The sequence below is a fragment of the Hakea prostrata genome, chromosome 11 (assembly GCF_041222555.1).
Source record: "Hakea prostrata isolate BN-2017 chromosome 11, UWA_Hpros_2, whole genome shotgun sequence".
NCBI classification, from domain to species: Eukaryota; Viridiplantae; Streptophyta; class Magnoliopsida; order Proteales; family Proteaceae; genus Hakea; species Hakea prostrata.
In genome coordinates this window covers 2993670-3065758 of record NC_142610.1, presented here as the reverse complement: position 1 = coordinate 3065758, position 72089 = coordinate 2993670, and the positions used below count along the sequence as shown (strand labels likewise).

General features: G+C 36.9%; 2 protein-coding genes across 3 annotated transcripts; one reads left to right on the top strand and one right to left on the bottom strand.

Moving 5' to 3' along the window:
- Positions 1 to 6552: 6552 nt before the first annotated feature.
- LOC148999587 (heavy metal-associated isoprenylated plant protein 1-like) lies at positions 6553 to 8495 on the bottom strand. Its single transcript, XM_089140976.1, has 5 exons — positions 8401 to 8495; positions 8147 to 8291; positions 7694 to 7890; positions 7520 to 7607; positions 6553 to 7339 (listed from the first exon to the last, which is right to left on the bottom strand). Exons 1-5 carry the CDS (start codon positions 8407 to 8409, stop codon positions 6891 to 6893), a joined length of 888 nt encoding a protein of 295 aa, XP_088997102.1. The 5' UTR covers positions 8410 to 8495; the 3' UTR covers positions 6553 to 6890.
- A 12564-nt stretch (positions 8496 to 21059) lies between these two features.
- DPB (Transcription factor DP) lies at positions 21060 to 50337 on the top strand. Of its 2 annotated transcripts, none has more exons than XM_089139036.1 (10): positions 21060 to 21383; positions 21530 to 21779; positions 22295 to 22374; positions 22992 to 23035; positions 29529 to 29591; positions 35038 to 35184; positions 35298 to 35366; positions 40105 to 40203; positions 48631 to 48701; positions 48819 to 50337. In XM_089139036.1, the coding sequence occupies exons 2-10, from the start codon at positions 21532 to 21534 to the stop codon at positions 49054 to 49056; spliced, it is 1059 nt and encodes a 352-aa protein (XP_088995162.1). In that variant the 5' UTR covers positions 21060 to 21383; positions 21530 to 21531; the 3' UTR covers positions 49057 to 50337. The 2 variants fall into 2 exon arrangements, with proteins under 2 accessions (XP_088995162.1, XP_088995163.1); XM_089139037.1 differs by having other exon boundaries at positions 21069 to 21144.
- The last annotated feature ends 21752 nt before the right edge of the window (positions 50338 to 72089 follow it).

Sequence of the window (72089 nt, the reverse complement as noted above, 5' to 3'; positions counted from 1 at the left end):
GAATTAATTTGTTACTTGTTCATATTGTCTTTCCAAATGATAAGTAGATAACAAGTCTATTCAAGAAAATAGAGGATGATAGCTGGTGAGAAAGGATCCAAAAGCATCTAAAACTATCTTTTGTTCAAATACTAATAATGGAGATCAAGAAAGAGTTCTTAATCACGTAACTCACTCTTACATCTAAAACTACCTTTTGTTCAAATACTAATAATGGAGAGAAAGAGTTCTTAATCACGTAACTCACTCTTACATCACTGTGGGATCAAACTGTACTCGAAAATTGATCGAGAGAGAAATTTTCACTTTGTAAAGAACAAGATTATTATTTAAAGACACTATATTAATAGCCAAGATTTTTATCATTTATTATTCATGTTAGGTTACATGCCACCCTTTTCCCTCCTTTGCTGATCCGATATTCCTGAAATAATTGTTATTATCTGCTAGTCTTAGCTTTCCCCTTGATGTGTTGTGGACCTATTATAGATCAAAAAAGAAAATTTTCAGATAGTAAATGGAAGGTTGGAGGAGGAAAAACCTATAAAATCTAAAAAAGAGCTTTGGACATTGGAGAACTGAAGCTGATGATATTTTGCAAGTCTCATGTAGATATGAAGAGAGAAGGAAATCTTTACCAACAAACCATAAAAAGGAATTGAACAACATAAAATTTCTCATCAAACCTAAGTAGCATTTCCCCACACACCTCTTACATTAAATACCTAATGCAAATTAAATTTGGAGCAAAAGAAGTACTTAACCCTTACTCATCCTTTTGATATGAATAACAATTAAATGGTTGGTTATTTGATATCGGCCAAAATCCTAAATCACAATTCAATATGTAATGACGTTTTGGGTACATAAATGGGGTCAAAAACCCAAAACCAAAAACAAACTATTCAACAAAAGAACTTGCAGGATTCACTTGCAGATCACCCCTAAGTTAAAGGGAAGATGTGGAAAGAACACCATAAAAGAATCCTTCAATTTTAAGGGCATCTTTGACATCCAATCAGCGGCATTATTAGCATCTTAAAAAGATGTGAAGAATCAAAACATGGGTTATGATATTCAAAATGGAGGTAATGTCGTCTACTAACCTAGTAAGCCAATAATCAAGGGCCAAAAGTCTCTCATGGCTGCTAGCAATCATCCCTCCTTGATATTATTTAATTTATATTATTTTGATAGAACATCAATATCACATACTTAACACATAAAGATATGTGTATTCCATAAAAATAAAAGAGTCACCAATAACACATTTTCTTGTAATGCAAATATTATTATAATTTTCATCATTGGATTCCAAAATGGCTTATTAATTATTGATCACATGTTAAATATCACATTTAAATTCAATTATTTACCTTCCATACATATGCATGCACCCTCATATCCCTTTCTGGTAGATCCCAAACTTTTTAATGCTATAGATTAGCTACTTAGAAAGTTCCATTGACCACAAAGTTTAATATAATAGACTTAGGCCTAACCCTTTGGAAAGCTTAGTGAATCTCAAAAGTACATGGCCATGATTTCACCTGCTCCATATTCGAATCCTTAGTGGAATTCAAACACTATTTTTGTCACATTGAATTTATAAATAAAAATGGTGGACATTATAGATAGGATATCCTTTGTGATTCTAAGCCTCCAATGAGTATTTGGATATGTGTCATTGGGATTTTGTTTGGACATTTTATTTATTTATTGGTTTTGTTGGCAGTTGATATTTGAAATCTTTTGGGTTATTATTATAACATATCTATTCACCTCAAAGTGATACTTTTATTCTTAAGCTACATGGTTTAAACATCTGGATTTGGGTTTTATATATCATTAAAAAATTGATCTTTGAGATAAAGAGCTCATACAAATAGTGACATTTGCTTTACACGATTGCAGAAGCCACGAATTGTGGACAAAGGCCATTCAGTCAAGAGTTCAGATCATCATCCTACCTAAGAAATCTGTTACACAGTTTTGCAGACCTTCAAATAAAATAGAACACACAAGAATCAAAGGATTGTTTCAAGATCTAATTATATCATGCATTAATGCATTGATGTAGTGCTCATGAGATCCAAAACATCTTAGATATCATAATGGAAGTTGGATGTGGAGGGTCACCTGCTCACGGCTAATGAGCAGGCAAAGGTCACACTCACTAATGGAATTGATCAGACAAATACCTCCACCAGTTAATAACGACCATGCATCACAACTTTGAAATCAAGAAAAAGAAATGCTCAATGCTCATCAAATCCTAACCTAAGAAGGTGGAGGAAGAACTAAAAATGGCATCAAAACATACACTGTCCTCAGGAGATACTAGGGTTTACATGGTTCAATTGAATATAACCTACATCTACGGGAGAGTTTGAGATGTTTTCCACTATGTAATTGAGTTGTTTACATGGTTTTTTATATAGAGTCAGAATCCTTGTTCATCAGTATTTTAGGACTCTTATAGTTGTCATCATGTGGATTCCCTGAGTTACAGTGTTTTGGAGTTTGGATTTACATGAAGATAATTGTTTGAAATTACATAAAATATCAACCTAAGTTTTATAAAAATTGTAATATTCTTCAAACTTTTCTTTGGATCAGTTAGAGTCCTTGTGAGTATCATCTATAGAGACCATCTTGAGTGTAATAGCAGGAGGTTGATCAACTTTGGATGTCTTAGAAGCAACCCTAGCTGCAAAAGCTTGAGAGGAAGTGGCAGTTAGGGTTGGGGGTGGTTTGCCAAGTGGTTTGCCAGAAATATACCTAATAATAAGTATCTTTAGAAATGTGAAGAATCAAAACTTGGGCTACAATATTCAAAATGGAAGTATAACCTAGCAAGCTAGGTATGTAAAACCTTACCAATGAAGAGGCAAAAAATCACTTCTAAGGAGTCTAGCTCAATAATCAAGAGCTACAATTATTTCATGGCACAATTATTGATGATATATATTTTAGAACATCAGTATCACATACTTAGACACAATTATATGTGTATTCCATAAATTTTATGCATGTGTATTTGAAATAAATTCCTTTTTCAACAAAGATGACATTGCAGGCCAACATTTAAGGGCTATATATACCTAATTATATCACATAGAAAGAGATGACCAAGTATTATTATAATTTTTATCATAGGATTTCAAAACGATTTAATTATTGATTACATGTCAAATATCACATCTAAATTCAATTATTTACCTTCTATACATGCATGCATGCCCTTATATCCCTTTCTAGAAGATTACAAACTTTTTAATTAATGCTATAGATCATTAACTACTTTAAAAGTTCCATTGACCACAAAGTTTAATATAACAGACTAGGCCTAACCCTTTGGAAAGCCTAGTGAATCTCAAAAGTGCATGGCCATGATTTCACCCTGCTCCATATTGGAATCCATAGTGAAATTCAAAAACTATTTTGTCACACTGAATTTATAAATCAAAATAGCTAGTGGACATTATAGATAGGATATCATTTATGATTCTAAGCCTCCAGTGAGTATTTGGATTTGGGTTTTTGTTTGGATATTTTATTTTATTTATTGATTTTGTTGGTATTTGATATCTGAATTTTATTTTTATTTTTCGGGTATTATTATTATTACATATACGTACAAAAAATGATTTCTAAGAACAAGAGCTCATACAAATAGTGGCATCCGCCTTACATGATTGCAAAAGCCAAGAATTGAACAAAAGTCATTCAGTTAGGAGTCGAGACCATCCTACACAAAAAGTCTATCACACAATTTGCAAACCCTGGAACAAATAAAATAGAAAAGAAGCAAAAGATTATTTTAGGATTTAATTATATCATGCATTAATGCATTGGCATAGTCCTCATGAGCTCCAAAACATCTTCAATATCATAATGGAAGTTGGATGTGGAGGGTAGAGGTCACCCTCACTAATGGAATTGACAAATACCTCCACCAGTTAATAAGGACCATGCATCATAACCCATAATCAAGAAACAGAAATGCTCAATGCTTTTCAAATCCTTACCTAGAAAGGTGGAGGAAGAACTGAAAATGGCATGAAAAACATACACTTTCTGTTCCCAAATAAGGTTTGGTCATTTGCGAATTTAGACAAACACTTGTTCTTCAATTAGAAAATACAATCTTGGTGAGGAAATTGATCCTTGATTATAAATCATGCATGAAGTCATGGATTTGGAAGAAAATCCAAATCTAAGAATGCACAACCTGACTGGTAACAACTAGGCCAGTTTATCACAAAAATGAAATGTGCCAAAAATTTCTCTTTCTCTGCATAAGAATTTCACTTTCCATATGAACCATCTACATCTCATATTATACAAAAAAAAAAAAAAATTGTCATCACTAAGGTGTCTTTCTAGATCTTGAATTTTTGAATTTATGTGAATTAAAATTTTGTTTGATTTCGATTTTAGAATCAAACCAATCGATATATGTGATTTGATGTACATTAAAATAGTAAAAATTATTCAATTTTGATGTATATATTGTATTTTACATCCAATTAAACTTCTTATTTATCACTATTTTCTGTTAATAATTTAAAGAAAATAAATTATAGGTATGGCGATGAGTCACTTTCGTAACAGATCTAAACATGTCTCAGTATGCATCAATATTAAATGATAATCAATAGACATTATATGATGGACATAGAACCACCTAAAATTCTTGTCATGATCATGGTGTGTTTAATATTGTTAAGTAAAAGTTGATGTTTAATCATAACAAACATAAGAAGTTTCGTATAATCCATGAAAATTTACCTAGTTTCTCAATTAAATAAGATTAAAGTTAGAGAACAAGGGTAGAAATGAAGAAATTTAGAATATAGTCAAATTACTCAATAGAAAACTGGATTTGCAAGAAATGGTCAAGAAAACACCAAGTATTTGCATGTAGATCTGATCATCTTATGAAGTCATTCAATCAAATAGTCGTTCCTAATTTGGAAAAATAAATAAAAATGATAAAAATGTAGAAAATTAGCAATATATTTTTATTGAAAAAGAAAAGAAAAGCATTGCCATCCCTATTTTTGACTTTTTGTTTTTTGGAATATTTTTGACTTTCTGTATTATAGTTTCGTTGGGGTCCACTATTATTGTTAATCAAATGCATGAGAATGTCCTTCATTGAGTGGAATATTCTCCCTCTCTTACATTTCTCACCATCTTCACCACTCAAATGCCATCAATCATGCGATCACCACCCTTGTATGTCCCACAAAAAACTAAAATATCAAGTATTAATAGATATATTTTGAGATCAAATATTGCTTTGGTCTTTTCCTTTTGATGACATTTTTGGATCAAATCATACCTACTATATTTAACTTTATTTTTAGATATCTAAAGTGTTTAATTAAATATATTCATATTTTTTTTTAAATTAAATTTTGTCTGGGTCAAAAGTGGTTATTACATATAATTTAAGTATAAGGTGGAGTTTTGTCCCTAGTCTCGAGAGAATTCAAACTCTAAATTCCTATGAAGCGGCGTTGATCTTTGGATAACTAAACTAAAATAAAATTGGATAGTAAAAGAAGAAGAGAAAGAAAGAAAAATCTACTGAACAAATGATATAAAAAATCAAATTAACCGAATCTAGAACTTGAAGAAATAATGGAAATAAGAAATATAACTCAAATAGCATTCCCAAATTTTCTTAATGGAGAAACAAGCATAGTTAGTATAATATTTTTTTTGGATGAATAAAAGTATAATATTTTAAATTGATTACATCAATAAAAAGAGTGATCACTACGACACCATAATGTAATTTCAATGAAAAGTAAGACATCAAATCATCCAATTTAAGATAGATTTTAATGACAAGGGATGAATATGGATCCATGAGATGAGAGGGAATAGAAATTATGGTCTTGAGCATCTTTGTATATTTCAACCATTTGAACTAGTATAGTCAAAAATCAATATGAATAAGGTTATTGAGATTTGAAACTATGGTCCTGAGCATCTTTGTATAATTCAACCATTAGAACTAGTATAGTCAAAAATCAATATGAATAAGGTTATGAGATTGCTTGTTAAGTTGCACTGGCCATAAAATAACTTGCTTTATTGCTATTGTATGGATATTGCCAGAGCTATTCTCGAATCAAAACACTTGATATTTTAGAAATTTAATGAATATATAATATAATTTATGGTGAATAATATTTTCAACACGCTAAGAACTTCAATTGAAATAACTATAAGAAGTAATTGGAAAAATGGACCGTGACACACATGACCAGGCTTTCCATAAGAGAAAACCAGTGACCAGGTAATAAAGCGCATTTCCCTGTGCTTCTTTACAAATAAATCCATGTAACTACGAAAGAAAGCATTGACGATTAAGATGAAAGAATTTGTATTCCTATCGCATGGATATTGCCTAAGCTGTTCTCCCATCAACACTCTTTGATATTTTTTAAATCTCATGCATGAATATTTAATATAGTTTCAAGCTAATAATATCTTAAACACACTAAGAACTTCAATATTGGAATGAAATCAATCTCTGGAAGTTTCTACCCAAAAAAAAATCACTAGAAGTTAAATGATCAATGAATGAGACAAAATTGAAAATTGAACTAAGAAATTGGACGAAATGAGACATCATCACATACATCTTTTTCAACAAAACATTCAACAAAACCGGATCCACCATGCCCGGTTCGTTGAACTAAACCTATCAGAATCCCAATGCCTCTTATCACTACTCTACATACTCTTTTGCCAGCTGGCCCCACCCATTTTACACTTTACTTCTTTTTTTTAAAAACAAATTCATTATTTACATCCGTTAATTTTCCACATTTTCTCCGGTTGGACCGGTTCTCTAGATTTTTCATTTTTCACATGATGGAGCACGCATTCGGATTTTCATCACTGAAAAGCTGTGGAGGGTACACGTACTCCACCACGTACCCAGGTGCGTAATACTCGAACTTGTTCACCTCCACTTTTGGTGGCTCTTCCTTTTTCTCCCCCTCTCCTCCGCCGCCACCGGCGGCTGCGCCAGCCGCAGCTTTGCCGTCTCCGCCACCCTCAGCAGCTTTCTCTTCTTTCTTCTCTTCTTTCTTCTCTTCCTTCTTCTCTTCTTTTTTCTCTTCCTTCTTCTCTTCCTTCTTCTCTCCACCACCTTCTTTGTCCTTCTTCGGTTCTTCCTTCTTCTCTGGAACTGGAACAATCTCTACACTTCTCTTAAGTTTATCTTTAAGGTAAGGTGTGAGAATTTTAGTGTCCATTGTTCCTTTCACTGTCACCAAATCCTTGGTTTTGTCAATGTCCACGCTTTCCACGCCTGTTGATATTCATTCATTTCCAACCGTTAGTTACAGAAAATATTGAAATCATATTCGTGAAACCTAAGAAACCAGAAACCCAAAAGCTCGCCCATCATTCAATTTTTTGATTTAATTTTAGGTAGTTGGTGGTTATAAGAAAGTCTTAAAAAAAATCATTACTGATAAACACAGCTCACCTTTAATTTTCAAAATTATCCGGCGAATCTTCTGGATACAACCGTCACAGTGTAATCTGATCTTCAGAACTACCGTCGTCGACGGAACCTGTTTACCATTAATTAGAACAAAACAGAATTAGTTTCATACGGTTCTTGATGTTTAATTTTAAAATTAATTCATGATTCTAGTACCTGTTTGGGTTTCTGTTCATCTGGCTTCTTCTCTGGTTTTGCTTCCGGCTTCTTGTCTCCTTCTTTGGGCAAAGGAGAGATTAGTTCAACCTTCTTCTTCGTTTTCTGCTCTATCCTCTCTCTGACCTTCACTGGATCTATTTTCCCTATCACTGTTAGCTTGTTACTGCTAAAATCGATTTTCACATCTTCAACACCTGAAACCACCACAACCAACCATAACACCACAATCAACAAAACGCGTAAAACAGAACAGACAGAACGAATCAAATTAATGACAACGTACACCAATCAGGAAGTCAATAAATCAGTGAAAACATTCAAAAGAATCCAAATTTGAAGTTCCGTAACAAATTTGAAGAGCTAATAAGAAACTCTTCAGCAATTTGTTGAATTTCAACTCCAAATATAAGAAGACGAACACTGCAAATGGAACAGAGAGTGGATTAATACCTTGAAAACCCCTGACAGCCCGCTTTATTTTTTTGGCACATCCTTCGCAATGCATGTCGACCTTCAGAACCGCCATTATCGATCCATCTTCCTTCTTCCCTCCTTCGTCCTTCTTCTCACCATCGCTTGTCTTCTGATTATCTTTCTGCAATGAGAGAAAGAATACATAGAAACCCAATAAATTCCTCAAATATAACGGAACATCGAATTCAAAATTCAAACTTGAGAGAAAAGAGGAGGAGAAGGCAACCCACCTCACCCATTATAGCTTGCTTTTCTGTTTTGTTTCTAACTTGTGGAACGAAATGACCTGGAGAAATAATGTTGAGGCACTTGCAGGGGAATAAATAGACAGAGTTGCGGTACATCATACATGTGAACTCATGATGATGGCTTATGTTATGCATCTGAAAGCGAGCACATGTTACATGTATGGACATTATGATGCACATGCATGTGTGATGATGGGTCACTCCTGCGTTGTTACCCGCCCTGGATCTTGTCAGAAAATTTATGGATGTTATTATTTCATTGGCTGTTCATAGTAGGGTCCACAAGGGAGGACGCGTAGGAATTTAATTGTCTCTACCACACTAACACGGTTCAAAATGTAATAGACATATTTACCCTTGAACGTTTAATCAAATAAGGAAATTTTTATTATATATTTTTTTAAATAATTCATGGTTGTTTTTCATCCTACCTCTTTTTTCTTTTTTTCCTCAAAAAATTGGAGGGCTAAAGATAAATTGTCTATAAAATTAAATGGGAGAATTAGTAATGCCTTCTTGTATTATAACTTAATTACTATATTATTTCTTGTACTTTTTGAATTTATGAAATTATTAATACTTGTCATTAAGCCCATTAGTTAATTGATCACATGATATTTTTATATTTTTCAAAAACCTCAAAATAATTTACAGTTTGTTATTATTTAAGGATAATTATTGATGCACTTTTTTTTGGTATGAATGCCACCTTGTACTATAGGTTAGTTACTTATTAAATCCGGTTCTATATTAAATTACTATTTCCTCTTTTTTCCTTTAAACGGTGTTTAATTAAGATTGAATCTGTAATTTTTATTTTGCCCTTCACTACAATTAAGAAGTCAAAAGATGATATTAACACTCATTTAGAAAAAAAAACCATGTGGCACACCAATTTGTCCCTTATATTCTAGTCATTTTGGATGTCAAATGGTCGCAACCTGATGAGATGACGTAAAAGGTAAAAGAGTAATAACAACTTACCCAAAAAAAAAAAAAGAGTAATAACAAACTGCAGGGTTATTCTAGGGATTCTGAAGAATTCAAGGATGTCGAATCATCAACTAACCAATGAAGCTTAACTATAGTAGACATCAGTCATTTGAGGCAAATTCTCAAGTCGGGTTAGTAACGTAAAAACGAACATGGAGTGAGGTGTAATTAAGCTACAATACAAGGGGCATTAGTTAATCTAACAAAAGGGCAAAATCGACACTAACACTATTAGAAGTAATGGGTAGGAGTAAATTTATAAAAAAGTAGGGTTTGACTAGTAATTAAGCTATAATATGGCGGGCAACAGTAATTATCCCAATTTAGAAATACAACAAATGTAAAGTTAACTCCATTATTTAAAGAGTAGATTCGATTCGAAATATAATTTGGAACAAATAGGATGCAAATGTAATAGAATGAATTCTAAGGGAGTAAATGTAATAAGTAGTACACTTAGACGATGTGTGTGTAATACGCAATATTTGTTAGCATACCACAACAAGTAAGCTCAGTTGGAAACACCAACACTTCATAAATAGGACGTTAAAAGTTTGAAGTACCTTCGATTAACTTTGGCTTAACGGTTTGTAACTTTAGGTATTATGATCCATGTAAGATCGTAACGGCCACGATCTGCCGCCATATAAGACTAGGGACAGCACTTGCGAGTCTGCGACGGCTAGTGGAGTCAATTGACTATTTTGCCCATCCTTTGACATCACCGCCGCCAAAATGTTACTAGGTTGATCAAGCACATGTAACAGCCAACCTACTATTACTAAAAGGACCTTTTCCTTTTAACTTCTCAACGGGGGAGTTTTTCCGATTCTGACCCACATTTGACTGTCTCCTTTAAATCCAGTGGAACAAGAAAACCCGGGGCAGCCAGACAGGCTTACTTTCAACTTTCAACTTTCAACTTCACGTGAGGTTCAATTCCTGTCCTGTGTTCCTGACTTTTTATAATTTGGTCTCTCAAGTCTCAACTACCCCTTGAAAAGCTACCACAATGTCTACGTTGGTCATTTTGGAAGAGATAACTCTGGTGCTCGTTTCTGCGAGTTGTGCCTCATCAATGATGCAATCATGCAACAACGTAAAACATAGGCACTTAAAATTCCAATGGACTAATGAAAAACTAGAAGTAATGGCAGAATGAAAAGATAGATGGTTCAGATTTGTCAAATTAATTACCTTTGTTCATACCCATGCGTGGCCATTGTTGACCATGTCTTGGGCAGAAATGGGCTCATGGGCCTTCTTACAAACCCAAACTAGTTAGCCCAAAATTTCACCTCCCACCAAAAAAATTTCAAAGTCACTCTTAATAGTTGGGGGCCCATAACTAATTGTTCTAAAGAATATGAAATTCTGAATATGACATTTGATAGTAGTGAATGTCATTTTTCAACAATCCAGACATGTTAAGTACCTAAAATGGACAGTGGAACCTGCATTGTGAATTTGTAAATGTTGTCTTCTTGCCAACAACATTGTTTTCTTGAATCTTTTGTCTCCTTGACTCAAGCATGTATGAATGAATGAATAGTTTTAGTATGTTAATTTATGAATGATGAGTGGTTTACAAGCGAAAAAGAAATGTGGAATAAAATTATATGAATAAATTACTATTAGAACTCCCTCCTCTCTCTCTCTCTCTCTCTCTCTCTATATATATATATATATATATATATATATATATATATATATATATATATATATATATATATACTAGTAAAAAACATACGTGCAAATGCACGTAGTGATATATGGGGAAAAAATTGAAAGAAAAAAAATTAAAGCAACTATAAATTTGAAAAGAAAAAAAAAAAACAAAAAATTTTGCAAAAAAAGGTAAAGTACTTGCTTTTATAATAGTAGTATAAAACGCATTCCACAAAACAAGGTAATCATAACTTTCAGCTGCATTTTGGCACATAGTTATGCGGTTATACATAAGGCTAATCCCAAATACTGGGCACGTGATTTATAAAATATCTAGGCTTGATATAAAATCATAGAGTATATCCCAGCTCGGTATAGTGGTAGAGATGTCGCTAAAGCACATCTTCAAGGGTCAGGACATTGAAGCCTTCCATCAAAGCTTGAAGGGCACGGATTGTGAAAGCACGTCCCTTGCCGACATCTCCATACCCTGCCACAACTGCGATCTTTCCAACAATCATAACATCAGTAGCTCTCATCAATGTAAGTAAATATATCCAACTGTGTTGCCCCTCCATTAATGGTATCACATTCTCCTACTGGAATTGAAAATTTCCATAGCTGGCCATATTATAATCAACTTGAATGTTACAAATGTCATAGTTTGTAAACTTAAGGAGTGCATATATGATTTGCTTGAAATTTTAAAAATTAAAAACAAGAGTGGATCGATGTTCTTACCTGTCTCACTATACCAGCTCTCCTTGCAATTTTTTTGTTCCCAACAAAAATGATTTTCCAATCAATTTCTCCAAATATCTCTTCTCCTAGAAAATTTTCAAATTCTGTGACATTTTCTGGTTTTGGTTGAATGGAATTAGACCTTGCATAGTCAACAAGAGCAGCTGCCATTGGGTGACTTGATTTACTCTCAACGCTTGAAATCCTTCAAAGTTCAAAACATCCAATAGATTTATATAAAGAGTGGAAAAGAAGAAACTTATTTTGGTTGCAATGAAGGAGATTCTTTAGTAAATCAATGTATTGAGGCTAACATCATGAGAGAGTTCTAAATCTACAAATTCTCCTCTTGTTCGTTCCGTCTTATCGAAAGCCATGGTTTTAATCTGAGCTAGAATCTCAAGATTATATCCTCAATACCAATCTCGTCATCAATAAATTTTGAATATAAAACCATAGAGTATATCCTCAATTCCAACTATGGGTAATGAAGAAATAAAGAAACATATAATATAAAATCATATACAAAGAATAATAAAAAATAAAAAGAGAAAAGGAGAAAGATAAATAAATTGAGAAAGAGTACACAATTGTAGAGTATATTGTTTTCCAAATTTTCTTAACCCACATATAGAAAGGGAAGAGAATAAATAGGAAGAAAAGAAGGAGAAAGGAGATAAGAGAGAAAAAATAGGGATTGAGGAGTTAGTTTTTAATTAGGAATGAAATTTTGAATACATAATAAGATTCTTTTTTTTTTTTTTTTTTTTTTCCTTAACCCACTTTTATAGAAAGAGAAGAGAATAATTAGGAAGAAAAGATGAGAGAGAAGAGAGGAGAGAATAAATAGGGATTGAGAAGTTAGTTTTTAATTAGGAATAAAATTTTGAATACCAAATAAGATTTTTTTTTTCAAAAATTGTTGAAATTCAAAAAAAATGTAGAAGACGAACACTGCAAATGGTATAGAGAGTGAATTAATACCTTGAAAACCCTTGACAGCCCGCTTTATTTTCTTGGCACATCTTTTGCAATATGCATATCGACCTTCAAAACCGACATTATCGATCCATCTTCTTTCTTCCCCCATCTCCTTTTGACCATTGTTCGGCTTCTCACCATCTCCTTCTTCTCACCATTGTTCGGCTTCTCACCATCGTTCGGCTTCTCACCATTGTTCGGTTTCTGATTATCTTTCTGCAATAAGAGAACAAATACATAGAAACCCAATAAATTCCTCGAATATAACTGAACATCAAATTCAAATTTCAAAATTGAGATGAAGAAAGAAGTAGAAGGCAACCCACCTCACCCATTATAGCTTGCTTTATTGTGAACATGCGTTAACAATAATATACCAAAAGAAGAACTTGAACTGTGCAAGGGTTTACTTCAGGAAGCTCTTACCTTCGATTCAGCGGAAGGCGCAGAATATCTCAACTGAACTTCTGCAAGGTAAATTCTGCTATAATCAAAAGTTGGGAATTTGGAAAAATTAGATGAAAGAGAAAAATCAGATGAACGGGAAAAGAAAGATTCAAAGAGATTTAGAGAGATTCAGAGAGAGAGTTCGAAGAGGGAGAGGGATATAGAGCGCGATGGACTTTGAGAGAGATTGAGAGAGGTCGTAGAGAGATTTAGAGAGTGGTGATTTAGAGAGAGATTCATAGAGAGTTTGAGAGGGAGAGGGATATAGAGACTGACAGACTTTGAGATTTAGAGAGAGATTCAGAGAGAGTTTGAGAGTGAGAGGGATATAGAGAGTGACAGACTTTGAGCGAGATTGAAAGAGGTCGAGAGATAAATCGAGAGAGAAATTAAGAGAGGGATTAAAATTAATGATAAATTAATAATAATTAATGACTAAAATGTCTAAATTATCCTTGTAAAAATAAGTAAAGAAATAGCAAATAGTAGAACATTATTGGTATTTAGAACAATGATAGGGACAGAAAAGGACAGAAAAAGATTTGCGAAAAAGGTAGAGTATATGCTTTTATTATAGTAGTATGATTTTATGGATGTGAGATTCCAATTGTTGGGAAACGGATGCATAACACAGAGAAGAACACAAGCAAAACACACATAAGGAATTTAACATGGTTTAACAAAACTCTGTCTACGTCCACCCAAACGAAGAAGTTTCACCATTTTTAGGAAACCTAACACTACTCTCACACCTCACAAAGATGGGTTCCCCAATCCCCTGTAGGGATTATTTCTCTAGGTTATTTAATAGAGACTATTTATAGGAAAACCTATAACCCTAATTCCCATATAATTACAATTTTAACCCAGTATAAGTAATTGACTTAAAACTCTAATCCAAGTAAAAATATAATGTAATTATAATTATATGAACACGCAAAATACAAGACACCCACACCTAATAATCTCCACATTGGCTTGAACTCTGCAAACTACCTTGAATAAAACCGTTGATGAGGTCTCTCTGCAATTAATCACATGTCTCTATGTATCTGCCACACATTACTACATGGCCCACATCTCCTCCAAGGATGGGTTCCTAACCGCCATCACTAAAACTAACATAGCGCAGACCCCCAACACCTTGGGTGTCCCATACAGCCCATCAATGCCATTGACATGACATGGTTCCACCTGTATGTTGCTATAGTCGGCTCTGAGAGATTCCCACCAATCATCCAGTCTAAAGCAAAACCTACTTCCTTCCAGAATCGCTCTAGTTCAATACCTGAACAACTGACAATTACATGCCTGTATCCTTGCCCGAGTGCCAACTAGGGCTCCACTTATTTCCACACTCCCTGCAAGCTTGTACGAGCTCACCTGATTTGTGCCTTTCATACCCATCAATCAACCTAAAGAACTTGATTGTTGATCTCCGTACAAAACCACAAGATCAATACCAACTTGATCTGTACCATTCATACCCATCATCAACCTAAATAACCTAATCATTGATCTCCAAAACAAACCCACAAGATCAATATCAACAAAACGAAATCTCCTCGATCCATCACTTCCACTGAGTCCGGAATGCCCAAAAAACTTAGGAACGCCTAACCCCGTACTAAAAACCTTGACACAAAATCCTGTGGAAACAACTTTAGGAATTGATTCAATAATAAAATAAAAAATTTAAAAAATCTTGTTTTTTCCAATCGAATAAAAAAACATATCTATTTTAACTTTTGGCCCCACACTCTCCCACAACTATTACTTGTATTAACTATCATTGACTTTGTAAAACCTGGTGGCTCGATACCACCTTTGTCACACCCCACCCGCCGGTATTTGTCCCCCCTGATAACCCATGGGTGCGATATGTCACAGGATCCACGGTTTACCATCAATTATAATAAATGTAAGCAATAATAAATTCAACTAATTCAAATGAAAAGTATTACAGGAGTCCAATTACTCCAAGGATGAATCAAATAAAACAATCCAGAGTAATATGTTCCAAAATTGATCAAGTTCAATGAAAACAAAAGTTAAACTAATTCAATTTTATTCTTTTAGATCTCTCCTAAGCGAGGGTCATCTCTTTTGATTTAGCAATGAAGGGAGCCATCCAAGTCTCCTCCACTGACTTCTCGAAGCGTCGAACTATCTATCTTCTTCTACCATCTATGTGTGCTATAAGCGCACTCCAAGCATCTGCAGGAAGCTTCATGACTTACATCTCCATCTCCCACTAACGCCGCCACAACCTCTTCACATGAGTCGCACCAATCATATGGAACTTCTCCTGATCAAGTACACCCATCTGTATAATATAATTTAACACACAAAAGGAATGAGTTTTGACGAATTCAGTAAGGAAACACATCTCACATGCATATCAACAATGTATTAAGGTAAGCACATATATAAATAATGATATGCAAATATATGTATGCAGCTATAAATCTAACTATGCAAATCTTTATATGGCGGACATGCTTTAAGATATAACACCATCCCTCCTTTGGGTAGGTATAGTCACTCTGACCCTTTATGGATTAGTTATACTTGTGGGGATCCCGGGTAAGGGGTTCAGTCCTCAGTCCTCGTCAATCAACCATAACTGGGGTTTAGGTCCACATTCTCTCACTACGACCATTGGCATGAGTACTGGCACATGTTGGGGTTTACAATCCAATGCAAGGTCATAAATAACATACTACATGTAATCTAAATACTTCCCCTATGGCACCAACCAACTCGGTTCAGTATCATTTTCTACCTATAGAACACTCGCGGACTAGCTACCGTTGTTGGACTACATTCCCTAACCCTATAGTCATCCACATATTGTTGGGACAGATGCTCTCATGACCCCTCACGACTCTCAGCCGCTCCTTGGATGTCCATGAGCCCAAACCCTAACATATGCAACCCTATCAATGTATGATCAACAGTGGACCATTGAATCTCCGCACGGACTGACTACCGTTGTAAGATGAGACAGAGTCACATTACCGTTATCACGGATCATTCGGCTTCAATCCCCCTACCAAAAGGTTAGTAGCATGTGTGAGTATCTAACTATATAATCTAGACTCCCTAAGATAATAAAATTTAGCAAAGTGCACTTTCAATCCTTTTACCAATCTTTCTCTCTTGTTCTCTTTTCCTCAAAAAAAAAAAAAAAATAAAATAAAATTGAGATTAACTCCTAAGCAAATAATTTTTTTTATTGAAGATTTAATTAAGAAATGGGGCTCAAGTGGGTAATATCCAAAAATCTAGCTTCAATTTTAGAGGTCTTATGTTGTCCTATAAGTTTTACCCACTTGCAAAGTTTTAATTTAAAAATGCTTGAGGGCCTGTTTGGTTACGCGAATCGAGAGATTTCAAATCTCTGGATTCACAAATGGAATTTTCTTGGTTGTGTGACAGAGATTCACATTTTTCCAACGTGGATATGGGGGGGGCCGGAGACCCCTAATACAGCGAAAGTTTGCCATATTCAATAAATATTTTTTAAGATAAATCTGAATTTCATTCCATTCACTAACCACGTATTTCGTCTGCTCTGGTTTGGCCGTTGTCTCTTTTGCCGCCGTACCCGGAAAAAATCTAACTCCAAATCTAGAAATTATTTGTTCCTCAAGAAATTTAGACTTGAATTCAAATTCTTAAATACCAAAATCAAGAGGAAAAATCTCTACTAAATAACTCTCTTTCTTTCCCTTTTTTTTTTTTTATAAACAAAAACCCCAGTTCCACCATTTCTTCTTCTTCAAATGGACAAGACCAACATTCCATTTAAAATTCACAAACAAATTCAGTCATTTTCATAACAAAGAATTAGTTTCTTATTTAGTCAAGATTCTCAAAAACTTCAGCAACTTCCAAAATCAATTGCTTTCAGTCAAATCTGAAATAAACTCAGATTTATAGCTTTTCTTTCAAATCGGTTCTCTTGCATGCAATTTCAGCCCTCATTCTTAGCTACAGCTGGTCCCTTGAAACCTTTTTTTCATCGTTTTTGCCCCTCTTCCTTTGCTGTATTTTTTTTTTCTTCTTCTTTTTGAAGTTAACAAGGAAGATGAGGGGCCATACGTTTCACCAAAAATTATATGGAGCTAAACCCTGAACCAACTTAAACTCACTTTAAATTCCAATTATCTTAGGCCCAGAAGTTGATTCATAAACTAAAAATTAACATTGGGCCCATGAAAGCTCAATACTATGAATAAAATAAAAAAAAAAAAAAAAAAAAAAACCATTTAACAATCACTTATATTTCTTAGGTAAGAATATTAAACACTACCTTAAAAGTCATGCCTGCCTTGCTTCATGGTCGCCACATTTCCTCTCTGTCCTTGGCATTTCTAAATGTAAAATATTAATAAATTCATAATAGTGCGGAGCATTACATTATCTCTCTTGTTCGATCTTGACAAGGTAAATTAGTGCAGATCGAGCTCAAAAGAACACTAGCTAGGTGAGGTTTGGGGTTAGGGATTACTAAGCCCTAGTAGGGTTGAGTAAGGTATGGGCTTAGCCGCTTAGGTTTAGGTCCCTATGATAGGGCTAGAGTTTATGGTGAGCACACCCAAACTAGTACATTGACATTCCTAACTCTATCATTATCTAAAGTCTAAATTGATAGAAACAATACCAAGTAAATGATATCTAAACAACTGACATTAACTTTTTTTTATTTTTCAGGAGAAAAACATAACAGAGAAAGAGAGATTAAATATTTTAGTATTCTCCAAATGTTCTTTGAATTGTTGTAAATGAATATTTTCTCATTCTCATATTTCCTTTGATGTGGTATTTCTCTATTTCCAAAGCCACCATTCATTCCATGGGATCTCTCTTTTGCACTTTCCTCTAGTAGGGGCATGAATCATCTTAGTATCCACATGATTAGGGACTATAACAATGCCAATCTTATAAAACTGATTAGGAAAATCTTCACGAGACATTACTATATTTGTGTTAACTATGTCTATTCCTATCTCTTGAAATTTAATTCATTTGGATCGTCCCCCTCTAACTTGACCCCTCTTGGGTCTGGAGAAAACTCCTCTTCCATCTCTATATATGTTGCAAATGAAATCTTCACCTCATTTTGGCTCGACCCCTAGCTTCCCTTTTATCCTTTAGACCCTCTTTGGTCATTGGTTTGTATACACTTCCTACGTCACTAAGTCCACTCTACTCTCGAACTTCATCTCTTACAGATCATGGTCCCCCTACCCCCTACCCCAAGTCTCACATAGTTTTGGTCCTCCTTCCCGACCGTTCACCCCACTTCCCACAATCATATCCCCTAGCTCTCTACCTCAGTTGGTACCTTCTCCTCATTCTTAGCTAGAACTTGCCCCCTCCCTGGCCGCACTGTCCCTTAGTCCCCTATGATTTGGTTTAAATGCCATATTCCACACATGCTTTCACTACCAGAAGAACTTTTACCTTTGCCTCCTAACTCAATCCTTCCTCATCCATTGCCACATTTTCTTCTCCCCCCAATTGTATCCTTTACTAGAATGGTTCCCAAGACATTAACCACTTATTTTTTTTACATCTCCTTCTCCTTCACATATGGGCAAAGGTCATCTCCTCGAATGGCCGTGCTCTAGACACTCCTTTGACTTTGCTAGGGACTGGTTGCAATTGTTGGGGATTTTTTTGTTGCTATTTTATCCATGACAACCAGGCAAGTAGGTGTTTATTGGAAATGCAATCTCAAGAAATGGATCTTCAATTGAAGACCTTATGACTTGATTTGGAAGGCAACCTACTCTAATGTTCAATGGTATTCATATTAGCTCACTTAGTAACCAATTTAGACAATTGTACGTAATTCCTTAAACATTACAAGGCCTTACGCTATCAATGCATTATGCTCACCGTGACCCCTCTACTAAACATAAAACCATATTTCCTCTATAATCTTTGATACAAAGAGTCCAAGGAAAATCCATCTGGGTTATTCAAATATTTAAATTTCAAATTTGAAAACCCTATACTTTCTCAACTTGCTTGTAAAGAATCCTATCTCGACTACTAGTGACTATTATAAAGACTTATTTCTGTAAAACTCTTGAGTTACTTCTACAAAATTCACTTGCCTTATTGGTAAGTAATGCAGTTTCAAACCAAATACAAATTCTTTTATGGTATTCAAGCATGATACCATCCACAACAAAAAATAGTGTAATGGGCCTAAGTCAGTTATAGCAAATTCCTTACTAAGTCTTTGGATGATATTCTATATGTACTGAGATGCTTCCTTATTAAGATGATATCATCCACATTTAATAGTAGCACAATTAATTCATAGGTAGTGGTGAGTGTGAACATGGATGTATTACCTGAACTTTGACAAAAGCCTTCATTAAGCAAGTAAGAAGTGAAATGTTGGAAAAAGGCACGAGAAGCTTGATGAAATCCATATAAAACATTTTTCATATGGCAAACATGGTTTGACGTGTGAGTTGAAATGAAGCCTTGAGAGTTGTTCCATGTATACATCCTCTATAAGTGTGCCAATGAGGAACACATTTTTGACATTTTGTTGGTAAATTGGCCAATAAGTGGAAAACAGATTTTGAGTAAGCTTAAGAACAACTAAAACTTTGGTTAAAGGCAAGGAATTTGAAGGAGTTTTCAAAGTGGATTGAAATGACAGATCTTTTTCGTGAATCATCGATCCATGAAATCTAGAGATTCACATTGGTACCCCAATAGTTTGAGGCGGGGAATGATAAAGAGAGTCCAACAATCCATCTTGGTTTTTCAGACATTAACCCTATAATTTCACAACCTACTTGTAAAGAGTCCTATCTCTTTTTTTTTGGTAAACTAAAAGAGAGAGTCCTATCTCAACTACTTATAACTATTGTGAAAAATTCTATCTCTATAAAACACTTGAGTTGCTTCTATAAATAAAATTGCTGACCTCATTGATAAATAATAGAGTTTCAAACCAACTACCAATTATTTAATCTCCGTATTCTCGAAACCTCCTTGTTTTGGAATGTCACGAGAGCTAGATCCATCTTTTTCAACATTGACCCTATATTTCCCAACTTACCTGTAAAGAGTCCTATCTCAACTACTTATAATTGTTGTGAAGAATCCTATCTCTATAAAACACTTGAGTTACTTCTATAAATAAAATCACTGACCTCATTGATAAATAATAGACTTTCAAACCAATCCAATGCTTAATCTCAATCTTCCAAACTAAACTTGTGAATTCTCCAGCTAGATCCTCCACTTACTTAAACTTGAATTGTTATTAAAAATCTAGTAGGGGGTTGGGGCTAACCTTTTGGATCCTCACCTAAATGCCATATGGCACAATGCTCCCCGTAAAACCACATAACGGTTGGGGCCCATGGATGAAATTTTATTTTTTTATTTTTTGTTTTTTTTCAAAAAGTGAATTTCACAAAGATGCGAATCCGGGTTAGGGGCTAACCATTCAATATCGGGTAGGGATTTCGATCTCAAGAAAGTTCATGTGTGAGGTTTCTTTTGATAGAAACGTGTATGAAATATGTTGGGTTTACTCAAAGATAAAGATAAAAAGAAAGAAATAATTTCTAAAATATCAATCAAATCAGAAGAATAAAAAAAATAATAACGGACGGCGGGTTGGGAGTTGGGACTTGCTGGTCCTTTGATATTTCTTGGTTCGTTCTCCTCTTTAGATTCCGGTTTTGGTTCAGTCCAGGGGTCCATCCGTAAAACTCGTATTAATTAATCAATTTAAAGAAATAAACGGAAAACTTTCCAAACACCCCTCTTCCCTCTCTTTTGTTCCTTTTATAGTTTCTTCTTCTATATCACACGCTCTGACCGACCGAAAAGTATTGAAGTATTGAACCAGTGTGTTCTTCCGTTCCTCTCACTGCTTTAACGGTTTCTAGTGTTGGCGCTGGTCTTTTCACTGATCCTTGTTTTTCAATTCATATATATATTACATCTGTAACCTGTTACAGCACATAGAGAGATAGAGAGATAGAGAGAGAGACCTATTTGGCGGTTACTGTTTAATCCTTTAACAGATTATGTGTGACTAAAGTTCGTCGCTTGTTGATGTTCAGACGTAGTTTTCCTTTTTAAAGGTTTAATTTGATTAATAATTTCAGCTTCTTCTGGGTTTCGCTCCCAGGAGGAGATCTTACTTTGTTGAGTTGTTTTTAGGTTATGCAGTTCCCGCATGTCGTGTCTTTCTGTTGATTCTTGTTAATTTTAGAGAGAAATCTTGCAGGAATGGTTGTTACGGGTGGGAATCATCAAGAAGATGGGGAGAAGAATACACCCAATATTTCAAGAGGAGGGGCTACGAGGTCTTGGGGAACCACTATCTCCGGTCAATCGGTCTCCACCAGTGGAAGTGCCGGGTCTCCATCGAGCCGGAGTGAGCAGACTATGGCTACCCCCACCGGTGAGAACACTTTTAGCAGATTGAATCAGCTCAACATTCGTGGGGATGAATCTGGATCCCAAGGCGGCGTTGTGTGAGTATATATCGCTTATTTCCTTGAAAATACTTTGCATCTCGTAAATCGATTAAATGTTGGGTGGGATTTATAAATGTTGTTTGGTGCTTTGATGAACAATTGGAGTCAAATTTGTATTCGATGACCTGGATTGTTGAGTGACTATTTCAGTTGCTGAAGATACCCTAAAATTTGGGATGTCATCAAGTTGGTTATTGTTGGGTTATGAAAAAACCCTTTTCCTGGTACAAATATTGTATGAAAGAACTTTTTTTGGTTAGAATTAGTTTATGAAAGGCCTATTATTGAAGTTCTTCTTCCTCTACCATCCCTAACGTTGCAATGAAGAAATTAGGAGCCAGTGGTCTTACTTTCTGGTGCCACTTTGTTTATGCTTTGTGGTGGTGGGATATAATCATTATCAGTGAATTGTCTGTTAAGTGCTGTTTGTCTATACTGAAGTGTACCCCCTCTACCCCAAAGAAGGTAGTATGAAAAAAGGAGGGTTTAAACTGATGTTTTAATTTAAACAGCGGCAAGAAAAAGAAGAGAGGTCAAAGGGCAGTTGGTGCTGATAAAAGTGGCCGGGGACTTCGCCAATTCAGCATGAAAGGTGACTTATCCTTCAATATTCTTGATTCATTTGGTTGATTATTTTGTTTCCATATAAAATGGTTGAAAGGAACTTTCTCCAATATGGTAGATTTTTCCAAAGATACTTCTGGGGTAAAATGCAAAACCAAAACCTGACATTCAAATTAAGAAAAATTTCACTTGCCAGGGAATAGTGTATAATTCAAGAGTCAGGGTTCTATTGTCAATTTTTATTATTAAAGTAGCAAGTACCATGATTAGGACCTCTGCTTAATATATAAGGTTAAAACTAGTGTTAATCAAAGTTCAGATTTTGGCCATAATGATCTTAGGACTTGTACTAAGTGTTTGTCAGACTTGAAAAATCCGCCTATCTTTTGAAGGTTTCAGTTCCTATGATAGTGGGAGCTGGATATGGAGACATTTATGAAATTCCAGGATCAATATTCTACATAAACAGAACCAATCCTTGGTAGCTTGGATTCTCAAGATCCTGATTCTTTCTGACTTGGTATATGGATTACAAAGCGTCAATTCCATTTTGGTGTGGGATGGGATGACTTCTTGTTTGTAAGCCAATTTCTGTATATTTTCTTGCTGACTTTGTCTTTTATCATTTGTTTGGGCTGTTTGTAGTTTGTGAGAAAGTCGAAAGCAAGGGTAGAACCACTTACAATGAGGTCAGTGGCTTCTGAAATTATATATATATCCATCATTCATATTATTATAATTTTTTTTGTCTTCCTCTTTCTCTTTATGTTCTTTATTTTCTGGTTACAAAAGACTATTTTCCCCTGTACCCATTTAGTTACCATGAGTTTGCCGTTTGCTAGATTCTGTAGTTAGCCCTTATTTTCCGATAGAGCCTGGTTAGATTAATCATCTTGTGGTCATACTGGTCTTGTTTGTATGGTTTCTACCTGTCTAAAGTGTTCTTGAACTTCATGAGTTGTCATATGTAGATATTATTATTTCAAATACTTGGGATTGCAAATACATTTCTTGAACCATAATAGAAAACAGGGAAAGTTGTGTAAAATGAGAGCGTATACAATTATTCAGATTTTAGTCTGTATGGGTAGTTATCTTAGAAATGCTGTAGATTAAGAGTTGCAGTGGAAACATGGTAATGGCAGGTAACTAGAATATAATATGTATGCAACTGCTGTCTCACATGGATACCTATTATCAAGCAAAGTGCTGGGTAAACTAAATTTGAGCTGTCGTTCTCTGTTAGTGATTTGACTTTTGATAGGTTTTCTTTGCATTCTTATCTATCTAGTAATATATATACATGTACACACACACACACACACACACACATATATATATATATATTTTTTAACTTGAAGAAGACTAAAGGGAGTCTTAACTGTCTTTGTGATGGTTATTAGCTGTATTGTATTATGTCATAGTTAGCTTTGGATTTATCATATGAAGCTACTGTTGATGTATGTGGTCCTACAAGTTGTTCAGTTTTATATATTATGTACAAAGACTTTCATTACAGACTTGTGAGTATAATAATCTGAGTCCTTTTCTTATTTTTTAGATTTGTCTGAGTGGAAAGTTCTGCTTATCTTATGGCATGCTTTAGGTTGATAATCTATGATTCTATGCTTATCATATTTCTAGCTCCATTATTTCTTCACTGCCTAAACTTGGATACAGCTTCTGCTGTGGAGCAGGGGGTATGGTTGTGTACATTTGCTCCCTTCAGATCCTGCAATAACGGGGGCCTTATAAAGTAGGATATACTCTCCCCCCATCCCCCCCCCCCCCCAAAAAAAAAAAAAAAAAAAAAAAAAAAAAAAAAAAGAAACTTACTGCCTTTGTCCATATTTGCAGCCAGAAATTTGAAGTCCCCATGGTTCTAATGACCACATGATGCTTTGTTCTTTGGTCATATGGTCCATCATTGAATGGGGTTGTCTACTTGGATCCTTTGCCTTCCAATCACTCTATTTGAGGGCATACATTCAATCCCTAAGCAACTCATGTCTTTTTTCACTACTTCCCTTAAAGTTATTTTAGGTCTGTCCCCATGATGCCACCTTACTTGAATGACTGCATAAGGCTTAGTTTTCCAAGATTTCTAAGGCTAGACTAGTTTTTGAGGCCCAAATCTTGATTTCAGCTATGGTGTATGGGATGTTTTCTGAATGGATTTCCTGATTGGGTTTGGACAGTTAGGACTTTGAATTTCCTGGTTAGGGCAATTGGAATGAAATGATCTCAAGTATGACAAGGTGTTAGTTTTGGAGAGATTTAGAATGATGGAATGGGGGCAGGTTCTTGACGTGGGATGAAAAATTGGGAATGAGGTGAAACTTGGAGTGGATGTAGGTAATGTATAGGGATATGATCCCCCAAGTGTGGTTGGGTTTGGATGGCTAAATTGGGAGATAGATGGGTTCTTGTTTTGGGGGGTTTTAGGGGTTAAAACAATTCAAGAAAATATCTATATCTTGAAATTGGATGGTCAGAATGGGGTCGAGCTGGGATCTAAGATCACTAGGGTTGGGGGAATGATGTACTAAAAGTGTAGGACAGATCTAACGGTTAGATTGGCATAGATCTTTGAATTTTGGGTCTCTTGAGAAGTCCAAAAAATAATAAAAAAGGATGATATGAGAAGGGATCGAACAAGTCCAAACAGAAAATATAAGGCTGCCAATTGTACCTGTTTGGTGCCTTATGGATGTTGCAATTCACCTGAAGATGGAAGTCAAAGGCTAACATATGCAGTCACAGTCAAGAGTCTAAACTTGATTACACTTAGAACCTTCTTAACGCTTGAATCCTTAATGCCAATTGACAGAACCAGAACATAACGCGCAAGAGATGCTCGAAGGAAGCTTTGTATTTATTCAAAATCTGATCTCTCTGCATTGAGGGTAGGGGTCTATTTATATATAATACTCTGAAGTTTTAATCTGATTTGGACTTTTAAGTTGGACTCTAATTTGAAGAAGCCAACTCAATAAAAGGGCGTACCCAGTGCCGAAGCTCCCACACTGTGGGGTCTGGGAAGGGACTTTCTAGGCAGCCTTACCCCTGCTTTTCGCAGAGAGGCTGATTCGAACCCGCGACCTCCAGCTCACTTCGAAGAAGCCAACTCAATGCCAAAAGGAAAATGTGAGAGAGAGTACAATGATTCCAATAATTTTCATTGCTTTGCGAGTAATGTACAATGATTTTTTATGAGAAAAAGAGATCACTGAACCCTATATTTAAAATCTCAAAATAGCCCTAGATGACTCTCTACTAATGTCTAATACTTACGGTCAAAATTGGAAACCCTAAAAGTTCACTTAAGTAAAAATAACCCATGGGCTATTTATAACCCATAATGTTCAAGTAAGATACAATCCTTATTGTGGAAGGTACAGCGGAGGAACCAAGGCAAGGAAGTCATGTTGTCAAGTGTGATGAGCCATTTAGGTCGACAAGCTGACCCGAACCTTAAGGATTATGCACTGTTAATGGGAGAGAGAGAGTATGCATTGTAAGGGAGTGAGGGAAGGTGAGTTGGAATATAGCCATTGGCTGGGGATGATTGGGGATTGTCAGGAGATGACTGATATCTAATGATTAGGACAGCAAGGGTCTTTCTATAGCCAATTACAACCATAAATGAGAATATAGAAGTTTATCCTCATCGTGTTCCTTCTCCTATCCTTCCCTTTCCTTTGCTCTCTTCTGTCAACTCTTGATTCAGTGTCTTACATCTGAGATCAGACCTCAAGTCAAGCTGCAAACATATAATTATAGGTGGTCTCTTGAATTATGTGGGGATACATTCAGCTCATGGCCAGGTGTTGAGGGTTGGTTAAGGAGGTCGAAGGTTCCAACCACCCAAGTCACTGCTGTTGAAGTGGCTGCTGGCGGCCCAACATGGGAGGTCTGGTTGGAGGTGGGGCCTTTGGTAGGATTGTGCATTATCATCAGCCAAATTTGGAGAAATGGAAAACATAGAAATGCAGTGGAGTGGGGAAGGAACTCTGACATAAAGCTAGTTTCAACTGTTGCTTTCAAGTAAGATCTCAGTATAGAACCCTGCGTCAAACCTGACAACCTGTTTGGAAAGAAGTTGGCCATAATGTTCCCAGAATAAGCTTGCAACTGCAAGTCAACCCTAGGTGCTGGTTTACCCAGTTTGTCTCCTGAACTATTAGAAGGATGGAAGAAAGGTTAACTGATCTACTGACTAGTCAATACATTCAATAAAGCGTACTCCTGTAGTCCTGTACTCTCAAATAAAAGGATAATGGTCTCACACAGCCTGCGATCACTATCAATTGAACGGATGAACTTTGGCCTTCATAATCTAGTTCTAAAAGTAAATGATGGAATTGATCCAGTGAAATTCTTTTAAGTATGTGTTCATTTTCAGCTTCAAGGGCACGCAATTGGCTAACTTCTACAGTAAAGTGCATTTTCGCACTATTTCAAGTTGAAAGTGGACATCCTTGAGAAGAAAGTAACCCTGTTTGAAGGTGAGTTGCTTGGCTTGGGCAATCTTATTGAAAATTTGCAATACTCCCAAGGTTTTTGGGGCTATGTGGCATCAGGTGGAGAGGAAGGTTCTGACTAGACTTACATGAAGCTGATGACATTTCTGTCTAAATTAATAGGATATTTAATTTCTAATTAGCACTTCCAAGCTCTAACTCCCAAGATCACATAGTTTGACTAAATTGTCTTGAGGTAATCTTTTTTTTCCTGGGTTCCTGTCGTTTGGAAGTTTGCTGGACATCTGCCAAGTTTTAATTCCATTTGAAGTTCTCAGTCATTTCAACATGGAATCCCCCTTAAACTTCTGTCTCTACAAGCCTGGTTTATGTTCCCAATTGAGACCTTAATATTTCAATTAGTCACTCAGAACATTTCTTAGATTGGTGGGCCTCAGTTTTGATACCACAAACATGTCTTTACTTGATCCTGCAGACTGTGGCAACCAACCATTGCTCTTCTTGCCACAAGAAGAGTAAGTTTGCTACAACTTGAAATAATTTTGTTGTCTTAGTCAACTATTTTAATTGATTGTTTAAGAAAAGTTCTCGAAGTTGTCTTATTTCAGAAGCAGCTCAACTCACTACCCTTAAACTTGGAGATGGTTCTCCAAATCTTGTTGGTGTTGCCCTAGATTGAAGAGGTTCAGTTAGGGCCAACTTTCCAGAATCTCAACTTGAAAAGTAAGGGGTTCAAGTTTTTAAGATCTGGGGTAGTTCATAGGGATACACAAGCACATTGATTATGATGGTTGGATAGTTTTGGAGAGATTTAAGAGTAATGGGGTGTATGGATGGATGGGCAGGTTCTTGAGATATGGGATGAAAAGTTATTGGAATGGAGTGAAACTTGGAGAAAACTTAGGTAATGGTATGTAGGGATCATGCCTAAAGTTTTTGGACCCTTCTATGGTTAGATAGGTGTAGTTCCGAGTTCAAAATTTGGGTTTTTTGGCAGAGTATGAATATACAACAAAGGGGTCTAAGCCCTTGGATTTTGGATGGTATTTTGATGTATACTCTTTATCGAAGATGGGAATGGCATCATTAGGCTATGGGATGGATTTCTAATGGATTCTAATGGTCTTCTTTGGGTTGGAGTTATATGTTTTAATGGCTAGGGTGAGTAAAATGAAAATAAAAAGAAAAAAGGAAATTTAGAGTTGGGGAATTTCGAAGGCTAGAAGAGCAATTGGGATGGGGATAACTCAACTTCTGTTTCCAAGGCTATTCATGAACATCAGGTTGAATGAGGAAACATATTATTGGGAGAAGAAACAAGGAAAAGAGAAGTTAAGAAATCACACAAGAAGGACCCGGGGGGGGTAGCTATTCATTGTACCCCATTGGTAGCAATAAAAAACCTCAAATTCAATTCACCCTCTAATTGGTGGGGGATGTTATATACATATATAAATAGATATATAAGCCTTGCAAGTTGCAAGGTGGTCCTTGCTGATTCACACGGGATTCCACGTGCCCCATGCTACTCTGGTCAGAGTGTAAGCTAGTGATGCTTTCGGCTACTGGACTCTCGCCATCTAGGGTGCAATACTCCAGTGCTTCGCCTAGCAGCACGACTCTTGTATTGCTCTCCACAACCCCATTTTTATGGTTTAGGGCGCTTCCATTTCGCTCACCGCTGCTACGGGAATTACTTTTGCTTCCTTTTCCTCTAGCTACTAAGGTGTTTAAGTTTGCTAGGTTGTCTTTTGCCTGCCCATGGATTCAGCAGTAGTTCGAAAGGTTGACCTATTTTGGGAATGTCCGGATCTATGCTTATTTTCAACTCCCCAAAGCATTTTGTTGCTTAGCCAAGATATGGCCGAGATGGGCTGAAACCATTTCGAGACCAAGGGTTTTGTGGGGGTTAAAACTCAACATGTTATGGGCTGGTCAAAACTACCGAAACTTGTCGAAACTACTGAAATGGGGTTGGTTGAATTGGTCATAACTTAGCAATTATTGGTTGAGACTACTGAAATTTCTGAAATATTGGTTGAAATTATTGAAATTTAATATTGTTGAAACTTGTCAAAACCTGGGACTTTTAAAATTAGCCTATGGATCCATCTTGGTTTCTGGGAAATTGAGGTTTAACCAAAATTTTGGCCCATCTTGGTCGGAATTTGAACTATCCTTCTAATCACTCTAGAAGACTCAAAAGGTAAATAAAATCAAAACAGAATTCTGGCTAAGAACTACGTATCCTAGTCTAATCAAACACTAAATCTAATATTGAATTTAATACCTAATCCCGTGTACCATCATTACTCCCACTTTATGGTCTTATGTACTAGGCCCATTACATCAGGAAACCCACAATTAAGAAGCTTAATGTCTACAGAACCCACCAATGGGCCAATATTAAGTATTTCAGAGCCCAATTGACTCTTTTGGACATTCTTTGCTGCATCACTTTTTCAGCTGTTCTACTATTTTAGGGCATCAGTTAGACAGTTAGTGCCAGAGTAGAATATGTTTATTATGCTGAATCTTTTCTCTATTTTATTTTAACAAATATTGTTTTTCTTGGACCTGATCCCGATGCCATTATGGGTGTTATTGTTTGCTTTCTGGCTTCCCATTTTCACACACATCTGAAGTCAGTTTTTTCTCGTTGGTGTTACCTTAAACTAAGTTGTAAGAATGTTTCCAGGTGGCAGACGAACTTGTGGCTGAATTTTCTGATCCTAGCAGTAGTCTTGCATCTCCAGACCAGGTAACATAACACAACTGCTCATGAGAATCTCCTGCTTTCCTCTCATTGTGCATCAAAAATACTGACGGTTTGGAAGAGTTACGCCTGTTATTTGTGATGAATTTGAGAATTTCATCTACAGATCTAATTGGACTAGTTGATTAACTCTTGTTATGACTTATGAGACATAAGCCTTATACCTTCTCCCTCTTTCTACTTCTCATTTTTTTTTATTTTGTAACTCACATTTAATCTCTGGAAGAGGGAGAATAGTCCAGCCCTAAGGATTGTTGCCTGCCTAAGGACTCCCCTGTGGATGCTTGGTTGGCCAACACCAGTGACAACTGACCAGCAGTCATCAAAGTCCCAGACATGATTCCTTAATGGAGTCCAGCTTCGATACAGTTTGATACTCCCAGAGAGGAGATGACAACAGCAGCACTCCCCCCCCCCCCCCCCTTGATTGTTTTATATTAGAAAAAGAGGGTATACAGAAAAGACAGCTTCCTAGAACCCCAAAGGGAAGATCCCATCAAAGGAAGGCATTCCCTTCTACTCAGGTTCATCACATTCTAAAGTACAACTGAGCTGTTATATCCTTCTGAATAGGGTCTTCTAGCTCCCCTGAATAACCATTAGGTGTCCACTCCACCTAGCTCTGTGTCAACTTGATGCTAGTCGTGAAATTCGCTGGCTGGTTTTGCTCCCTTCTCACATGCACAAATACCTCCACATGAAGGATGGCTCCCATCTGTCTTATTTCCCCTTTTAAAGGTTGGACTGTCTACGGTTCCTGGATTATCCCATTGATAATGTCTATTGCCAACTGGAATCAGATTGCGTAGAAACAGCCAGCAGATCTTTTGGTATGCAGATCCTCAAACCTTCATAGATTGCTTACATCTTGATAGCTAATACTGAAAGCAGTCCTACTTTACCTGCAAAAAGCCAGAATAGGCTTTCCCCCATCATGCCTTGTCACACCTCCATAAGAAGCTGCTGAATAGATCAAAGCACTTTGGCTCAATTGCTCATTGATGTACCAAACTAGGGTTAGGGTTAGAGTTTAATGGTTTATTGATGGGGTTAGGTTATGTTGATGTAGGGGATTCAATCAGTGAACTCTTGGTGTTTTGTTGATGCTGGATTGTTGCTCTATGTTGATGGTGAAACAGCAAATTAGGGTTTGGTTTCTGGGATTTGGAAGCAAACTCCTGGGAGATGGGCATTTGACTGGTTAGAATTCAATGATCGAGCCGAATATGAATGGTGTTATGAAGATATGGCAAGTAATCTGTCAGCTCTGTGGAAAATCTTGAAGGTTGCTTTGGGTTTGTAGACATTTTGGTGTTCCTGGGAAGAACCAGAGATGGCACGGCAAGTATTTGATTTCCAACAGGGGCAGGGGAGTGTTTGATCAAGTATTGTCTGTTGTTGATGGTAGAAATGGTCTGTGGGTGATTTAGGTCTTGAAAAATTGAAAAAAAATTGGTTTCTTTGTTTTTTCTTCTCAAAGAAAGGGGTGGGCTTGAGCTTAGCTTGATGTTTAGAGGATTAGAAGAACACGAATTGGGGTTGGAGATGATTCACTTGCCATTGTCCAAGATTGATGCAAGCCTTCCCAGTCCCAGAACAAGTCCAATACCAAGTGGAGGTCCAAGGGAGCCACCTAGTTTCAATTTCAATTGCAACTGGTCATTGAGTCAATCCTTCATGGAATCTGATGTCGCCATGAGTTGATAAAATGCTTTCAAGATTGTTTGACCATGTTTTTCTTTGTGACCCAACCTCAAATAAACATGCTTAAGGTTGAGGTTGGCCTCCAACTTAGTAGTGTCTTGTTCCACGGTATTGGCTCTTTCTCTAAAGACTTTCAGTCTACTTGACTCTCTGGTCTCCCTAAGGAGGACTAAATGACCCTGTTGCTCCTGTTTTTGTTGGGTTCGTGCCTGTGCATCCACTACTATATCCAGCATCTAGTCAATGAGTTAATGCTTGATGGGATCTGATGTCACTATGTGTTGATAAAATGCTTTCAAACTTGTTTGACAAGGTTTATCTTTGTGACCCAACCTCAAATAAACATGTGAGGTCCTTAAGCATGCTTAAGGTTGAAGTTGGCCTCTAACTTAGCTAGTGTCTTGTTCCATGGTAGCGGTTCTCTCTCTACAGGTTTTCAGTCTAGTTGACTCTCTCTTCTCCCTAAAAAGGGCTACAATGACTCAATTGCTCCTGTTTTTGTTGGGCTGGTGCCTCTGCATGCACTACTATATCCAGGACTCCAGGTATCCAGCATCTGGTCATTGAGTTAGTCTTGATGGCATCTGATGTCACTATGTGTTGAAAAAATGCTTTCAAGATTGTTTGACAGGTTTCTCTTTGTGATCCAAACTCAAAAGAACATTTGAGACCCTTAAACATGTTTAAGGTTTAAGTTAGCCTCCAACTTAGCTAGTGTCTATGGTATTGGCTCTCTCCCTATAGAGTTTCAGTCTACTGACTCTCTGGTCCCCCTAAGAAGGGCCTCAATGATCCAAATGCTCATGTTTTTGTTGGGCTTGGTGCGTCTGCATCAACTAGTACATCCAAGATTGTGGTATCTTTAATTATAATGGCTTAGTTTCAATTTTGATTGCTTTCTTTGAGTTTACTATATAGGTCATGGGCTGCCCATGTGAGAGGTATATTTAGTATGTAATTTTCTTGTATTAAGGCTTGTTCTAATTAGGAATTTTAAAGCAGTCCTTGTTCGGGTCAAACTATGAGACCTCGTAGTTGTTGAGTTCTAGTAGAGTTTGGCTAGAATACAAGTCCAAGTAGGAAACTCAGCTCCTAGGCTCCTAGCATGTACGAATAAACCCCTCCACTCGTTGGGGAGAGGTAGTTCTGATTGTTGGTAATAAAGCTTCTGATTAGAGCGCTGTGTGTGTTTTAGCATTGATTTGGTCAGTGCTAGGCTCCTAGCATGTACGAATAAACCCCTCCACTCGTTGGGGAGAGGTAGTTCTGATTATTGTTAATAAAGCTTCTGATTAGAGCGCTGTGTGTGTTTTAGCATTGATTCGGTCAGTTAGTTTGAGGATTCAAGTGGTAGCAGCTTAGCATGTCTGATTCTGTCAATAAGTTTGAAGAATCAACCCTAGGAAGGTTCTAAGTGACGTCCAGCTCAGATCCTTGATGGTGGCTGTAGGAGAAAGCCTTCGACTACCATCATGAGCAGCATTCTAGCTTCATCCATGACAATTCTAGGTCCAACCTGGTACTATTGGAAGCTTCATCAACCCCTTCCCTTTCCACATCTCTTATTTTTTATTTTAAATTTCTTGAATTTTTGGATTTTTCTAGATACCCAAAATTCAAGGTTAGAGCGCTGCCAAAGATCTATCTCAAACTTTCTGAACATCATTGACCCTAGTATCGTTCAATCCCAATGTCATCCCAAATGGACCAACCAAACCGTGGATTTGCCTATCCCTGTTATTGTCACCCTATTTTCCGTCCAAAACCAAGAGACCCAATATCTCCCAAACCACTCATCTAGAACCATTGACACTTGAAGAGATGATTTTAAGGAACAAAATATAGGCTCCTTTCAAGTTTATATCCTATTCCCCTAAGTTTTCATCCCATATCAAATCTACCATCTCAAGGAATTTTTCGACCTCCCATGGGATGGGCAAAGTATCCTTGATACTCTAAATATCCTTCTATGTTTAATCATTGATATCCCATCAGACAAACCAAACCACAACCAGGGAATTAGATCCACAAATTAGGAATCTATTGGGAAATTACAACCCATAAACTCTAACCAAAGCTTGAAATTCAAGTCTTGCGCTAGAGATCCTTGAAGCTGCAGCTCTATTTTATCAAGGCTGCATCAAGGATCTTGGACAGCAAGCCAAAAAGTTGAAGATGTACTTGGGAGGAAGAAAAGAGAAGAGAAGAGGAAAAATAAGGTTTGGAATTTCAATCCTGTATGCATTGCTCAACAGCTTTAAAGCTGGAAATACCTTTTATTCTTTATTTAAATCGTCTCTACCTAGTAGGGGATGTCTTACATATATCGACCCAAAGTTTTCAAGGCATCCTTGGGCACCTAGGCAGTCACTTTACAGCCTTGCTGGTGTTGCCTTGCATTTGGAGTGTCTGAATGGTGCGGTTGCCTTGCTGCCTTTTGTAGCCTATGTATTGACTTTTGAAAATTCTAATTTAACTCACCTAATCACTCTAAAATATTCAAATAGAACCAGGACTCAAACTGAAGCTATGATTCATGGTCAACTCCTAATTATCACGACTAAAATATGACTTAATTAAATGATAATGAAAAGTTAAATATTCTAACTACTAATCTTGTGTACTAACATTGCTGCCACTTTATGGACTTGTAAAGTGGGCCCTTTACATCAATGAAGCCAAAAATAAGAGGCTTAAGGCCTAAAGAACCCAACGATGAGCCAAGATAAAATTTTCTAAGACCCACTCGACCCATATGGGCAAATCTTAACTGTATGGTTTTGAGTAAAACTTAAACTCAGTTCTGTAAAATGAAAGAGCAACACCACTTGATCACATCCATAAATTAGCTAAAGATGGGGGTAATGATCCAATGCCTCTCCCATTCAACTGTTGTGATATTGTGATGTTGTGCTTGCATCTATTAAAAATGTTTAAAAAGTATGTTATAGAAGTTTACTCCTTAAAACATTGGTGAATTACCTTCAAGAATGAAAAAAAGGGTGGGGGCAAGAACCGTAATATTTAATTGGAAGACTGTATGGGCCATTGGTAGCATTATCATTTCTGATACTGACCCTTGTCACTCCCTGATTAGCCTTTACTGTCTTAGGCTGTGTGCTTAGCTGATCACAGTTTTGTCCTTCTTGTTGTTGTCAACCATCAAGTGAGGCCTGTCCTTCACTCCTTTCTATCTACGGAGAGCATGACAAATGCTTCTTCCCTATTTAGTGTCACCTAGGACAACTTCACAACATGGGCATTGCCTGTTAGAGCTCTATGGACATTTGAGTCTGCCTTCTTGTTTTTGCGAACCATCACAGGGAGGTGAGTCTTAGGAAGGAGGGACAAAGAGTAATGATACTGTTCTCATAGGAAGAACTGATTATGTTTTTAGTTAATTAATTATTTTGGAGCAAGTGCCTTGCATATTCCATCTGCTTCACACATTTTACATCTATATCAGTGCCATTGTTTCCTAGGTCTTTATTGGTGTTATTTGGGTATTAGGGTAGAATTGTCCTAGGGGCAGTACTGTACTTGTACAGTTGTACCTCTTGTATTCTATTATTAAAAAAACCTAGCCTATTGTCAGCCAACAAGCCATCGTTTCCCAGATTACAACAATGTTATATGATCATTCCTTTTGGGTGGGTAACCGGTTTGGTGGTGCATAATTGATACCCTGTTCATCTACCTTAAAGCTACTTTTTTTTTTGGCTAACAGCAACAATATGATGAGAAAAATATACGCCGTCGAGTGTATGATGCCCTGAATGTTCTCATGGCTATGGATATCATATCTAAGGACAAAAAGGAAATACAGTGGAAAGGTCTGCCTCGCACCAGTCTGAATGATATTGAAGAATTAAAGGTTTGATTAACCACCATTCTTTCTTTTTTTTTTCCATCTGTAATGGGTGCCAGACTATGTGGATGATATTGCATCTAATATGCACTGATTTTCAGTCATTGTAATTGACGCAGGCAGAACGGATGAGTCTGAGAAACAGAATTGAAAAGAAAGCTGCTTATCTGCGAGAACTAGATGAGCAAGTAAGTGCTTGTACCATATTTTTGTAATTCTGTATATTTTTTCATGCTTTTGTCGTAGGCTACTGATAACAGTCATGAAAGATGCTGAGGCTTGGTCTGAGGCTCATGTCAAAGTGAGGCTCGAAAAAAGTACCTTGAGAAATATGTCATATATCCTTGAGCATTGAAGCTCTGAGGGTAAGACAGACCTTGCATGGATGGTTGGTTTGCTTTACTAATATACTTTCATGGTATCATCAGTAGTGTGATTGTTTTGTCTTGATTGAAAACTAATTTTTTTTTGGGCATCTTCTCCTTCATCATTTTAGGGACTGCTGTAACATGATTGAAAACTAAACTTTGTGTTTTTGGGCATCTTGTCCTACATTATTTCAGTCCTCCCTTATTCTAGACTGATTGCAGCAATAATTTTATTCTTGAATTGGGTTGGCTGCAAGGATCTTTTGATGCAGATCCAGCACTTTTTTTGGGCTTATTTTCCTTCGAATATGCCTTGGGTTGGGCTGTGCTAGTTATGGGCCCTTGATGCCATGGGGCTTGAATGTAACAGGTACAAGGTCCAAGTATGAAAATAACTAATTTATTCTCAAGTTAAGTGCAATAATGTCCTTTAGTATGTAATAAGGACTTCAGAGTTATTTAGGGTTGGGTCAGCTGCGTGGTTGGCTGGTAGTTAGGAACTCCTTTTCAAATATAATTGGTGTGAGATGTTAGTTTGAACATCAAGTAGTACGAGTAGTTTTCGGAGTTCAATTCCAACGAGGAATTGATTTAGCTATTGAATTTTATACAACATTGGTTCTGTCGATTAGATTACCATATATACTCCATTGTAGAATTGGGACTTGGAGAATAGAATTTTGCATTAATCAAAGTCGGATTTTCTTCTGAGAGAGTGGTTACTGTTGTAAGTCTAGTGAACCAATTGTGCTTGGTGTTTAAAGTCCAAGTGCTGCTTCCCTGGTCGTTCAAAGTCTAGGAGAATCATGGGTGCTAGTCTCTTGAAGTCCAAGTTCGTTCTTTGACGGTGGACTTGGTTTACTACAAGGTTCCACCCTAAAGCTTTGGAAGCTTGAACTAGGTTAGGGGTTCTAATCACAATCATTTTCTCTTCTTTTTCTCTTTCTCTTTTTGTTTTTGAAAACTCTAGTCTAGTAAAACCTACCTATGGCATGGGTCTACCATTGGAATCTGCCAAAATTAACCCACAGCTTGCATATATCATCCCCTCACAAGCATTGCTGCCCAGAGTTTGGTTAAAACCTAGCATGCATTGATCCAATTGTATTCAACTTTTTTAAGTTCGACAAGCTGCTGCCATTAAATGACTGCAACTATTTTCTGAGAACATATTCATGTGCAGCTTAATCCAACTATCAGTTCTTCATCTGCTTTTGACCATATGATTCCCATTCCCATACCTTCTGACAAAAACATTTGTATCTCGTTGCCATCAACCAGCCAAAACCCCATATCTGGAATTCTCTAGTTTTCTTTGGAAGACCCAAATTTTAGATCTATTATTCTAGGCATCAGTTTGGGCCTATGTTTGGATAGGAAAACCCTTTTCCCCTATTGGAGTTCAATCTGGATAACAGCCCCAAATTCCATCCACAAGCCCTAGGGACCCCAATTTCAAATTTTAGCAAATCCTAACGTGAAATTTTTTAATTTGAGTTTTCTTGATTCCCTTATTTTGCCTGACTCAGGTTCTTCCTTTTGCTTTTTGTTTTGGGAACAAGTTTGCCCTTTCTGCATCATATGCACTACTTACAGTTCTACTATTGACTTTGATTGTTTGAGGCGTTTATTATTTTAGTGGGTCCATAAAGGCATAAGCATCTTGAGTCAGGTGTTTGAACCCATGATCAACATCAAATATCCATTGACAACAGGGGGTTCTGTTTTTTGTAATAAGGAAATTTATAAACAGAGGAATCTATGTCCAGCCTCGTGTGATTTGACAGCCACTGAATGATGAATTTTTTTTTTGGTAAGACTGAATGATGAATTTGTACTGTCTCTGTGTGGGTGTGTGAGACAGCAAACCTTGGATTCTGAGGTAGAGATGGTGAGGGGCCATCTCCTAATTGGTGGGTCATCAACACATTCTTTCTTTTTTCTCTCTCTTTTTCTCCATCAGTTCTTTGTTTCTAGTTTCATTGTCCTGCCATAGACCAAATCTAGAGGTATCAAGCTACCGCTGTGTTTTTAGTTTAAGGCTGTCCTATCAAGTTCCAGTAATCAGGCATGAAAGGGAGCCCCAATGTTGCAATTCTGCTGTTCTGGTATTCTATAGCAACAGCTTCAAGTTCATGATCTCCTGGTCATATCATCAGATCCAGCCTAGAGTATCATACCCTCTTTGGAGACTGTTCTGATGCAGTTTTGGTGGGGTTGCTAACTTTGTAGTTTACCTACTAATACCTAGTTGCTTTCATATCCCATGTTCAGCCATCCAATCAGGCTGGGATTTTAATGGGTTATTCGAGACTACAAGAACTGCCGTGGACAGGAAAATCAAACTTGTCCAAGTTGTTAGTTATGAAGTTGGCACAAATAAAAAATACTACCAAATATTAATTGAATACAGTATGATTCTTGTAAAACCAGGAAATTGTTTTTGCTTGCTTTTTCTGGTATTTTGTTATTATTTATTTTATAATGGGGAATAGCTAGTCTCTCTATCACAAAAAAATTTCTGTGTTTGTGTACTAGAAAGATAAATATTTCCAAAGGTTTTGCAGAGCAAGTTGTTTGGTTTATTGGTGATAGTGTTTTCTTTTTTGTGATAAATGGTTGTTTTTGTATTAGGAGAAGGGGGGCTATAGAAAAGGCAGTCTCCTAGAACCCCACTTGCGGAAGGAAATTCCATCATAGGAGGGCATTCCCTCCCAGCCAGGGTCCCACATGGGAAGGAAAAAAAACCAAAACCCATTACATTCTAAAGTAAACATGAGCTTCTGCATCCTTCTGAATAAGTTCCACTAGCTCTTCTGGAGAATCACTAGGTGCCCACTCTACTTGGCTTTGTGTCAGCTAGATGCCAGTGATGAAATCAGCTGGCTGGTTTTGCTTTGTCCTCACATGCATAAATTTCCTTACATGATGGCAGTTCTGTCTTATTTCACCTTTCAAAGGTTGGAGTATCCACGGCCCTTGGATTCTCCTTTAATAATGTCTATTGCCAACTTGGAATCAGATAGGATAGAAGCAGCCAGCAATCCTTTTGATATGCAGATCAAGCCTTCATAGGTTGCTTTCATCTCCATAGCTAATACTAAAGCTGTTCTCCTTGCCTGCAAAAGCCAGAATGGGGTCCGCCTTAATGCCTTATCACTCTGCCATAAGAAGCTGCTGGGTTGATTAAAGCCCCATCACAATGCATTGCAACCATATGTTGAAGAGGCTTGAACCAGGAAAAAGCTCTAGGCAGCTTAGACAACCATATTTTCAATATTATTATTTCAATTTTTAAAAATCTCTCTTTAAATATAATGGTAGCTTATATAGACGGTTCTGCTATCAATGTTGTTCTAGTGTTTCACAGTCAGTCAAGTTGTAATTGATCCTAGGTTTTGGTTGGTAGTGGGGGTGAAAAATTAAGTGAATTGTGAACAGAATCGAAAAGTTTGGGTTTGAAGGGAATGTGGTGAATGATTGGATTAGGTTGGGTTGAAGGAGTGAGGCTTTCTTAAAGTTGAATTTAAGGTTGAAAAAATAAAATGGTGGGGAGGAGGTTGAACAGGTTCTGTTGAGAGGGGATTGAAAGTTGGGGGTTTTCATGATTACGTGACAGGGTAAAGATGATGGTTGATAGGAGTATAGTATGGTTTTCTGGTGAGAGTTTGATGTTTACATTAGTGATTCATAACAAGGGTTGTTTTGGAGGGTTCAATAAGCTGTCGTAGGAGCAGGAAATAGAAAATGGAAGATGAAGAGAAGTAAGACTTGTCATCTATGAATCTATCTTTATAGAGGTCTATGAATTCATATCATGATAGTATAAAAGCTAGAGTTTGATGTGTAGGGGGTGCAGGCCCATATACAGATGAAGAATCTTCACTACATATTATCCAATGAAAAAAAATCAGCAACTTCAAAAAATATTTCAGCTGCACCCGATCGGGAAAACCCCAAATCTAGCCTAAAACATTGTTTTCCACAGCATCACTAGAAGGCTAAGTAGCGAGGAAAGCCATCCATATAGTTGGCCTGCTAGATTAATATCTTTCCATTTTATGGAAACATTGGGCACTTGGCCTTCTGACCGATAAAATTCTTGGCAGATTTTTTTTCTTTAATAAAGAAAAAAAAAAAAAAAAAGGAGCATGTGTACTGAGTAACGACTTTGCCCCTTTGTGATTGTTTTTCTGTTTTCCCTTGGTTTCTTGCCTTTTCTCCTCTTAGGGTTAGTTGATAACCTTGGCCTGATTCTGTGTTCTCTCTTCAAATTCTACTTTTTTAATATTTTAATCCATGAGAGAGTTATTTGGTTCTAAATTGGGTGGACTTGGCAAGCAAAGTTCATGTGCAGACTCCGCATGATTTGAGAACAATAAACCCTCTCCCCATTTGATCCACTGATTTCCTTCCGCATCAGTCCGAAATCCCAATATATTGCTATTCCCATTTTCTAAACACTGGTTATTGAAAATAGGTTAAATAGACTTTTCTTCTTACGGCTTCAAAATGTTATGGTTTTTTGACTATGTGCGACTTCTCTCCTTTTATCAAGTTTGTAGGTCTTCAGAATTTGATACAGAGGAATCAGGGATTATATGGCGCAGGAAATGCTCGTGTAGGAGGTGTGGAATTACCCTTTATTCTTGTTCAGGTATGATTGCTGTACTTTCCTTCTGTTGCCTCATGCCTACTTTGCTTTTCCTGCTCTGCCAGTAAAACTTTTTCTTGGACCTAAAGGATGCTTTCATAATATTAGAGGAAATACATGGTAATTTTTCATCACAGATGGAGTTACATAAGGAAGTAATTTATGTACAAGATTAAGAGTTCTTTCATAATTACTGGTGGAGTATTATGTATTTAAATAAGCCTCTGGTTCTGACCTGAATCTCCCTATCCACTTCTAAGAAGAGTGCAGCCTTGATCACCATAATCTCCTACTTTTTGTTGGCTCTCCCACCTGTACTCCACTTACACCTGACAGCTTCTTGGTCAGTCATTGTCTTACATGCTAGAACTCCTTTAATTGGGTAAGTAACCCTGAAAATGTTGTGCTAGTCCATGCACATGATTTACTAGGTTGACTATCTTATGTAAAACACAGTTTTAGGGTTAGGGTTTCTTGAATTGATTCTGTAAAATTGAGGGTTGCCAGAATCTTCCAGCAAATAAGTCGAAAAGATGTTGTGGGATGTTTGTGGATTTCTAAAGAATTTATAGGAAGGCCCTAGAGACAAGTTAGGATCGTTGACAAGTCACTCAAGGGATGGTTTTGAGATACCCAAAATTAATATGGGATGGGAAAAAAATATTAAATGGTGATCTTGGATGTCTAATACTATTCCTAGGGGTGGTAGAAAAGAAGGATAATTAAGTTGGATCAGTATGGGTTGGATCTTGAGAAGAAAACCAGAACTTTTCTATCTCTTCGTTGCTCTTCCTCTTCCTTTCCTTTTCCTATTCTTTTCTTTTCTGTTTTCTGGTTCTGCCACAAGCAAGAAAAGACAGAGAGGGAGGGCTGAGAGGGGTTGGGGGGGGGGTTGTCGTAGGGTAGGGAGGCACTAGGGAAGATCGTATGGGGTGGGGGAACGGGCTGGGATGTTGTGAGGCTTGGGGAAGGCTGCTGCCAGGGTGTATGGCCGCAAGGGAGAGCGGGAATAAGGGTTGCGCAGGAACAGGGGAGGGGTTGGGGGTGTTGTGCAGATCGGGAGGGTGGGAAGGGGGCTTGCGGGAGCTAGGGAAGGTGAGGGAGGGCCTGGGGGAGGCTGCGAATGAAGGGGAAGGGGAGGTGAAGGCTTGTGATGGTAGGGGAGGAGGGGGAATGGGATGGGGTTGCTTCATCACAGGGCCCACACTAGTTTGCCAACACCTGTCCTCTTGTTAGGAAGGGGTGCAACATCTGGAATGCATTCTACCATGATAACGTGCATGGTCTGGAGTATATCCTGTGCCTCATACCACAGGTGTACAAGAGGGCATGTGTGAAAACATAATCAATCAAGATGGATGATAAGATCGGTATAAAATGCAATATAATCACATGGCTGCTTGGACAATGGGTTCATCTAAGGATTATATACACATTCTACATATCATAGTGCCCTCGACACAATCATCTCATAATTACGAAGCACAGTGCCCTCAACACTCACAAATATATCAAAGTGGCTTAACATCATTCACAGGCCACATACACACATCACAATAGTGGTGTACACATCGATACCCCACCCCCACTTCCCAGCACCATGAAATGCATAAATGCAATATGCAAAGCAATCACAATCTGTAATATGCCATGCTATGCATGTGCTAGGCAAGCAATCATTCTAGCATACAAGATGACATGAATGCATGACCAAGGAATAAGCACAAGATCCATGATGCGTGAGAGCCTAATATCTCACTCATCTCAGGACTTGAACTGGAATTCAAGATCTTCTCGAGCTTGGCCTATACATTACAAGCATAACTCATCGTCCAAAACATCTTTAGATCATCTACTTAGGGCCAAACCTTACTGAACCATGTTTGGAATGAGGCCTAGTAGGTGTCCTAGGGTTAATTGATGTATTGGAGCTTTCAGGGAAAGGTTGGCCTTGCCTGGATTGCACTAAGCACTCCAGCCCATAAGGCGGCAGCAGGAAGCAGCTGGATTGCTGAATCAGCCTAATTCCCTTGCTGCTGTTTCCAAGGAGCTGCCCAATTAGGTTGGTTCAGCTGGATTATTTTCCTTGAATCATGTTACAGCAGTCTCAAGTCTCTAGATTAGATTTGAGTCCTCACATTTGCCTTGAATCACGGTTCAAAGATAGGATTAATCAGGCACATAGAAGGCCTTCCCCATTTCACTAGGTTTTAGCATCCACCACTTGGTCATTTCTCAAGTCATCGGCCGCAGTACACATCATAAGGTTCCAACATTTCTTTAACACCAAACTGAACTTGCCCAGCCCTTTAGATACAAACCCTTTTTCAATTGGGTGATTTCCACTTGTTAGTAGGGGTGCAAGTTTGGCCCTGACCCGCCCTAAGCCCTCCCTGAGCCCGAATAGGGCTTGGACTCAAGATTTTTGCCTTGAGGGTGGGTTAGGGCCAAAATATTCTGCCCTGACTAGGGCCAAGGGTGGACCTGGGATTACTCTTTGTCTCGCTGGGCTTGTCCAAAACTGTCCCTTATTTTTTGCCTTGACCCTGGCCTTGATTTTGTCCCTGATGCTTGATCTCAATGAATTAGGAACATGGCCAATCAGGGCCAGAGATAGGGCCAAGTATAGAGCCAATCAAGGCTAGGGCCAATCAGGGCGGGATGGGCTTGGCTTGGCCCTGTAGGGTGTAGGGTCAGGCACAATAATCATTGGCCCTGAATTAGGGTCAAGGCATGAATGGGCTTATATTAGAATATATAGGGCTGGGCTTGGGATTGCAAAAGCCTCGCGCAGCCCGGCCCTGTTGTGGCCCTACTTGTTAGGGCTCATTTGGCTTAGATTAAGTCCTACTACGATCCATGTTTCTAAATCAGCCTTAGAGAGGCTTCCCCTCACTAGGACAGCATCAGCACATCACATGTAACATGTTCAATACCTAGAAATTCACATTTCAGAGGGCGCAACATTATTTTCCCTGAATCCATTCAAATGATGCCACTGCTGTCCCAATGGGTCAAACCCTTAGGGCTTTATTCAGTTAATCAATCAATCACATAACTACAGCCCTAAACAGTGGTTTAGCCCTCAGCCCTAGTTCCTTAGGGCATCACAACATCGAGTCATGTCTCAAATTCAAGGTGTTTACTCAGTTATGGGCTAATTGGGTCTCTTAATAGCATCAACTAGTCGAGAAGCACATTAATTCCATCATGCTGGAACAGGGGTTATGAAATTAGAGTTGCACTAATTCTGATTTGAATCCAAATGGTCCTCAGACAGCATTATTATATCATTAATCTCATCTTAAGATCATCTCTATCAGTCTCACTGTATGTCCTCAATCACGGTTTTAACATGGTATTTACATCAATTTAATCCAAACTTGTTCCCACTAACTGCATACATCAAATCCTAAAGAGAAGAAACTCAAAATCATGGAATTTGGGGCTTATCTTGAGTAGAGAATCAAAGCCCTATGATTTAAGACCAAATTGATCCCTAAAACTCACCTTCTTCTCCAAACCACGAACTGACTTTGCAATTGCAGGAAAACCTAAATTTCATGATATTCCTGTCCTTAAAAACCAGCTTGGTGGGTCCCCTTGCCCACTATCCCTCTGTAATGACATTTGCCCTTTTGCCTAAAATATCTAATTAGGCATTATTTAGTAGTTTCTATTTGACAAATGGGCCTATTCTCATGCCGAATCACTGTTTTAGGCCTAATTAATCACATGGGATGTCGTTAAGGTGTTAATTAAGTCTACGCCCACTAGGGGCATTTTGGTCATTTTGATCTCTAGGGACATCTTGGTAATTCTGACCTTTATTCCACTTTACTCCTTTATACCCCTATTATACTGAGTTAAATAGGCCACTCACACCCTCTTGAGCACATGACCACATAGGGTGGCCCAGTCATTAGGCTTTAGGCCTAAGCACAAGGCTTTGGCGCAAACTTCAAGCATCAAGCTTTTAAGCATTAGGCTTCAGGCTCCAGGTTTCTACCTTAGTGCCTAAACTCTAAAATGTCAATAGTAGATTCCATCAAAATAAAAAAATGAGATTCCTACTAACCTTACCTTCAGTGTTGATGGCCCCTAAGGATTTTGGGTCTTTGGAGGAGCCTCCACCTATAGAATTTCAAAAGTTCAATTTCTGGAAATTGGGGTATTACAAAGAGGGGGGGGGGGGAGGGGGTGTTTTGGGATGATGATAAAGGGTTGGATCCAAAGATGGGAAGGTTTCTTCAGTTCTTGAATGATCCTTGGGCAGTCTTTTTGATTCTTTTCTTCTTTCTCTCTTTTCTTTTCTTTCTTCCCTCTTTTGTCTTTTTTTTCTGTTTTCAGACCTGCCGCAAGTCACAGAAGGGGAAAGAGAGGGGCCGAGAGAGAAAAGAAGGGGAGAGGTGGTGCTGCAGGGTTTGGGAAGGCGGGGGAGGGGCTTAGGAAGGATGCAGGGAGTGGGAAGGTTTTCTAGTGGGCTATGATGGGTGGGCAAGGGGGTCCTTGGGGCTGCGATGGTAGGGGAGGGTCCTAAGGGGTGGTGCAAGAAAGACAAGGGGTGGGGGAGGGTTCTTGATGGGAAAGAAGGGTGTGGTGGGGGTTGGGTTGGGAAGGGGCTGTACTCACTGGATTAATGCTTGAAGATGTAAGAATTTGAAGAAGATGATTGCAAGATAGCCGCTGTGGCCATCCAAAGAAGACCACGATTTAGTCCCCTCAAATTCGGATTCTTATATTCAATTCAATGTAAGTTTACAATAAGAGTAGAGGCCTATTTATATCCCTACACAATGAGGGAAAGACTTGACTCTAAATGGGAAATAAAGACTAACTTAACTCATGGTACAAATTTAGACCGAAATGGTCAAAATTTTGATTGAAATTTCGGGTTTTTGCTACCTTGAAACAAAACTTGCTAGATTTCGTAGGAGTCCTAAGTTTCGACCAATATGGTCAAAATTATGACCGAAACTGGTCGATACCAAGGTTTGACCAGTTTCGGTCCATTTCTTTTATAAAACTCACTGCTTTCGGTTGAAACTTGGGATATTTTGCAGCTTACAACCATTTCCGCCTTTGTTTTCCAGCGGGGTTTTGACACTCCAACTGGTTTTTCCTTGGTTTTTGTTTATTTTTAACCGATTTCACCTAATTTTTACAACTCCTTTGCCTTCAAACACCTCTTAAGCCACAACAACTCTTCATGGGCCCAAGTCCAAATTACAAAGGAAATTCCAAGGCCCAAAGTGATATAAGGCCTCTATAGCCTCAGGGGCGTTGCCCGCACACCATTGACGGGCAGGCCCCCCGGACCCCTACCCTCCCACCAGGGAGCAAGACCCCTGTGTCCGTCGGCAACAAAATGTGAAGCATGGGCCATGCCAAACAGTTTAAAACTTCCTGTTTTAATGGTTTTTGTTTTGTTCATGATGTCTTAAATGATCTTGTATTGATTTGAAATTAATATATACTTAGTCTAGAACTATGATCTATGATTGTATGTTAACTTATTTTTTGATTATTGCTATATTTAATGTTTTATTTAAAAAAATATTTTATAAATTATGTATATGGAAAAGCTCACGTGTATACATGATGTAGGGGCTTGAACTTAATATACGTGAGACACCATTAGTGATCTAGTTGGTCGTCGTATTTTGTCGACTTGTTGTATATGTAACTATTCTATTAAACAATTCATGTATGTTGATGATTCTATGCCTGCATGCAATACATTTTGTAGTTCTTGGAACCATTCATTTGTTAGTCCACTTGAAAAGACTTTTCAGTGGTTTTTTTGGGCAAACTACTGATTATGTTTATTATGCTTTAAATTGGTTGGAGGCAAGAAATCAGATGAAATGGAGGCCATATAACCCCGAAACCTAGGTCGAAAAGTACCAATGAGATTTCGATTTTTGGCCAGGTTGAAACCAAAACCTCGATCCTTAACTAGGGTTTCTTTTATAGACTAGGATCCCCTTTACAACTAAGTAAATAACCACCACACAAAGTAAACAATTTAACGTGCAATAAAAGACCTAATTATGGAATCTTAGTTTAAAATAATTCCCAAGTGGCACTAGAACTCACTTTGATTGAAACAAGGAATTAAAAACAGATTTGGACTCCAAAAAATAAAATAAAAATTTTGAAATTAAAATGATTAACTAAGAGGGGAAAATGATCAAATTGCTCTTGAAGGGGTTTGGCCAGCCCCTAGTTCCACCATCTTGATTGGGCCTTGAGGCCTAAGATAGGGTTTTGGCCAGGGGGAATTTTGTGCTTACATCATAGGGTTGGTTGCCCTTGAAGGGGTTCAGCCAGCCCCTAGTTCTGCCATCTTGGTTGGGCCTTGAGGCCCAAGATAGTGTTTTGGTCAGGAGGAATTTTGTGCCTACATCATAGGGTTGGTAAGATCTAGGGTGTGATGTGAGGGTTATGTCAAGAGAGTGGATGGAAGGCTACCAATGGAGGTTTTGGGTTTCAGAGATGGTGGAATGCTGCAGAATTTGAAGAAACTAAAAAAATAGGGTTTTAATCTGGTGCAGAAACAAAGGATCAAGATCTAGCTTTCGAGGGTCGTTTCAGCCAGCCAGAAATCGAGAAGTGGTTGAGATGCGTCGAAACAGGGGAATTTTGGGGGTAGAACTGACCATGCGATGAGCTGGCCATCGAAACTTGTCAAAACTGCCTAAACTTGTTTGAAACTATAGCCAAAACGGGTGAAATTAAATTGATTGGAAACTTGGAGTTAGTCGTAGGTTGGCATTTTTTGGTTGAAAGAACCAAATATTTTGAAATATTGGTTGAAAATACCAAGGTTTCAGAACTTGTTGATTCTGGGACTTCTTGTTTTGATTTGTTGGCAAAAACTGAGGTTTAACTGAAATTTTCTGCCCATCTCAGTCGAAACTTGAACGTGGCAGAAACAACCATAACAGGCTTGTTTTATAGGGAGCAAGTTTAGAGTTGGGTTTTCATTTTGTGTTTGGCCTTTGATCCACTGGGTTTTCTAATAGTAGGCAACTCTCGTGAGCCAAAAATGTGTACTTTTAGAGTTTTAGGTTGTGTAAACAATTTCAGAATCTGATGAGTACCAGTAAGGTGAAGAAGAGAGAACAATGGAGAATAGGGGTTGGGCGATAGAATGTGTGTTCTATTGTACAAACCAATACATCGATATTTATATTGTAAAAGAATTACAAAAGGAATATAACTCATAACTCTTACGTAATTAAGCCTAAATTTTAATTGGAAACTCACTTGGACTGATAGGTAATGAATGACCTAAATCATTAAGCGAACCCCGGTGAGGGATTCCTCCTATTGAGTTACATATATAATGTTTTCATGCTCTTACAGGTTGCATATGGGATCAGCTAGTTTCTTTCTTTCTTTATTTTTTATTTTGGTTACTTTAACTGAACTGGTTCCATGTGGTTCCATTTAATCTGTAAGTAATTGTGTTAATGGGAATGTTGAGTGTTTGGGGTCTAGATCAGTTTCTTAGTCAACAGCGTAAGTTTTCTACCCTTCCATCTGACCTCTTGAATGTCCAGACCATGTTAATCAGTCTTCTTCTTATAGCGTATCAACTTTAGACTCTTGTCCGTAAAGAAAATCCAATATTCTGATATAGTGAGATGTAATCTAATCCGACTCCATTGGAGTTGCTTTTTTACCTGCACTCATCCACAGTGTTGGAACCCTTGCTTACTTGTGATTGCATCCAGGCTCTGAGGGATGCCATAGCTAAGCTTTAATCACTTTTCACTATAATGTAGCATGTTGCCTATTCTGCTTGGAATGCCCCAACTTAACGTCTGTTATATAGGTTGCAGAAAGTAGAAACTATGTAAAGATTTTGTTTTTTTCCCCCCGCTAGTGTTGTATGCTGACTGAAGACACCAACTCTTCTTTATCTGGGCTTGGGACTAGTAGTAAACACTGGCTGAGTTTTAATTCTTTCTCCATGTGTTTAAATAATTTCAGTGATATCACTAATGCTCCCTAGGCTCTCCGCTCTCATACCTTTCTCTGGCCATTTCATTCACCTGCACTCATGTTTTCTTTTTCATTAATTTATTTTCAAGTCTTGTTAGTGAAGTGAAATCTAACCACCAGTTATGGAATGATTTGTTGTTAGTGAAGAGTGATATAGTCATATGTGGTAATGATTACGGAAGTTTCTTTGTAACTTTATCTTCCCATTAATTTCAATTGCAACCAAATGTAGACTTGGTGGATTTGGGTTAATCAACATCAGACTGGTAATTATCTATACCTACTGATGAGTTTCACCTTCTTTAAAATGCTTCCTGGGTGACATCGTGTTATTGGGGGTGATGATTGCAAAATTTCATCTTTGATGTCCAGTAATCTTGTCATCATTATTTTGCTTCTGGATGCTTTGAATTGCAGACAGGACCTAATGCAACAGTCGAGGTGGAAATATCAGAGAACATGCAACTGGTGCATTTTGATTTCAATAGGTAAAAGTAATGAAGTTGATCCAATTTTAGTATGTGCCAACTAATTTTATCAACTTTGCCATTATTACAGTGCCAGTCCCTTGTTAATCTGTATTTTCTCTGCAATCCTTATTGCAGCACCCCTTTTGAGCTGCATGATGATAATTATGTTCTCAAGGAAATGAGGTTATGTGAAAGACCTCAGGGAGATGATGGTGCTGATGATTCTAATGTAAATGAAGCAGAGGGTTCGAGCATGCTTGATGTGTACCAGTCACAGATACCCCATCCTTCGAGGTCAAATGCTGTGGGTATGCGTCCTCCTTCACCACCTCTTCCAGGAATATTAAAAGCACGAATCAAGCATGAGCATTAATCTGTGTTCTTAGGTTTATTATCCTGCTAGGAGTATTGTTTCTTTTCCTTTTCTGTATTATAGTATGTAAAGTCAGTGGCCAGAAATAGTGGAATACCCATGGTCCATCCGTCAGTAGATTGCTAATGAGTTGAAAGGATTGAAAAAGCAAGCAAACCTACCCATTCTTCAATTCTTTCAGAAGTTTCTTTCCAGGCGATCATCTGGTTAAGGAACCCATATTTGATGTAATTACTTATCATATGGAATTTCATTTTCCCCTGTTTGATATTTCTTTTCTCAGATGTAATAGTAGGTCAGGACAAGCTGATTATTTACTTGCCTCCTCTCACTGCATTGTCTAGGTCGTATGCATTGGTTCATGTCTCTGGATTGCATAACCAATTTGATTGATTGTTTAATTAGAGAGAATTGATGTCTTCTAATTAAAGTTACTTCAAATGCTAGATTGAGTAAGCTGTCAAATTGCACTTTCACTCTATATCACGAGTCATGACAATATTGTTGGTTTGTGGGCTGTTCCCGCGACGGGTTGTCTCCAGCAAGTCCTTAATGAGATAGGTACACCGACAGAATGTTTCAGAAGATGTTGATGCAGTGGTTAGAGTGATGTTGGGGGCATGCAATCATGTTTTGTATCACTCTACATGCAAGAAGAGACTTGAGTTTGAGTTGGTTGGATGCAGAATGAAAGTTGGGATGAAGCTAAATGACATTGGTGGAAAACCCTGGGACTCATTTAAGTGAATCTACAGGAAATACAAACAGATACTGTACAGTCTTATGGTTGGCTCTGCTTTTTTGAGTATTGCTGGTGGCGTTTCATCTAGGTTTTCTTCTTCTTCCATTTCCTGTTTCAGCTCTTAGCTAAGAGCATATGGTAATCTATTGAGCTGAAAAGAGCAGATACAGAGGTACAAAGACTCATGGGGTTATCTTCAGCCGCAGCTTGCTTTCTGGGGCTGTATTAAGATCCCATCTTTAAGTTCTTTTTATGTTTTAGAGCAGGTTGCAACCTGCCATGCAAAATGGCCTACTTGGTTATGATTTCTTTTCCAACGGTGAGACTTGTCTGTTAAGTACATAAATGGGTTTTTTTGAAACACAACTAACTACTCACTTCTGTTGTAGAAGTTTGTCCATACTGTGTTGCAGTCTCAGAGAACTGTCATGGTGAGTTTGCCGGTCAAGTTATGGATAGAATGAAATATAAGAAACTTTGGTGAGTTGAAGAAATGGATAAGAAAAATAAAATAAAAAATAATTGAAAGCTCATTTTAAGACGATGGATGACGAATTTTTTTTTTTTTTCTTTCGGGGAGGGGGTGGGTTGGGTTTGGTTAGGGGTTGAATGATGATTTCTCTCTCTCTCTCTCCCTCTCTCCCTCCAATCTTGAGTTCTTGACAGGCCTCCTTAATTATCCCTTTACTCCCCGCTGGATGTTTATCGTATCTGATTTCCCTCCAACCTACCTGTCAATTGCATCATGGATCTTTTATATACCTTCTGTCGAATGATTTAGGAAGTTTGTACTCCCATAAAAGGAAGATTATGTTACAAAGATTCGAGTGCAGTTTATTTACTAATTTGCAAAAATGCTAATTGATGGATAGGAACAAATAGATCAAATTTTCCTGGGAAAAGAATTTATTTATTTATTTTTTGGTAATAGGAGAAATTTTATTAGAACGAAAAACCATGCATACATCCAAACTGCAATACATCAAACAACAAAAATCAATTAAGAAACAGGGGAGGGATCTGACTTTAAAGGAAAGTATCTTGTGGTAAAGCACCTTCCTTAGTCAAGGAATCAGCCGACATATTTGCTTCACGGGGACATGTGCTAGTGATATAAAGGCAAAAGACTGGATCAGCTCAAGGATGTCAGAAATGATAGGATAAATCTTCTAGGGCGCTTTAGAAAGCGGTTTTTTTAAGATCGCAATCAGAAAGTTGTCACTTTCAACTTCGAGAGTTGTTAAAGCAAAATCCTTCGCCTAGATTAAAGCTTGACGCATTGCCATGGTTTCTAAGGATAGAATATCGTGGCACTGCGAGCCACTCCCAAAGCCAAACAACATCTTTCCTGAGGAGTTGAGCTAAGCCACCAAATCCCCTTAAGTTTTTGTCTTTGAAAAAAGAGCCATCCACATTTATTTTAATAACAGGAGGGAAAGGTGGGACCCACGTGATATGAAAAGGGCGAATGCTTCTCTAGGAAGATTAGTTGCTGAAATTCGTCAAAATAACAAGGCTGCTGATTGGTTGTCTAAGAGGCGGCTATTCGGAAGAGATGATCTGATCTTTTTCAATGATCCCCCCACAGGAAATGACAGACATCCTTAGAGAGGATTGTCTCATGAGTTGTGCTTTAGTTTGATTTGTTTGTTTTTTTGGGTCTTTGACCCGTTTTGTAACCAAAAAAAAAAAAAAAAAAAAAGATAAATTTGTAGTAGACAATAAAAAAAAAAAAAAAAAAGTTTCATGTGCATATAAATATTATTATTAAATTTATTGAATTAAGAACCGTTTATGTTGGATGGTCCAGATTTAATATTGCCAACTTTAATGTTTTCTATAACTGTTCAGCCAAGCAATTTACATGGCCGTTCAGTACCACCTTTCCTAAATATAATTCTTTTTGGCAATTAGATATATATAATTTATAGCAAACCTTAAAAGGGGAAAAAAATTATATCTAGAAAAAGAAAGGTTAATAATATTATGCCTTAGGTTTTTTTTGGACTATAACATAATCTTTATGATGATAGTCTTTGAAGATATAGATCTTGAAGGAATCTCTCAGATCCCCAAAGCTGAGATATTATTGTTCTACTATCTTAGGGGAGATACTCATGTTTTTATTTATCCAAACTTAAGAGTGATATGTTTGATCATAATAATAAAGCGTCATTTTCAGTCCGTTTGCAACCATTATTATGATTAGGCATTATGAATATAGAGGCTTTGGACTAAAATTCAACTAAAAAAAAAAAAGGTTAAAATTTGTAAATTACACAAATAAAATAATATATTTATGAACACATCACACTTGCATGTATAAGTGTGTTATTACTAGTATTTGAAAAATGAAATTACAACCTAACATCCATAATTTTTGTGCTACGCAAGACTTGAAACAACTATACAGTGCCAATATGGATCAATTGAGACTACATTTATTTTTGGAGCTAAGGTTGGCCTAAGCTGGCTTATGTGCACCTTCACTGCATCTAAAGGGGCAGCTTTTACATATAATTTGAATTAAATGTACGATTTTGCCCCTAACCCTTGAAAGTAATTGAACTCTTAACCTCATACTATGAAGCATTGGTTTTTTGCCGACTAGGCAACCCTTCGTAGTTAGACACCACATTTTTTTTGTAGATAATGCTAAATATCTATTCAATGTACCGCTAGATGGTTTCCATAAGCCGTGTGGCAAAAACATTAGTGAAGGAGATCATCAACATTACGGTTCGTGGATCAATCCTCCACCCATATCGAGTTAATCGGTTTTAGTCTATATTTCGGTTCGTGTATCATTTTCCACCCATATCAAATTATCCGGTTTAACCGGACATATCGAGTTAACCGGTTTAATTGATTTGAGACTTTGACCGGACGGTCGTATGGTCTGGAAGTCGAAAGGTCGAACTTGATTGATTTTCTTTTTCAATAAAAACGATCGTTATTCTTCATTCAAATTTTGAAGTTTTAAAAATCCGACCGTTACCTTCATTCAATATAACTGACGCTCCCTCTCCCCAGCCAATTCGATCCCATCGTTTATCTTCTTCGGTCTTTTCTACCAAAGCCCTCAATTCTGCTGCTGTTCTGATGATTTTGCTAGCAATCTCTGCAAACAAATCGGAACTTAGCATCCTCTGTCAAGACTGTCAAGGTATTCGAGGATAGAGAAGACTTCAGTGAGAGGATCAAAAGGAATGAAGTCGAGACATCCCATCCTCGACTTCCTTGACGAGTCTTGACAGGAAATAATTTTCTTTGGTTTGCAAATCTTTTTATGTTTCCGAGGCTCGACACAGGAAGACTTTGAAGCTGAGTTGCTCACCACAATCCTTGATCGTTATCCTTCCGTTTCGCATATTCGTCTTACTTCCTCCGATTACCATCAATTCACTCATCGTTCTCTCTTCTGTTTGTAAATCGACTATGCGTCCTATAGATTTATGGAGATCTGAGTGCTTCACTCATGTTGGACTGTCTAATTTGGTTATCAATTGAGCTCTTTGGTCTGGCTTGATCTGGCTATAGCGAAGGCCAGGAACTTGGAAAAGTTATGGCTCGTGAGGTGTAAATTGATTTCTGATATGGGGATGGGGATTTGATGTATTGCGGTTTAATGTATTGAGTAATCAGGTAGAAAAAACTTATCCACACCATATCTGTACTTTCCCTGTGTAATAAAGACTTTTATTTTTGCTTTCCCTGTTTCTTGCATAGTAATCTTGAATCAGAGTTATTTATTTATTCTTATTGTTGCCTTCTCTTTGAATGGTTGTCTCCGTTTTGCATTACATAGGAAAAAAATCCATAGAAAGAATGTATTGATTTCCTGAGGGCTCTGTTTTTTTTTAATGTACAACTGATCGACGTCATAAAAGGACTAGATGTTGTCCTTTGTTGGTATCTTCTAACTCAGATGTTCCCACCAGATATGAAATTCCATTGAGAGCAGAGGGTGATTGTGTGTATTTTCTTTTATCCCTTGTCTTTGTGCTCCTTTATTTGGCGAGTCTCTGTCTTTTGTGCTTCTTGAACTTATTGGCTGCGAAGTTTGCAATTATGGAGTTTGTTTCATAGGAAGTAAGGGGAAATGATGTCAAGTTCTATCAGAAAGCCTACTATTTCATGCTCAAAGATGTTAAAGTACAATATTATACAGACGGAGACTGAATGGAGATTTTATCTTGGTTTTAGGAAATAGACTGGTTACTAGCATTTCATCGCTGGTGGTTGATAATCCTTGTTAACTAAACCAATCCCCCACCCCGCACTGAAAGAAAAAGAGAAAAAAACATAGAAAGAAAATAAAAATGAAAGCAGTTGATGAGTTTTCAAAGTACTAGTATATGTTGAAAAGGAAACACAGATGGTCAAAAATAACTGGGTCCAAAGACCAGTTTACAAAGTGGGTTTCAGCTTATTGTGCGCCCTTACATATTCAGAAGGGATTGAGTCAAATGGGTGGGCCAGTTGTGTAGGTTACATGGTTAATGTGTTATAGTGGTGGTTTTTGACTACCCCCTTGTCAATGTTCATGAATTCCCTTCATTTAGTCGAATTGTTTTTCTTTGTGTTTTCCCCCTAGGTCTGCTGTTAAATTATTCAGTTAAAGGTCTTTAGGGTGTTGAAGAGTAATTCTGATGGGTCTGAGACTGGCTGTGTGCTATAGTTAATGATCACACTCTTACTATATCTTTCACTTGGTTAGCAGGTAACCCATCCTTTGTGTGATAGAAGCTCATTATGTTGCGTTTGAATGCTGTTTCTGAATTGCAGATTCAATTGGACTGTGTGGAGCTGTACAGAGTTTGGTGGAGCTTGTGAGAAAGATTCATGTGTGACTGCAAGATGTAAAGTCATGTCTTTGATTTCTTCAGTTTTAACAAGCTTAGGAAGGTCACCTCTTATTCAGTGTGGGATTGCAAGAATTTTCCATCGGACTGCCACTGCATCTGAGGTACTAAACAGTCTTTCCAGGACATGTTTCAAGGTTTAAAGTATCAACCGACATGAATCATATCTTCGGTGATTTTAAGAGGAGTACCCTGTTGGTGATGCATATCCAACACTGCAGATACACATGAAATAGTCAAGGTACAAAAAAAGAAAAAGAAATACGTACATAGATAAGCAATATATAATCATCATATAACCATGAAGAGCAATGAATGATGAAACTTGGAAAGGATGGTATTGTAGCACTCCTTGATTCATTTTTTAACCCAAGAGCGTGAAAGAAAAAAACCATGATTAAGTGCAAGATATTAGACTCTTGTTAACGAATTTTCCTTTTATATTAAGTTTCTGAATCAAAAGGGGGTTTTTTATGGAGCATATATCAAACGTTTATTGTATTGGTACGTATGGAGATGTATCAACCAGTGTTGGCGGATGCATCTTGATATGTAAACATGCATACTATAGGTATTAACACATCCTCAAACCTTTTTATAGATTGAGTTCTTGGTGTCATTAAATATCAATTGTATTGTATTGGCTGATAGAATTTGATGGTGTATTTTGTAGAAGATGAGGAAGACGATGACAAAGACTAAGAGGCATTTCCTATAATGCTGGCCTATACAAATTGCTGCTTATTTTCCTTATGTGTTATGTAGGCATCTAAATAGCTTACCTATTTAAGATGCTTTCTAGGTACCACTGCATACTTCATCTTAGAATAAATGAATGAAACTTTTCCTTTTAGATGGTTTGTCTTCACTCATAAATAATAAGCCTGCTTATACTTATTTTGTCCTAAAAAGATCTGTTTTATGATCAAAACCAGGCAATTCAAATGCATTGAATTATTTTCTGGTCAATTGAGTACTGTCAAACACTGCTTTGGATGTACACCAAATGTACTTTGCCAGTTCATCTTGTTTTTCTGTGTATAATATCCAATTTTATATCATTTCTCTCTTCCTCTCTCTTCTCTCTCACTTCATTCATTTCATGAAGTCCTGCACGTGTTTCCCAGACTTCTGACCCTTGCTTTTGTCTAAGCTGCTGCTATGTAGCTCAATACTATCAGTTTGTCATCTTGTCCCTGTGCGCTGACATTTACTGTGCCTAAATGCTACAGTTTGTTTCAGTGATGCATGCTACTTCAGATGCTGGGAAACAATTTCAGCAACTCAATATTGAAGAAGAGGACTGCAGTGGGAGAGTGGAGCAGCAGGTTGGGAATTCAACTCTGCTGAGATGATTTTGACAGTCTCATCATCCAATGTTAGTGGTCATGCAAAGCTGTAGCTGACCAAACCCAGAGGCGAGTGTAGAATTGTCTTTCTGCTTTAACTTTGTGACTTCTTAACTCGTTTTGTGTGTTTATTTGAGATACCCAACAATTGCATAGGTCTGAAGGAAAATTTGATTTATTAATTGATCTTTACCGGAAATAGCTTGGGATTCACAATTTGGAATTCATGTCTGTATCACAATCCACACATCTAATAGAGGCAATTTCTTTTCTTTTTGGATGAATTAATAGAGGGAATATCATGACATTGAAATGTTGAAAAGAAATATTATGGAGTCAGTTGTCATGGATCAGTACCAGACTTTTTTTAATTTTACTGTCCCCCATAACCTTCTTTTAACCAATCAATTCTAGTCTACTTGCATTAGTCAGTTGTCATGGATCAGTATCCAGACTTTTTTTAATTTTACTGTCCTCCATAACCTTCTTCTAACCAATCAATTCTAGTCTGCTTGCGTTTGCTTTAGTTCAGTACATACTTTGCCATTCTCAGTACTTCTATCTGACTGTTTTCATTGGATTTAAATTTATTTGCCTATTTTGTGAAAAGTAATGGAATAACATTTAAATGATATTTTCATTAATTCTGGTTTTGTACAATTTCCAAGAACAATATATAGTATCAAACTTGGGTTAAACATGCATGTACTATTTCGAAACTTGGTTTGGGTTCACAATGTCAAAAATGGGCAGCATGAAAACCTTTTGAGACATGGAAATAAGTTTCGAGTTGGCCTCAAGAAAGTTCCTGGTTTTGACTGAGATATATGGTTGAAACCCGGCCTATCTGGGTCTCGGGGCTGGGGTGAAATTGAGGTTAGAACCTTACTAATAAGAAAAGATACAAACTAACTTAACTCTATGATTCAACTCACATCACAATGGGGACACTCCTCTCTGTTGTGAATGGTCCTTGATAATATCTATAAGAATCTGAGACTGTTTTCTTTTCTTCTCTTATATTTTGTAAGGTCTTATTTGTAACTTGGGGATTTTCTTAGTCTTATGGTAATTGGACTAATACGCTGGGGAGATCAGCCTTTCTTATTTCAGATTGGATTCAGGTTTTTGTTGATGTTCGTTCTTTTTATGCCTGGTTTTCATGAAACAATTTTAGCAGATGAGGACTTCTACTAAGGTAGAAATCTTGGGCTATTTTTTAGTTATTATTTCTTTTCCTAATGTTTTCATCAAAGTTAGAAGGTGATTTGTTCAACAGAAGTTCTGCCTTTTCGCTTGTTAATTATATACACTCTACCTTTTTCGTTTTTCGTTTTTAATTTATTTAGGATAATATTATCTTTTTGTAGCTAAAATTACAACTAGTTGATGGCATTGTTGTTTCAATCGGTAGGCCGTTCATGTAAGTTTGCAAGGCTCATGATTTCAGCGAGTACTGCTTATGTAGTAAACTTGAAATTTCTGGATAATTTATTCATCATTTTGGTGTTTAGTTGGAGGTTAAATTGATTCAGCTTTGGCTGCAGTTGCCTTTGAATGTAAAGGTTTCATTAAATGGACTGAGGTCAGTAGTACCAAAATGACGGTTCATTATCACCCTCTTGAAGTTTTGACTTTAGGTCAGTAATCACTAGCCAAAGAGTGGTGTTGGTATGGCATCTATGGGCTGCATGGGAGATTTTCTTAGTGGACTTCTCTAAAATATTATCCTGAATTCAAGCTGTTGTACAAGCCTTAGCTGCTTTGGATTGTCTGCATTCAGTTGACAGCCTTTCTAGAAATTAGGTTAATTCTGTCATAACTTATCTCTTTCTTAGTGGCATACACTTATTTTTTCACGTCATTTGTTACTTATTTAACGGTTCGGTTATAATTTAATTCTTTTAAGTATATGTGCAGAATCATGTTTGTCCAACCTTCGTGGACGATGATGAACCTGTCTAAATGCATATTCGATCTGGCACCATCCGGTATGTATTTCTTGTAGATTTTAACTTCATTTCAGATATGCTTATACTTCTTTCTTCTTCAGCCTCTAGTTAAAATTGAAGGTTTACTTTCATGAACACATTTAAGAAATATTGCTTCTGTTCATTGATGATGCATTTGCAAGGTAGGACTGACCTCAATAGGGGCCTTTATAGTTATTAGGGGTTATTGTTGTCATTTAACATTTGGTCTTGTTTTAGTCTGTGTTGGAGTTCAAGTTCAGCGCACTTTCTGTTTTAGGGTATGAGCTAGGATCTTAGTCTTTATATTTCGATGCATGTAACCATCTAACTTCAGTGTTGGAAACGAATAAAAGGTTTTTCTATTTTGGGCGCACAAGTATTGCCATTTCTTCAACTTTTGTTTCCTTAATTGGTCCCCAATCCCCATACTCTATTGACCTAGTATAACTTGGCCGGTTCATGCAAGGTCCTCATGTACTGGCTGGCTGATAGTTGATCCCTGTGAATCTAGGTATACACAAATGTCCTTCACTGGTAGGAGTGATGTTTTAAGCATTTGAGGGAACCCACTCAAGATGATCCTTCGACCAGGCTGTCTCCCTGTTCTGAGTTTTATTTCTAGAGTTACATTAAAAATCTCTAGTTTTTTCAGGCTATAGTCACAGAACTAAGTTTTCCAGATTTTCTCAATTTTATCTCTAGGTTTGATTTATAATATGGGAATTTGATTAGACCTAAGAGCTCAAGAACTCGACTCCAATTTGAGTTCCTGATTTTGATTGGTTACATTCAATCAGTTAACTCAATACTATCTTCTAATGGGTATATCCCGCTACTTGTTTGTGATTGACAATAGGTTGACCTTGAGAAAATGTTTGGCTTCTCTGTTGACTTTTAAGATGATTTATTGGTTTGTTTTTACTGGGGTACGTTTTCTAGGAGGCGTTTAGCCCAAGCTCAACTTACCTACTGCCCGCCACATCTGCTTATTCCTGGTTCTTGTTCTTCTTTGATTCAGTGCGGCTTTAGAATAGTATTTTGGAATATCATGCTTATGTGCATTCCTTCAATTTCTTTTCTTCTAATATTGTACTTCTGATTGAGTGTTTTATTCTGAAACTGCAACTTTAAGTTCTTATAATCTTCAGGATTTGTTTTCAAATCACTATTCGGAATTGTGAACAGACACACAGAACAAAGGAAGAAGAAAAAAAATTAAATAGAGCAAAGATCACATGCAAATTTAATGTAGTTTATACACAATTAAGATATGCTTTCTCCCAAGTGATGCTGAAGTTGGGAAGAGAGGATTGAGAAGTGCATGATATAGAGACTAGTTGAGGTATTGAAGACATCAAACTTCTCTTCGTTCCTCATTTTTTAAATTGATTTTGGAGTTGATTTACGTTTACTTAACGATATAGGGTTGTTAAAGTTGGTGTTGAACCATTTATTATTATCTTTCCCTTTCCATTGACCGGGAAAGATGGTGATGCTTTGATTAAGATTTCATGGGTGGAGTGCACATCCCTTTCTTTGCGATATAGGGATGTACACTCTTCTGTTCATGATCTGTTATGAAATGATGCATGATTTCTGTGCTTGGGTTTCATTCTTTGATGCACTGATACAGAGTGATGATCATTAAACTAGTTTTGAGCTGTTTTTCTTGTCTTTTATTCTTTTTATTTGGATCAGGTTTGGTGCTCTTTGAATCAGTGTTTATATTGTAGTTGCTTCTTATTCCTCTTCGTGATGGCTTTTTATCCTAGAACATGGTTTTGAGTGGACATATGCTGCATGGTTTTGAGTGGATATATTGCTTTTTATACAAGGTGGTTCTTCTTACCCATCCTATGATTATGTTTTGTTGGTGCTCTTATTCATTAATATATTCCTTTTTCTGATTTTAGACCAAATGTTTGGTTTGTGATTTTCAGTCTACACTCCGGTGAGTATAAAAATTAGATGATATTGGAAGGGTAAGACAAGTTATTGTTGTGACATATAAGAGTAGGTTTACCACGGTTAGTAAAATCTTTTTCAGCTTTAAGGTTGGGTCTAGGATCATGGAACACATACAAGATGCCTTGTAAGTTGTCATAGAAATTGAAGAATGGTGGTTTCCTTGAAATTCTGTGGGGGTGTATTTGGTTTGAATCATTGTTAAGCTTGCCTGTTGCAGCATTTGCTTATGTTGTAGCAGTTATTTATTCTCACTTGTTTAGTGGGTATAAAATTGATGTTACGAAGTTGACACAATTATCTCTTGTTGTAGACAAGATAAATTTAAAATTCATTTATTTATTCTCAGTTGTTTAGTGGGTAAAACTCTATCTCTCTCTCTGATTTTTCCCCCTTTCTAATTCTAAGTCAACTATGTTTTCAGATAATTTAATTAATATAACTTGATGCTGCCTTTTTTGTCAATTCCTGCTAAGGTTTGGAAGTGTTAAAAATTGATTTTTTTAATTAGAAGTCTTAGTTATAGGATATTAGTCGTTCTTTGGTTTTATGCTTTCACAGTATATTATCATTGATTCTTTTGAATATGAGAGTTTTAATTTTAAATATAATTTGACGGTGCCTTAATCTGTGCTTTTTCATCAGGGACTCAATTTGTTCAGAGGTGTTTTCCAGTTGAAGGTGTGGTATGAGGATTTCTCCCAATCTCTCTCTCTCTCTCTCTCTCTCTCTCTCTCTGTGTTCTCTAAGAAGACTATATTCAGATTCCATTGAATTTTAAGTGTTATATTTTTTAATGCGATCTGTTGTTCCTTATATATATATATGTTGTCACTTGTCACTAAGGTTTCGATTTATGCATGTTGGTCCATGGTTAAAGAACTTGGTCGAAGGATATCGGTCTCTTTCTGGTTTTGTGCTCTCTTTGTGGGCTCTATTTTAGATTCCTTTAAATTTCATGAGTGTTATATTTTCTGAATATAATTTGATGGTACCCTTAGTTGTCTGCTGTCATCTGGGTTTTAATTTGTTTAAGATGGGTTTCCTGTTAAAGATTTTAGTCAAAGGATCACTCTCTCTTTGATTATATGCTCTCTTGGTAGACTATATTTTATGTCTCAGTCGAATTTTATTGGTTTAATTTTCTGACATGAACTTATCAGTTGTCAGCAACATTATGTTTTGTGCAAGAAAAAATTCTTTGTTGGATATGAGACATTTTGAGACCTAATTTTTCATATATGAATCATGATGTGCACATTGTGATGAGTGTAGAGATCCTCTTATGACACCTGATTGACGGTTATGTATAGTTGATGATGTTCGTTTTTTTTTTTGGTGGGGGGGGGGAGGGAGGAGGGAAGGGGAACTCTTTTGAAACATTTTAATATGTTGAAGGGTTTGGATTCTTTGCGATGTTAGATATTAAATTTTTAAAACTATTGAATATTGTTTCCTCTTCAGTTGGTTATTGGATCCCTAGAATACTTATTGTTTGGTTTAACTACAAATTTGAGTTCACTGGTGGCTGTTGTGCTTTAGACACTCTTCTAGATTTTGAAAAAAGAGAATGTTCCTTTTTAACTTTTTGCTTGGTGTATTCTATTTTGAATCTTCTGATTATTGTTATGCAAGTTGATTCTATATCCTGTTCAAACATAGAATGAGAGATTTCTACTATGGACATTAATAGCATCTTTTTTAGCTAGTGTCACACATAAGGGAAGTAACCATTCTCCTGCTATCCCATTTTCTACAAATTTGAGTTCATGATTGGATACTTGGCTGTTGTGCTTTAGACACTCTTCTAGATTTTGGAAAAAAGAGAATGTTCCCTTTTAGCTTTTTGCTCAGTGTATTCTGATTTGAATCTGTTGATTATCATTATGTAGGTTGATTCTATATTCTGTTCAGACCTAGAATGAGAGATTTCTACTATGGACATTAATAGCATCTGTTTTTGCTGGGGTCACACAAAAGGGAAGCAAGTATTCTCCTACTATTCAGTTTTCCTTTCCTTTGGCCCTTCTTTAATTTTTTTAAGAAATTGTTTTGTTGACTAATGTTTGTTGGTCATTATATATTCTGATTTTCTTTTACTTATCATCCATTTTTATTATTAAGTTTTCTTTGTTTATTTCTTTTTTAACTTCTACTTACATTGTGCCTACAATTAGTTGGTTTTTGCACGTCCCTAAAAATTAAGTGTGCATGTACCCACAAATCTACCATGCATTTATCTAATCTCTCATTAGTTCTACTCCTTGCTTTCCTAGTTCTTTGGTGTCTTTTTCGGATAAAGCAGTTTTGAGAGTGTGTGCCTATTTATTATACTTATTTGATCTCTCATTTAATCTACATGCTTTCCTATGTCTTATGATGTCTTGTTTCTTACCTGATCTTTTCAACAACCAAACACCCATCTTTCACATCATTCCAAACTCAAAACCAGATCACGGTTCACCAAGGGGTGAGATATGGTTGGAGGAGGCATTTCTAGCCGCAGACCAAAGATAAAGAGGTCAGGTTATAGCGAGAGTAGATGGGGGTGGTCATGAGGTTTCATACTTGTGAGGGAGTTAAATTATCAGAAGAGGATTGGACTTGGGGAGAGTGAAGAGATTGCCAGAGATGGGAGCAATTGATGACAAGTGTGATTTCTACATTTTGCAGGAAACAAATGTTTACTGTGCCAAAATGCGACAGTTTGTTTCAGTCATGCATGCTACTTTAGATGCTGGAAAACAACTTCAGAAACTCATTGAAGAAGAGGACTGCAGTGGGAGAGTGGTGCAGGTTTTGTATTCAGATTTGCTGAGAAGGTTTATTTTGACAGTCTAATCATCCAATGTTATTGGTCAAACTTCTTGTTTTTCTTAACAAAACTGTAGCTGACCAAGGGGATTTGAAGAACTTATATGATGTTTCTAATGGACAAAACCCAGAAGTGAGTGCAGAATTGTCTGATAGTTTCTGTCCTTGATCTGCTTTCTGCTTTAATGTTGTGACTTCTTAACTTGTTTATCTGCTTATTTGAGATACCCAACAATTACCAGGCGAGACGGGGGGAGTTAAAATAGCAGGGAAAATGGAAAGTGGTCTTCCGCAGGCCATGGGGGTTCACGATCCCCATCTAGAGGTACACAGTTGCTAGAGATCAGGGAGAAGTTAAAATAGCAAAGGAAAAATGGATTTATTAGTTGGTCTTTACCAAGGAAACAGCTTGAGATGCACAATTTGGAATTCAGAGTGTATCACGATCCACACATCTAATAGAGGTAATTTTGTTTCCTTTTTGGATGAATTAATAGAAGTAATATCATTAACATTGAAGTGGTGAAAACTGAAAAGAAATATTTATGTAGTCAGTTGTCATTGATCAGTACATAGACTTTATTTTAACCACTCAATTCTACTCTGCTTACCTTGGCTTTATTTCAGTACATACTTTGTTGTTCTGTATATTTCAATCTAATTGTTTTTATTGGATTTAAATGTATTTTCTTATTTATTGATGACATATCTATACATTTAGAAAGGAAAGGAAAGGGTTTAGTAAATGGAATAACATTTAATTGATATTTTCATATGTAAGATATGTCAATTCTGGTTTGGTACCATTTCCAAGAATAATATAGGGCATATTACATAAAGACCCCTGGATTTCAAATCAATTCCATCTACTACCCCAAGAAAAAAATCAATTACAAATGCCCCCTACTATTAAGTGTTGGGGTTAAATGATGATGTCATCGGTTAACTAATACATTAAATACCCATTTTACCCTTCTTTCTTCTAAAAATTGAAAAAGTTCATAAATAGCAAATAGGAACATTTTTTATTTTTTTATTTTTACGGAAAGGTATTTTATTATTGAAAATCAAGTTACAGTTTTCTCAGTTTACTATGTTCTAGGGGTTCTTATACCACTTCCTTTAGTTTAATGTAATACATCATCATTTAACCCCAACACTTAACAGCAAGGGGCATTTGTAATTGATTTTCTTCCATGGGTAGTAGATGTAATTGATTCGAAATCCAGGGGGTTCATATGTCATTTTCCCCTTAAAGGGCACCAGAAGAAAGAAGGATAAAATGGGCATTTAATATATTTGTTAACTGATGAAATCATCATTTAACCACAACACTTAACAGTAGGGGGCATTTGTAATTGATTTTTTCCCCAGGGTAGTGGATGTAATTGATTCAAAATCCAGGGGGTTTATATGTAATTTGCCCGATAATATATAGTATCAAACTCATGTAAAATATGCAAGTACTATTTTGAGTGTTTGTTTGTGAAACCAATGCATGGTTTGGGTTCAAAAGCCAAAAATGGGCCTCACGGAAAACTTTTGACTGTGATATGGTTGAAAATTGGCCTATATCAGCCTCAGGGATGGGGTGAACCTGAGATTATAACCTTACACATAATTACAAGATAATAAGGAAAGATACAAACCTGAATAAATCTACGACTCAACTCACTTCATAATGGGGACACTCCACTCTGTTGTGAATGGTCCTAGATAATATCTATATAATCCTGAAACTGTTTTCTTTTTGCAAGGTCTTATTTTGAAATGGTACTTGGGGATTTTCTTGGAAGTAGGGTAATTGGACCAATATGCTAGGGAGATTAGCCTCAAATTTCATATTGGATAAAGGATTTAGTTGATGTTTGTTCTTTTTCTGCCTTTTTGTTTGTTAGTTATATACACTCTACCTTTTTCATCTTTAACGTGTTTAGGATAATATTTTCTTTTATGCCTAAAATTACTACCTGTTGATGGCATTGTTTAATCTCAGTCATTTCAGGCTCTTCACATAAGTTTGCAAGGCTCATGGTTTATGTGAGTATTGGTTATGTGGTAAACTTAAAATTTCTGGATAATTTATTCATCTTTTTGTTGTTTAGTTGGAGGTTCACCTGATTCAGGTTTGGTTGCAGTTGCCTTCAAATGTAAAGGTTCCATTAAGTTGGATTGAGGTCAGTAGTACCAAAAAGACAGTTTTTTTTATTTTTTTTATCACCCTCCTAAAGTTTTGAAAGCTTTAGATCAGTTATAACTCGTCAAAAAGGTACTTGCTGTTGCTTGTCTGGCTGAATGGGATAGTTTCTTAATGGGGCTTCTATAATATTATCCTGATTTTCATGCTGTGGTACAAGCCCTGGCTGCTTTGGATTGTCTGCATTCACTTGCCATCCTTTCAAGAAATAAGGTTAATTCAGTCATAACTGATCTTTTTCTTAGTGGAGAACACTTATTTTTCATTTTAATTTGATACTTGTTGGATAGGTAGGTTATTTTTTAATTCTTTTAAATATATGTTGCTGAATTATGTCTGTCCGACTTTTGTGGATGATGATGAACCTATCCAAATACATATTTGATCTGTGCGTCATCTGGTATGTATTTCTAGTAGAATTTAACTGCTTTACAGATATGTTGAACCATCTTCAATAAGTATTGCTTGTACATCTTTCTTCTTCAGCCTCAAGTTAAAATTGAAGGTGTACTATCGTGAACAATTTAAGAAACGTTGCTTCTGTTTATTGGTGATGCATTTGCAAGGTTGGACTGACTTCAATGGACCTATATAGTTATTAGAGGTTATTGTTGTCATTTAACATTTGGTCTTGTTTTAGTCTGTGTTAAGAGTTCGAGTTCAATACACTTTCGGTTCCAGGGTATGATCTGAGATTTATGTCTTTATATTTTGATGCATGTGACCATCTAACTTCGGTGTTGAAACGGAATAAAAGGTTTTTGCTGTTGTTGCTGCCAAGAGCTGTGGGCGCACAAGTATTGCTGTTGCTTCAACTTTGTTTCCTCAAGTGGTCCCCATACTCTATTGACCTAGTTGAACTTGGTTGGTTCATTCAAGGTCCTCGTGTACTAGTCCATAGTTGATCCTTATGAATCTAGGGATACACAAGTGTACTTTGTTGGAAGGGTTGATGTTTGAAGCATTTAAGGGAATTAGTCAAGAGGATCCTTCGACTAGGGCATCTCTCCATTCAAGGTTTTATTTCTGGAGTTACAATAAATATTCCTGTTTTCAGGCTATAATCATAGAACTAAGTTTTCCAAATTATTTCAATTATATCTCTAGGGAATTGATTAGACCTCCTAAGAGCTCAAGAACTTGACTTTAATTTGAGTTCCTGATTTTGATTGATTACATTCAATCAGACAATAAACTCATTAGTATCTTCTAATGGGTATCCCCACTACTTCTTTGTAATTGACAAATAGTTTGACCTTCATCTGAGAATGTTGACTTCTCTATTAACTTTTAAGATGATTTTTGGTTTGTTTTTACTGGGAGATCTCATCCAGGAGTTGTTTAGCCCTAGTCTAGGGGTCATCCTACCTACTGCCCACTTCATCTCCTTATTCCTGGTTCTTATTCTTTGTTGATTCTGCACAGGTTTAGATTAGTATTTTATTTGGATTTCTTCATTTTATTTTCTTTTCATATTGTACTTCTGATTGAGTATTTATTTGCATTCTTTCATTTTCTTTTCTTATCATATTGTACTTCTGATTGAGTATTATTTCTAAGTTCGTTTATCATCTTGGTTTGTTTTCAAATCGTATTTGGATTGTGTACACAAACACCAAAGAAACACAAGTGAAAAATGAAACAAGCGAGTTCAATTGCGTTTATGGTTCCTGTGGACCGGGGGGGGGGCGGTTCGGTTGCTTCTTTCTTTCTTTCTTATCATATTGTACTTCGATTGGTATTATATTCGACTCGGCTTGTTCCTCATCTTGGATTTGTTTTCAAATCGGAGTTTGGGTGACACAAACACCAAAGAACCAAGTGAAAAATGAAACAAGCGAAGTTCAATTGCAGATTTAATGTAGTTTATACACAATTATGATGTGGTATCTCCTGAGTGATGCTGAAGTTGGGAAGAAAGAGGCATCAAATATCTCTCAAGGAGACCAATGGTCATGAATGAATATTTACCCAGAAAAGTCCAACTCAAAAAATCCCCAAACCTCATGTTTCACTTTCTTATACAACAAGCCACAGGAGTATGTTAATACTCCTAGAAGAGGTCATTTTGTATTGTACGCCTTGGTTTTGCCTCTGCACCCCCAAAATAGGCTTTATAAGTCCAAGCCCTACTCTACCATCATATTCCTTGGGAAAAGTCCCATTTAGGTTGCAACAATAATGTCATTATGGGTCAATCTCCAAATGGGTACAAGAATTCGAGACACGGATACTCTTCAACTTGATATCAATTTCAAGGAATTTTCTAGGAAGATTTTTTGAAAATAAAATTTAATTTTTAACGTGGTTTTCAATTCTGATTTCTAACCCTAAATCTATTCCTTTGTTTACAATCTGATTTTCACATTGATTCCTTGAGTGTCCCATTAGTCTAATATTTGAAATCTATGTATCTGGTCTTCTGTTTCAGTTCCAGTGCCAGACTGGTATTATATTCTCTTATTTAGATCTGTTACTAATCTGTTTGTCTGTTGTGCTGGTTTGGATCCTTAAAAGTCTGATTTGTCTACCATTCCCGATACCCTTGCCGGGAATCATAGTGGCAACTCTAGATTTGACTATCGGGTCCCCCATCAAAGTTTCGGTGGTTAGCCTTGTTTTTTATCATATTACTGTATGGAATGTCTTATATATCTTTCAAGAATTTGAGTTTATGTGACTGCTTTAATCTGCCTACTGAAATTCTCAAAACATTGGCTGATTTGTTTATTGTTAGTTGGAGGATTCTATGTCCATACAGATATCTATTGCAACTTCAAGCAAACTGTCCCAGGTAAAGCATATAAAATGGTTGTTATTTCCCCTTAGGCTGAGAATGAATGGTTGTTATATATGATAATCACCCTTGTTAATTTCACCAGAATGTTCTAAGTAAATTTTGATTTTCAAATAATTATGTTTGATTCACACATAATGTTCTTAAATTGCTCAATGTTATTGCTATTCTATGTGCTTTTAGTAATTTGGTACTTCAGCCCACTTCCAAATGAAAGAAGAAAAAATTGGTATATACTTTAAAGGATGAGTGTGGTTCTTTTTGTTTCCCTCCCCCTTCCTAACCTAGTTGATAAGTATCCTATTAGGGTAAAATTATATAACCACTCTAAATGAAAAGGTTTTCTCTTTTTAGTGGTGCTTAAATAAGCATAAAATATTCTAATATATGTTTCTATCCTTTAACATTGGTTGTAATGCTAGGTGATGGTTGTGAGTTGTGAGTTGTGACTGTGCTTGAGCAAACACTGATTAAACATTTTTATTGCATTGCATCTTGGTCTTTATGTTGATCTACTTCTGTTGTGCCTCAATTGATTACTTTGCTTTCACAATGCAAGATTTCAGCCTTTCTAGTAAGAAGTATGATTATTTGATATATGATGCATGACATTTACATGGTATTGCACAATGAACATAACTATTGACACCAAGCTGAAGATTGCACAGTTTTGACACCTTGATCGGTACTTCTCTTCACATTGCATTACGTCTTTTTTTTGTTGGATAGGAGGCCTAATTGTTTGATTTATGATACATGGTGGTTATACAATGATGTGCATAGAAACAAATGCATGTAAAATGATGGAGGAGTGCATGTTTGGAGAGTAGTTGATGGAGGAGTGCATCTCTGGAAGTCGTAAGGTCGAACTTGATTTGCTTTTCTTTTTCAGAAAAAACGATCATTATTCTTCATTTAATTTTGAAGTTTTAAAAATCTGACTGTTACACTTCATTCAATAAAACCATTGGACGCTCCCTCTCCTCAGCCAATTCTCCCTCTCCCCAAACAATTCGCTCCCATCGTTTATCTTCTTCGATCTTTTCTACCAAAGCCCTCAAATCTGTTGCTGTTCCGATGAACTCGCTAACAACAATAGCAATCTCTGCAAACAAATCAGAACTTCAATAATTGTCAATAAGATTTGGGATGTCTCGACTTCAATCCTTTTGATCCTCTCACTGAAGTCTTCTCTATCCTCGACTTCCTTGACTAGTCTTGACAGGAAATAATTTTCTTTGGTTTGCAAATCTTTTTATGTTTCCGAGGCTCGACATAGATAGACTTTTAAGCTGAGTTGCTCACCACAATCCTTGATCGTTATCCTTTCGTTTTGCATATTCGTCTGACTTTACGTCCTCCGATTACCATCAATTCACTCATTGTTCTCTCTTCTGTTTGTAAATCGACTATGCGTCCTATTGATTTATCAAGATTTGAGTGGTGCTTCACTCATGTTGGACTGTCTAATTTGGTTATCAATTGAGCTCTTTGGTCTGGCTTGATCTGACTCTAGCGAAGGCCAGGAACTTGGAAAAGTTATGGTTGGTGAGGTGTAAATTTATTTCTGATATGGGGATCAGGATTTGATGTATTGTGGTTTAATGTATTGTGTAATCAGGTAGAAAAAACCTATCCACACCATATCTGTACTTTCCCTGTGTAATAAAGCCTTTTATTTTTGCTTTGCCTGTTTCTTGCATAGTAATCTTGAATCAGAGTTAGTTATTTATTCTTATTGTTGCCTTCTCTTTGAATGGTTGTCTCCGTTTTGCATTACATAGGAAAAAAATCCATAGAGAGAATGTATTGATTTCCTTAAGGCTCTATTTTTTTCTTTAATGTACAACTGACCGACGTCATAAAAGGACTAGATGTTGTCCTTTGTTGGTATCTTCTTTTGCAGATGTTCCCACCAGCTATGAAATTCCATTGAGAGCAGAGGGTGATTGTGTGTATTTTCTTTTATCTCTTGTCTTTGTGCTCGTTTATTTGGTGAGTCTCTGTCTTTTGTGCTTCTTGAACTTATTGGCTGCAAAGTTTGCAATTATGGAGTTTGCTTCATAGCAAGTAAGGAGAAAGGATGTCAAGTTCTATCAGAAAGCCTACTATTTCATGCTCAAAGATGTTAAAGTACATTATTATACAGATGGAGACTGAATGGAGATTTTATCTTGGTTTTAGGAAATATACTGGTTACTAGCATTTCATAGCTGGTGGTTGATAATCCTTGTTAACTAAACCAATCCCCCACCCCCCACTGAAAGTAAAAGAGAAAATGACATAGAAGAAAAGAAAAATGAAAGCAGTTGATGAGTTTTCAAAGGTACAAGTATATGTTGAAAAGGAAACACAGATGGTCAGAAATAATTGGATCCAAAGACCAGTTCAATGACCCAAAGTGGGTTTCAGCTTATTGTGTGCCCTTACATATTCAGAAGGGAGTCAAATGGGTGGGCGAGTTGTGCAGGTTACATGGTTAATGTGTTATAGTGGTGGTTTTTGACTACCCCCTTGTCAATGTTCATGAATTCCCTTCATTTAGTTGAATTGTTTTTCTTTGTGTTTTCCCCCTAGGTCTGCTGTTAAATTATTCAGTTAACGGTCCTTAGGGTGTTGAAGAGTAATTCTGATGGGTCTGAGACTGGCTGTTTGCTATAGTTAATGATCACACTCTTACTATATCTTTCACTTGATTAGCAGGTAACCCATCCTTTGTGTGATAGAAGCTCATTATGTTGCGTTTGAATGCTGTTTCTGACATTGCAGATTCAAGTGGACTGTGTGGAGCTGTACAGAGTTTGGTGGAGCTTGTGAGAAAGATTCATGTGTGACTGCAAGATGTAAAGTCATGTCTTTGATTTCTTCAGTTTTAACAAACTTAGGAAGGTCACCTCTTATTCAGTGTGGGATTGCCAGAATTTTCCATCGGGCTGCCACTGCATCGAGGTACTAAACAGTCTTTCCTGGACATATTGTAATATTAAATTCAAGGTTTAAAGTATCAACCGTCATGTATCATATCTTCGGTGATTTTAAGAGGAGTACCCTATTGGTGATGCATATCCAACATTGCAGATACACATGAAAATAGTCAAGGTCCAAAAAAAGAAAAAGAAATACGTACATAGATAAGCAATATATAATCATCATATAACCATGAAGAGCGATGGATGATGGAAACTTGGAAAGGATGGTATTGTAGCACTCCTTGATTCATTTTTTAACCCAAGAGCGTGAAAGAAAAAAACCATGATTAAGTGCAAGATATTAGACTCTTGTTAACGAATTTTCCTTTTATATTAAGTTTCTGAATCAAAAGGGGTTTTTTATGGAGCATATCGAACGTTTATCGTATTGGTACGTATGGAGATGTATCAACCAGTGTTGGCGGATGCATCTTGATATGTACACATGCATCCTATAGGTATTAACACATCCTCAAACCTTTTTATAGTTTGAGTCCTTGGTGTCATTAAATATCAATTGTATTGTATTGGCTGATAGAATTTGATGGTGTATTTTGTAGAAGAAGAGGAAGAGGATGATGAAGATTAAGAGGCATTTCCTATAATGCTGGCCTATACAAATTGCTGCTTATTTTACTTATGTGTTATGTAGGCATCTAAATAGCTTACCTATTTAAGATGCTTCCTAGGTTCCACTGCATACTTCATCTTGGAATAAATAATTAAAACTTTGCCTTTTTGATTTTTTTTCTTCACTCAGAAATAATAAGCCTGCTTATGCTTATTTTGTCCTAAAAAGATCTGTTTTATGATAAAAAAGGCAATTCAAATGCATTGAATTATTTTCTGGTCAATTGAGTACTGTCAAAAACTGCTTTGAATGTACACCAAATGTACTTTTCCAATTCATCTTGTTTTTCTCTGAATAATATAGAATTTTATATCATTTCTCTCTCCCTCTCGCTTCTCTCTCACTTCTATCATTTCATGAAGTTCTGCACATGTTTTCCAGACTTCTGAACATAGCTCAATATACTATCTGTTTGTCATCTTGTCCCTGTGCACTTACGTTTACTGTGCCAAAATGCTACTGTTTGTTTCAGTGATGCATGCTACTTCAGATGCTGGAAAACAACTTCAGCAACTCAATATTGAAGAAGAGGACTGCAGTGGGAGAGTGGAGGAGCAGGTTGTGTATTCAGCTCTGCCGAGATGATTTTGGCAGTCTCATTATTCAATTTTATTGGTCATGCAAAGGTGTAGCAGACCAAGGGGATTTGGAGGACTTGTTTAATGTTTCTAAAGGACAAAACCCAGAGGTGAGTGCAGAATTGTCTTTCTGCTTTAACTTTGTGACTTCTT

Coding starts and splice junctions, on each gene's coding strand:
- DPB (XM_089139036.1), top strand. CDS start 21,532: ATGGTTGTTACGGGTGGGAATCATCAAGAAGATGGGGAGAAGAATACA. Junction 22,375..22,991: donor TCGCCAATTCAGCATGAAAG/GTGACTTATCCT, acceptor GGCTGTTTGTAG/TTTGTGAGAAAGTCGAAAGC. Junction 48,702..48,818: donor GTGCATTTTGATTTCAATAG/GTAAAAGTAATG, acceptor TCCTTATTGCAG/CACCCCTTTTGAGCTGCATG.
- LOC148999587 (XM_089140976.1), bottom strand. Junction 7,608..7,693: donor ATGAACAGAAACCCAAACAG/GTACTAGAATCA, acceptor AATGGTAAACAG/GTTCCGTCGACGACGGTAGT. Junction 7,340..7,519: donor GATAATTTTGAAAATTAAAG/GTGAGCTGTGTT, acceptor GAATATCAACAG/GCGTGGAAAGCGTGGACATT.